Source organism: Trichosurus vulpecula, chromosome 7 (assembly GCF_011100635.1).
Source record: "Trichosurus vulpecula isolate mTriVul1 chromosome 7, mTriVul1.pri, whole genome shotgun sequence".
Taxonomy (NCBI): domain Eukaryota; kingdom Metazoa; phylum Chordata; class Mammalia; order Diprotodontia; family Phalangeridae; genus Trichosurus; species Trichosurus vulpecula.
Window position 1 is genome coordinate 49,370,278 of NC_050579.1, and position 62,124 is coordinate 49,432,401.

The window sequence follows — 62,124 nt, forward strand, 5'->3', positions numbered from 1 at the left end:
GGGAGACACTGGCACAGGACCACCCAGCATGACGTGCCCACATCAAAGAAAGCATTGTGCTCTATGAGCAAAGTAGAATTGTAGTAGCTGAAAATAAACATGAGACATACAAATTTAGAAACATCTCCATTCCAAATGTTCATATGGAGTATTTGTGCCCAACCTGTGGTAGAGCCTTCTGAGCTCATATTGGTCTGATCAGCCATAGTTGGACACATGGTACACTGATCTCAACATAGAGATGTCATTTTGGTCCTCTTTGAGAACAAAGGATAACAACCATTATTATCCCCAAATTACGGATAAGGAAACTGAGACTGAGAGAGGATAAATGACTTGCCAAGGGTCACTTAGCTAGTAGGTGTTTAGGGTCTTCCAAACTCCAAGTTCAGAACTCTAACCATCACACCCTTCTGTCTCTCATAGACCATAGGTAAAAGTCACTTGACTGTGGCACAAATGGAAATGTTGCATATCCTGTACAGGTCACTGTTAAATCTTCCCTGTACTCCATATATTCTAGCATTAAGATCTTTAGTCCTTTGTCTTTCTTGTTAATAATTACCCTGAAGAACTGTTGTGACAAACTGTTTACTGTGGTCTTCGACTATGGAGTTACTCTTCTCACCACATCCTTAGCAACTTGACAGACATATTAAACTTCTTTTCTCCTCTCTTACTCACCTTTTCCTTTGCCTTGCATGCCTTTCCAGCTTCCTTCTTCTCTTAAATTCCTTCTTCTTGATCATCTCTTGCTCCTCCTTTTTCTAGTTGGGTCTCTCTTCTCTTTTGAGCTTCCTTCTCAAAGTTCTTTCTTCTTTAGGTCATTTTTTCTCTCTCCTCTTTTTTCTTAAATCCATCTCCTTCAGTTTGAATCCTTTGCCTCTTTCACCTCTAGTCAGTCAGTCAGTCAATAAATATTTATTAAGTACCTACTTTGTGTCAGGCACTGGGATAAGTGCTCACAGAGCTCAAATTGCTCGCAGTCTAATGGGAAGGACAGCATGCAAGCAACAATGTCCAAGCAAGATATATATGTATACATATATATATAGGTATATATATATATGTATACATATATATATGTATACATATACATACATACACATACACAGACATATAGAGGATGTTCCTAAAGTCTGGACGCATAGGCAATTGACAGCAATGTGGAGTTATTGCATTGAGTTCATGTGAATCTTGCAAAGCGCATCAACCTTTGCATCACAAATGATGGAAATCATATTGAAGATATTATTTGTTAATATTCCAATTAAATAAAAATTTCATTCATTTCATTTCTTGAAAATATGCTTTTTTGCCTACATGTCCAGACTTTAGGAACACCCTGTATGTGTGTATGTATATGTACATATATATACATATAAATATATGTATATACACTCACACTAGATACACTAGAGATAATAAACAGAGGGAAGGCACTAGAATTAAGAAAGATCAGGAAAGGTTTCCTATAAAAGGTGGAGTTTGAGCTGAAACTTCTCTGAGACACCAGGGAAGCCAGGAGGCACAGAGGAGGAGGGAGAACATTCCAGGCTTGGGGGACAGCCAGGGAAAATGCTAGTGGCCTTCTTCAACTTGTGTCATTCTCCTCAACTCAAGTCCTCCTGAATTTCTCACGTCCTAAAAGTCTATCATGGCCTTCTTTGCATTTCTAAAACCTTCCACATCTAGTCCACAGTTCTTTCTCTTTCTTCTCTTGGACAAGAGAAGGACTGTTTTCTCTTGCTAAAGGATATGAAGCTGGACCATCCTCCTGGTCACATCAACCTCAGGTCTGATTCTATTATACTCAAATAGCTGCCAATATAAATTTCAATAGCACAGGACTGACTATAGCATCTCCAACTTAAACATTTTTGGTGGTTTCCTTTTGTCTCTAGAATAAAAATACAAACATTTGGCTTGGCATTTAAAGCCTTCCACATCCTGCCTCCATCCTGCCTCCATCCTGCCTTTCCAGGCATATTGTATATTATATCCTTTATGTGCTATATATTTCAGGTGAACTCTCCTCTTAATTTTTTCCTTATACATGACATCCATCTCCCGTTTTTGTGCCTTGTAATACCTCATATTTAGAATACAATCTTTCCTACCTCTGCCTTGTAAAAATCTCTAATTTTCTTCAAATTTTACCCCAAATTCCATCTCCTCTTTAAAAGCCTTTCCCAATTCTCAGGGATGGTTTCATTTTTTGTTTTGATTTAATTTTATCTCTATTGTTTAGCCCAGTGCCTGGCACAAAGTGGGTCCTTAATAAATGAATATTGTATTTACTGTTCGTTGAAAGCCTAACTCAAATGTTACTACCTCCGCATTTCCCATACCCCCTACATCAGTAATAGCCTTTCAGCTTCCACCTGGAATGGTACTTTGATATGCACCTTTCTAATGCATTTATCATGCAGTGTTGTCCTTTGTAAATTAATCAACAAATATTTAAGCACCTTGAGTCTTATTCCCCTTCTAGACTTGAAGGTTCATGAGAGTAGTAACCATGTCTTATCTAAATTTTGCATTTCCTCTGGCACACAGCAGTGTAGATTATTCTCATAAAATGTTTTTTTATAGATGGAAAAAATAGACATGTGAGTCAGCTGTTATTAATATTCTCTTGATCACTTTTTTGGGGGTAATAATAGGGTCAGACTTTTCCCCAAGTCTTTGGCAGCTGTCTCCTTCTGTTTATCAGGTAAGCCAGATGTTGCCTTCTCATTGTGACAATTAATTTACATTGATTATACTTGTGTGTAAAATTGTTAGATTAAATATTGTCAATTTCCCATTTTTGATGGCCAATTTCTAGTGTAGTAACAGACTGGAACACCCTCTCCCATTACTCATGTATGGATCATGTTCAGTCCTGGGGGAGTTTGCCTTCTGAATAAAAGGGTCAGGATCTTTTCCCCATTTCCTCTGGCTCTTCATTCTCCCACAGCCAACCACTACCTCAGAGAAAACCACTTAAAGACGACTTAGGTTTGGGGTCTCAAGTCTCGAGTTTTCCCAAAGGGGATCAGAAGTGTGGTACAGTGTGGATAGGCATGTGGCAGCTATTGATTTCTACCACAAGAAAAAATGCGTAAAACACCAATGAGTATGCATTGACAAAGCCTTAAAAACACGAAACAATAACTTATGTTCCTATTATACTCTCCCAAAAGTTTGATACTTAGGACATCAAAATGTGACCCATTTTTAATGAGACTGCTGAGCAGCCAGCTTCACCTTAGCAGTACCTGGTCCAAACAACTCCCTCAAGCTCCATGTTTTTTTGACAAACCAGGTCTTGGCCTGAGCTCATCTTCCTGGGCTCATCTTCTCCAAAAACAGCACAAATGCAGAAAATATCTTCTTCTGTTGGTTAGCTCTGACAAACTGAAGGACCCAGGAGTTGCTTGTCTTGAGCTCACAAGGTTGCTTACATAGGCTAGAAATATCCATCTAGAGATCTTTGTCTGGTCACTCACCCTCTGGGAAATGAAGATAAAGAAGAAGCAGTTAGATTGCCTGGAGTCCCCTGGTTCTCATTGCCTGAAAGTCTCAGTAGCCCATGTGCTTATTTATTTATTCAGTTTTGGAGGCAATTGGGGTTAAGTGATTTGCCCAAGGTCACACTGCTAGTAAGTATCTGAAGCTGGATTTGAACTCAGGTCCTCCTAATTCCAGGGCTGGTGCTCTATCCACTGTACCACCTAGCTGCCCCTAGCCTCTGTCCCTAGCTTATTGCCACAAGTAAGCAGCCACCGTAGTGGCTAGGGTGAGGGAGAAGGGGACCATTTGACTTTCCTTATGGGAAGTCCAAGGGAGAGCCTCCCCTATTCTTTTATTTTTTGGAGGGGGGAAGGCAAGGCAATGGGAGTTAAGTGACTTGTCCAAGGTCACACAGCTAGTAAGTGTCAAGTGTCTGAGGTCAGATTTGAACTCAGGTCCTCCTAACTCCAGGGCCAGTGCTCTACTCACTGTGCCACCTAGCTGCCCCAAGCCTCCCCTATTCTCTTAACAGATGGGAAGAGAGATGGAGCACCAGAGGACAGACTCACTCCTTTTAAGCTCTGATGAGAGGGTGCTTCTTGTTGGCTCATTATCCAGCCCTCTTTGGTCTAACCCCTGCCCCTGCTGCTGTCATGGGAGTCATGAAATTGCTATGTCATCCCAGAGTATTTCAGTGATGACCACAGGTGTCCCCAAAAGTGACCAGGAGAGTGCAACTCAGTTCAATGGGAGTATACTCTGGCCAGAACACATGGGATGGTGGTGGGGCTGATTACTTATATTTGTTTAATAGCTCAGGAGGAGAAGGAGGAGGAGGGGGAGAGGGAGAGGGAAAAGGAGAAGAAGAAGGAAGAGAAGAAGAGGAGAAGGAGGAGGAAGAACCATTCACCAATAGACAAGAGGTCAGAGGTATGCACGAACATAGTTTAGGAAAGACGTATAATTTATAAGGGTGTTACTAGATTTGACGATACAGGAAGATCCTTTCTCTAGACAATCTTTGAGTTCTAAGGATCGTAGAGAAAAGATATCAGATACAGTGCCATTTGCAAAGTGGGAGTGGTTCTTCCTGTTGCAAACATAAACACTGCTAAAATAAATTCAATGGCCATGTTCTCCTAGAGGACTATATTTTTCATTGTTTTAGATAAGACTTTTATGAATTCATTGTTAATTACAAATAAGTTTACTGCCCTCTGAGTCAAATAAAAGTCATCAACCCCAACATTGATAGCCAAGGTCATTTGAGATCCTGTTAGACTTCCAATGTGCCAACAGCAAGATGCTGAATAAAGTGGTTCTATGGCACCGGTGATGCCAGTCAGGTGGCCCATTCACCTTGCTCCTGAAAGGATATGGCTTTATGCATATATTGATTATAGCAGCTGGTAATTTCTGGAGTCTGATCATGAGGTTAAAATGCCAGTTGTCTTTTTTTTTTTGGATCAGGAACAATTGATGTGAACTATGATCCTATCGATTACTTTCGTGTTTGCCCCACATGTGGCAAAAGGGACTGAGGTTACATTTTGTTTCTCATAATTTACTTTGCAAATGTTCCAACCCCAGTGATTTCCCCTCACAAGTTGCTACCTTCACAACACACACTGTGAGCCCTGTCTGGACACAGGCCATGTCTTACTTAAGCTGTATACCACCAGTAAAATGCTCAGCACATAGTAAGTGCTTTGTTAATGGTAGTTGATCTTTTTTTTTTTTGTCAAAGGAACCCAGGCAAACATCACCACTAGACAACTGAGAATGGTGTCCGCTAACTTTTCCACCTACAAATACAATGGATCAAAGGCAGGTTTTATAATTCATAAAATCAATTCAGGCTCAGCTTCCCAGCTATTATCACGCTAACAGAAATCCAGGCATCAATGGCTTAGAATGAGCAAAAGCATTTAATTGGATGAAATAAGGAAACACAAAATATTAAAAACATTCTTATCATCTCTTCCCCAAATAAACATATTCAATTACAAATGTATACTGTCTCCATACGCAGGCAAGAGGAAGATTTTAGGCTTTAGAGAAAGCTTCCTTGTGATTTTCCTCAAGCCCTTATGTGATCATGTCAACCTCTTGTCGAATGAACTCCATTGGCTCCCTATTGTTCCTAGGAAACATAAACTCTGGCTTTTAAAGTCCTTATAATCTAGGATTTCCTATCCTACCTTTCCCACTTTGTTACACATCACATCCTTCTAGGTTCTCTGTGATCCAGTCAATCTTAGCTTCTCTCTGTTCTTCACAGATGGCCCTCCATCTCTCATCTCTGGGACTTTACACTTACTGTCTGCCATTTCTGGAACGTGTGCCCTCCTTGCCTCCACTTTCACCAAATCTCTCACTTCCTTTAAGATGTAGCTCAAGTACCACCTTCTACAAAAAAAGATGTTTCTGATATCCCCAACCTTTCCTCAGAAATACTGTATTTAATTAGTCTGTAATCATTGCATATTGTATTTATTAGGGACTGCTAAGGAGTGCCATACTGAATAGAGTGCTGGGTCTGGAGACAGGAAGACTCATTTTCCTGAGTTCAAATCTGGCTTCAGACACTTTCTAGCTGTGTGACCCTGAGCAAGTCACTTAACCCTGTTTGCCTTAGTTTCCTCATCTGTAAAATGAACTGGAGAAGGAAATGGCAAAACCATTTTGGTAACTTTGCCAAGATAACTCCAAATCGTGTCACGAAGAGCTGGACATGACTGAAAAATGACTGAACTGAGATTGAATTTATTGTGTATTTATTCTACATATGTTTGTCATGTATATACTTATCTAGGTATGTACTTGCTATTTTCCTAGATAGATTATAAGTTCCATGGGAACAGGGATTGTTTAATTTATTGTCATTGTATCCTCAGTACCTAGCAGAATGCCTGGTGTATGCAGTTTAGTAGGCACTTAATAAAGGTATATTGTTTTGTTATTTGAGTGCCTTGTGTTTCTACTAAAAAAAACCCAAATAAACCATTTTTTTCTGTCTCAATCCCCACAATGGTAGGGTGGACAGGATGCTGGGCCTGGAGTTAAGACCTGACTCCAAATATAACCTCAGGCACTAGCTATGTGACTGTAGGCAAGTCATTTAACCTGTTTGCTTCAGTTTCCTCATATGTAAAAGAGGGATAATAAAAACATCTACTTCCTAGGGTTATTGTGAAGATCAAATGAGATAATATTTGTAAAGCCCTTAGCTAGTACCTGGTACACAATAGGTGATATATAAATGCTTATTGTCTCCCCTCTCCCATCTCTCTCTCTCTTTTCTTTTGACAACTGATGTGAATGTCTGTTGAAGCCCCTTTGGGGCAAGAACTTTTCTTATCATGTTCCGCAAAGTGGCCATGATTCTTTTTTTTTTCTTTTTAAAAAACTTTAATATTTTATTTTTCTCCAATTGCATGTAGTGATAATTTTTTTATTTATTTAATATATTTAATTTTCAGCATTGATTTTCACAAGAGTTTGAATTACAAATTTTCTCCCCATTTCTACCCTCCCCCCCACTCCAAGATGGTGTATATTGTGGTTACCCTGTTCCCCAGTCAGCCCTCCCTTCTGTCACCCCACTCCCCTCCCATCCCCTTTTCCCTTCCTTTCTTGTAGGGCAAGATAAATTTCTACGCCCCATTGCCTGTGTATCTTATTTTCTAGTTGCATGCAAAAACTTTTTTTTTGTTTTTGAACATCTGTTTTTAAAACTTTGAGTTCCAAATTCTCTCCCCTCTTCCCTTCCCACCCACCCTCCCTAAGAAGTCAAGCAATTCAACATAAGCCACATGTGTATCATTATGTATAACCCTTCCACAATACTCATGTTGTGAAAGACTAACTATATTTTGCTCCTTCCTAACCTATCACCCTTTATTGAATTTTCTCCCTTGACTTTGTCCCCTTTCGAAAGTGTTTGTTTTTGATTACCTGTTAGGGGTCCTTGACCAGCAAGTAGCCCTATCTCAGTATGCAATGATGAGGTGGGAGCCAAAGATAGATACAACTCCGATTTATTGGAAGCCATTATCAATTTTTATAGGGTTTTGCACTACATAAGCAGAAGCAGGTGTTCAAGGGGATGAGAGCATGGGAAAAAAAGAGATGTGCTTCAGTAATGTATTGTTGCACTTAGATTAGATGTAAGTAGTGATATCTGGTGGGAAGAATGTGGATTATTGTAAACTATATTGCCTGCAAGCGTATGGGAAAAACTAGGGTTGTGGTAAGGTAGTTTCCATAGGAGTATGGGAACAGAAGGGGGGTGCTGTCCTACAGTATCTACAGAGGCATGGGAAGGCTCAGGCAGGATACAAGTTAGTATCAACACTGTATGAGCTATGTGAGGCACGGGGCAGGATGCCCTTGTAAAGTATCCAAGAAGTTCCCATTAATTAAAGCATGTTTGTGTTAGGCACTGGTTCAAGAGCATTCGGTAATGGCCAGCTGGGTTCCTCCTACTGGGCTTGTGAGTCCTTGGTGAATGGACTCTCCCTGCATGAGAAAGGATGGCTATCAGAGCAGGTGCTGTTAGGGGGGTTGCTAGGGACAGAAGTCTTTCCTCCGGGTCCCTACCATTCCAACTCCTACTAAGCCTGTCTGGTTTTACCCAGGAAACAGGCCAAGAGCTAGGGTCCGAGCAGCCCCGGGGTCGGCACTAATTCCCTACAATTAGCTCCACCCCCATCTGCCCTCCCTTCTATCATCCCCCCCTCCTTTTTTGTCTTCTTCCTTCTTCTTTCCTGCAGGGTAAGATACCCAATTGAGTATGTATGGTATTCCCTCCTCAGGTCAAATCTGATGAGAGCAAGATTCACTCATTCCCTCCTCACCTGCCTTCTCTTCTCTTCCTACAGAACTGCTTTTTCTTGCCGCTTTTATGCGAGATAATTTACCCCATTCTATCTCTCCCTATCTCCCTCTCTCAATATATTCCTCTCTCATCCCTTAATTTTATTTTATTTCTTTTAGATATCTTCCCTTCATCTTCAACTCACCCTGTGCCCACTCTCTCTCTCTCTCTCTCTCTCTCTATATATATATATATACACACACACACACACACACATATATACATACGTACACATTCACTTATACATATGTATACATAAACATATATATATGCATATTCCCTTCAGCTACCATAGTACTGAGGTCTCATGAATCATACACATCATCTTTCCATGTAGGAATGTAAACAAAGCAGTTCAACTTTAGTAAATCCCTTGCAATTTCTTTTTCTTGTTCTTTTTCTTTATTACCTTTTCATGCTTCTCTTGATTCTTGTGTTTGAAAGTCAAATTTTCTATTCAGCTCTGGTCTTTTCACTGAGAAAGCTTGAAAGTCCTCTATTTTATTGAAAATCCGTATTTTGCCTTGGAGCATGATACTCAGTTTTGCTGGGTAGGTGATTCTTGGTTTTAATCCTAGCTCCATTGACCTCCGGAATATCATATTCCAAGCCCTCTGATCTCTTAATGTAGAAGCTGCCAGACCTTGGGTTATTCTGATTGTGTTTCCACAATACTCAAATTGTTTCTTTCTGGCTGCTTGCAGTATTTTCTCCTTGATCTGGGAGCTCTGGAATTTGGTGACAATGTTCCTAGGAGATTTCTTTTTGGGATGTATTTGAGGAGGCGACTGATGGATTCTTTCAATTTCTATTTTGCCCTGTGGCTCTAGAATATCAGGGCAATTCTCCTTGATAATTTCTTGAAAGATGATATCTAGGCTCCTTGTTTGATCATGGCTTTCAGGTAGTCCAATATAATAATTTTTAAATTATCTCTCCTGGATCTATTTTCCAGGTCAGTGGTTTTTCCAGTGAGATAGTTCACATTGTCTTCCGTTTTTTCATTCCTTTGGTTCTGTTTTATAATATCTTGATTTCTCATCAAGTCGCTAGCTTCCACTTGCTCCAATCTAATTTTTAAGGTAGTATTTTCTTCAGTGGTCTTTTGGACCTCCTTTTCCATTTGGGTATTTCTGCCTTTCAAGGCATTCTTCTCCTCATTGGCTTTTTGGAGCTCTTTTGCCATTTGCGTTAGTCTATTTTTTAAGGTGTTGTTTTCTTCAGTATATTTTTCAGTATTTTTTGGGTCTCCTTTAGCAAGTCATTGACTTGTTTTTCATGGTTTTCTCGCATCCTTCTCATTTCTCTTCCCAATTTTTCCTCTACTTCTCTAACTTGCTTTTCCAACTCCTTTTTGAGCTCTTCCATGGCCTGAGACCAGTTTATGTTTTTCTTGGAGGCTTTTGTTGCAGGCTCTTTGACTTTGTTGACTTCTTCTGGCTGTATGTTTTGGTCTTCTTTGTCACCAAAGAAAGAATCCAAAGTCTGAGACTGAATCTGGGTGCGTTTTCCCTGCCTGGCCATATTCCCAGCCAACTAACTTGACCCTTGAGTTTTTTCAGTGGGGTATGACTGCTTTTAGAGTTTAGAGAACTATGTTCCAAGCCTGGGCTGATGCACTGCCATACCAGCACTCCTCCTTGCCCAAGACCCCCCAACCCGGACTGCACTTAGATCTTTAGCAGGCTCTGCACTCCTGCTCTGATCCACCACTTAATTCCTCCCACCAGGTGGGCCTGAGGCTGGAAGCAACTGCAGCTGTACTTCTGTAGCTGCCCCACTTCCGCTGCCCCTGGGGAGGTGCCTGAACCGTGAACTCTATCCCCCTGTCCCCAGCAGCTTTTCCCACTAACCTTCTCTGTTGTCTTGGTGTTTGTGGGTTGAGAAGTCTGGTAACTGCTGCAGCTCACTGATTCAGGGCGCTAGGGCACTCTCCGACTGGCTCCTGGTCTGGTTGGTCCGCACCTCTCACGCTGGGCTCTGCTCCGCTCAGCTGTGCTCTGCTCCCAGCTCCGTGCAGGGTAGACCTCCCCCAGAGACCATCCAGGCTGTCCTGGGCTGGAGCCCTGCTTCCCTCTGCTATTTTGTGGGTTCTGCAGTTCTAGAATTGGTTCAGAGCCATTTTGTATAATTTTTTTGTAGGGACTCGGCAGGGAGCTCGTGCTAGTTCCTGCTTTCCAGCCGCCATCTTGGCTCTACCCCCCCAAAGTGGTCATGATTCTACTTATATTCCTGGGTTCAGAGCCTCAGCCAGAGTCTTGGCCTGTGCCTTCTTCCATGCTGATACCTCTCCTCCCAGCTCTCCCCCTATCACTGAGTTGACTTCACCCCTTTTTAAACCTCCTACCTCTTGTAGCAAGAATCTTTGCCTCATGATGTAATCACCCTGAACCTAGATGCACAGTCTTATGGAAAATGGAATCCTGGCAGACTTCTCTCAAGAAGCCATCATTCTCTGGGCTCAGGTATCATGGAAAATAAACTCTGATGGTAAATTTGGCCCTTTCTTTCCCACCTTTGTCATGCTGCTTCAGGAACATTCTGTCTTTCACTTGGGTTCTCAGCGTATCAGCAGAAACTGCTCTCTCCCTCTACCTTCTCCTGTGGTTTCTTGTCCCCTCTTTTCCTGAAAATGTTTGTAGCCATAGTTTCTGATTCCATTAGAAGGTGTCTAATGTTATCTAGGGCACAGAAGCTCAGAGAGGGGAAAGCTGAACTCCACAGTCAGCTCTTAGCTCATTCATACAAAATCAGGGTCTTTTTGTCATTATGCCCACCTTCCTTGGTATTATTTGCCCTTCTAAAGCAGGGGTTGGCAAACTTTTTCTGCAAAGGGGCAGATAATAAATATTTTAGGTTTTGTGGGCCAAGAGGTAAAACTGAGTCACAAGAAAGAAAACAAATTTCCACAAGTTTTTCATCCATGAAGTTCAAGATATAATAATAATTGAGTCTCTGTCTCTCTTTGTCTCTGTCTCTCTCTGTCTCTGTCTCTCTCCTTTTGTAATAAAGGTCTTTTAATGAGAAGAATGGAATCCCTATTGAGGGGATAACATTTACCATAATTGGGATTTGAAGCTAGTGTTCCCTATCATCAAAATCAATTACAGATGTCCATCTGTTATAGCTGCTGGAGTAGTTAGATCATACAGTGGATCCACTGCTGGGGCTGGAGTCAGGAAGAGCTGAGTTTGAATTCTGCCTCAGATACTTCCTAATGTGTGACTCTAGGCAAGGCACCTAATTATGGTTTGCCTCAGTTTTCACATCTGTAAAATGGGGATAATAGAAGCACCTATCTCCCAGGGGTTGTTGCTAAGACCAAACGAGTCAATATTTGTAAAGCATTTAGAACCATGCCTGGAACATAGTAGGCACCATATTGTTCTTTAGTCATTCCAGTGGTGTGCTATTCTTCAGGACCCCATGTGGGGTTTTCTTGGCAGAGATACTGGAGTCATTTGCCATTTCCCTTTCCAGCTCACTTTACAGATGAGGAAACTGAGGCAAACAGGGTTAAGTGACTTGCCCAGGGTCACATAATTAATAAGTGTCTGAGCCTGGATTTGAACTCAGCTCTTCCTGACTCCAGCCACAGCCTCTATTTTAACCCCTAGCTGCCCAAGCACTATATAATTAGTAGCTATTATTATTAATGCTGATCTGTAATGAGATTTTATGTATTTCAAATTTGAAGATGTCTTTTCACACGATAGATATTGCCAAATACTTCTATCAATCCACAAGCATATGATTTTAATTAAGCATATTCGTCACCTAGAGAATTCCATTAGAGTCTCCCCTTGATATTTCCTTTTTGGCATGTCATTACATTGCAGATTAGTCTCATTGAAGGTTAGGTAGAAACTCCTTAATTAACAGTTAAATGGATTTTGAAATATGGAAATGTCTTTTGCATTAGCATTGAGATCCAAAATATGCTGCAGGAACTGTAGCTTGCAAAGTACATCTGAGGCAAATTTGTGTGGGAATGGAGATTTTACTTCTTGTTTTAACTTTTGACAGCATGAGGGATATTATAAAGCATCTTGACATTACTTGTGATTCCACTGTTATCGCATTGACTCTGCCATAGCATGTTTCTCAAGCAAGCCCTGTTTGCTCTGTGATTTTGGGTTGAATTCACTAAGAAACATCGTTACGTCTGAAGCAAAATCTAATTTCCAAAGCTATTCAGTTTTCGATAATGGTAGCTGTGGGTGATTTTTTTTCTTCAGAAAAATTTCAGTCTTTTCTCTGAGCTAACTTTTTTTCTGCTCTTTTTGGTGTTTTGACGCAATGGATATGCAAAAATAAATAAAATGAGTGTCTCAGTACAGTAATATACATGGTGTTCAGAATGCTGTCATCTAATTATATTCACTGCAATTCCTAGTGTTAGGGGCAGTGGTAGGTAGGATGTGAGTGCCACCTGCCGTATCTGTACCATCTACTCAACTCTGCACTTGAAGCTGCTTTCAAGGACATTTACAGAAAAAAAAAATTAACTTGGCTATCCTGCACACGGAGACTATCTCCTGTTCTTAAGTTTTATTAACTGCTATCCCTGTGTGGGCTCTGCTGCTCTTCATCTGAATTCTTCAGAGCTACATGGGAGGTACAAAATGTCAGAGGCATCTGATCTTGCTAAGTGAGGGCCAGTTTCACAAAATTCCCTGTACTTTCTGCTCATGCTGGGACTTGCAGCAGTTGGTGATTGGGAAGGGCCAGTTAGGGTGCACTAGAATTCAATTGTGGGTCAAGTTGGGGGAAGAGGACACGCTCTATTAAGACCCCTTTCCCCTGCATAAGCTTGTTTCTGGATGTCCGGTTCCTTGGTTGTCCCTGCACCATTGCAGAATTGTATCAAGGGTATTGTCCAGAAACAATATTATTGGTTCCTCAGACCCTGAAAGTTCTTCATGGCCAAGTCTAGTCCAACTGCTGTCAGAGCAAATTGTTCTGGGCTCACAATTCTAGGGCCCTCGGAAGGAGGTTTCTCTATATAAGTAAATATAAGTGGCAGAGGTAGAAGCAGAAATTGAAATGGAGATGGGTTTTTTTAAGGTTGCTGATGGTCATAACAGAAGTCAGCTAGGTGGTTCAGTGGATAGACTGCTGAGCCTGGGCTAGGAAGATTCGTCTCCCTGAGTTCAAATCTGGCCTCAGACTCTTACTAGCTGAGTAACCCTGAAAAAGTCACTTAAACCTCAGTTTCCTCATTTGTCAATGAGATGGAGAAGGAAATGGCAAACTGCTCCAGTGTATCTGCCAAAAAAACCTCAAATGGAGTCATGAAAAGTCAGACAAAACTGAAATGATAGAATAATGACAACCAATATGTTAGTTCTATCCTAGCTAATAAGAACCTGCTAGTGTATGTACAACTATAGGCCTGGACGTTAGCTCCCCTTCCCCATATCCAGTTTGGCTGACTTCGACTTCATCTTATCCTCTGACCCTTCCAACTTTAATAGGGAGGGGGTGAGCTTTTTATTTATCTTTCCCTTATAGCCTAAATCTGTAGAAATAGATGGGCTACTTCAGTAAGATATAGTTCATTCTCATGCTACTCTGGGAAATTTAATGCAATTGATCTCCTAATAACCAAAAAGCCCCCAGCTAGGACAAAAGCTTATGCATGTATTTTATATTTTCTTTCTTCTTTCCTAAGATCAAAACCCAATAATTCTGTTCAAAGGAGTTTCCTTTAAAGTACCATGGTACCCCCTGGTGGTACTGTTTGAAGCTGCCTGGAGAATGCATTAATCTTCCCCCTTTAAATATGATTACAGTGAAAACACTGTATCTCAGTATTTGGCATTCCTCAAGGATAATCTGTGCTGACTAGCTACTCCAATGAGAGCCGAGAAACTTTCAGGCCCTGGGAGAAATGCTCATTTAATCCTCTGTTGGTCTTGGATTAGCTGCAAACTAACAGCTAAAAGCCCTTTTCATTCCAAAATTTGAATGCATTATTTGACTCTTTCAATATTTTCTGCCATTGGTACAACTCATTTTTATGGATGTCGAACATTACGTAGCCTATGTAGGGTTGTCTTGCCTATGCTTTTTTTCCAGGCATCACCAAGGAGATCAGCTGTGCTAGGGCAACAATCTCCTGTTTCCCTGCTTGACTCCCTCAGGGAGTTTTGCCCTGACTGTGGGACTGGTGGAGGGGCTGACTCAGACTGATAATCTACCTTCTCTCCCTCCCGTCCTTTGAAATTATTGTGAGAAAAAAGGAGGAGGCAGAGAGGGATAAGAGAGAGACATAGTGGAATTGTGGTTGCCATGGAAATGGCAGAGGGTCTGAAGCCAGTGAGCTTACCAGCATGAGACTCCAGATCCAAGACAGTTTGAGAAAATCACGTTTAAGGCATGTTAGAGGAGAACTCTTCCATTGCTGTGATCTATCTGGACTTCGGACCAAAGTCTTCACTTTCCCCCCTTTTCTCCCTTTTTCCTGAGGGAGCAGGAGCCTGAAACTCCCACCTTGCTTTTTTTGAAAATGTGTTCACCCTTTTCTGTTTAACTGTTTGTTTTGTCTCTCATGCACCGAGTGTGACGAGCTGTTCGCCATCTCTATTGCTAAACTATATGTTTCATTGTTTGAATGGAGTATTGATATGGATGACTGGGAATGCCCGGGAAGGGAAAGAAAGATTTTAAATCAGAGTATTTTGCCAGAGCTAGATCTCTGGCTGGGGGCTTAGAGTTAGAAAAGTTAGTCATTTGTTTCCGCAACTTCTTAGAGCAAAGAAATTTTTAAAAATTAACTGGGATTTTTGAGTTAATGAAGCGTTTGTTAAGTACTGACAGACACTGTTCCAAGTCCATTAAGAGGTCCTGATCCACTTTTTCTAAATGGGACAGATGGAGCGGTAGGGAGAGGTGGCTGCTTCATTGGAGCCTCTTGTGAAGTGCAGCTCCTGTATAGTTTTGAGGTCCAGACCCTGGAATGGTCCAGCTACATTCACTGAAGCTATTTTTTTTTCTTTATATAGAGGCCTGGTGCTCCTGTAACAGGTCATGCCCATGCTTCCACCTGAGGAATGGGCTTTCTAGGAAATCATGCTTTACCCTCCTCATCTCCCACAAGCCACACTGACAGCCACTGCTCATGAATATGATGAAGGATGTACTGGTAAATGTTTAACAACCAGCTTTCTGGAAAAATGACAATATACATAGGACACACTTTTAAGTGAGAACTGCATTATTGCCATTTTCTCCATCACTTTGTTAAATCTAGATAATCCACAAAGCAGTAATTCAAGCCCTGATTTGTAGTTACTGACTGAAGTGTAAACATTCACATTTACTATTTAACAATTGAGTCTCATGAGCTGTTTGGAGGTTGCTCCAGCACACCACCCTTGGGTATAGTAGAAAGCACTTTCTGGAATAAAGAAATCTGGTCCAACTCACTTTCTGTGTGATCTTGGTCAAAGCAGGTTCTCTGGGCTTTACGTCCTCATATATGTATGTATTTATGTGTACATACACATATAAGTATATACGTATGTATGTATATATACATATATATGTATATACATACATGTATACGTGCGTATTTCCTATTCAGGGCAGCTAGGTGGCGCTGCAGTGGATAATGCCAAGCTTGGAGTCAGGAAGATCATCTCCCTGAGTTCAAATTTGGCCTCAAACACTTACTGCATGACCCTGAGCAAGTCACTTGACCCTGTTTGCCTCAGTTCCTCATCTGTAAAATGAGCCTAATGCATGAAATAACTCAAGATTGCACCAGAAACCTAAAATCGTGACTCCGGAGATTTTCCTCAGGCTACATGGTTAACCCAACCCACAACTTGCAGAGCTGGTTGTTGCTCCTGGGAATTGAGGGAGCTCTTCTGCCCCACCTTCCCTTCTGTCTGATTCATAGCAGGCATTTAATAAATGTTGATTTAATTGATTGACTGGTTCTGTCTAAAAAGAGGAGCGATTTCCGTATCTCTGCTAGTTAAAATAGCCTTCACGTAGTGCTTCAAGGTTTACAAAGCACTTTACAAATTTTATTTCATTTGAATCTTACAACAACCCTGGAAGGTAGGCGCTATTATCATCCACATTTTACGGATGAGGAAACTGAGGCAAACAGGGTAAAATGACTTGTCCAGGGTCACGTAGCTAGTGTCTGAGGCCAGATTTGAATTCAGGAAGATGAGTCTTTCTGATTCCAGCCCTGGTGCTCTATCCACTGTGATACCTCATTAGTACCTTCAGTACTCTCTGCCCCTCTGATTGGAAGCTGGAGGGCAGAGCAAAGAAATCATTTTCTCCCTGCTATACTCTTTTGACTGTACTGGGTACCCTTTCCCCAGCACCTCATCCCCAGCCCCTTTAAGCTTTCTTTTGTATGTTGTTTTACACCCGCTGGATTTTAAGCTCCTTGAGGTCAGGGATTGGCTTTCTTTTTCTTATGTATCTCCCCAGCTCTTAGTACAATGCCTGGCACACAGTAGTTGCTTAATCCATGTTTTTTGACTGGTTATTACTGACTCATTCATGGATCTCAGTATATATTTAGTACATTCTCTCTCTCCTGGGATGTTGCAGAAAATGAATCAATAATTCTTGTTTTCAACTATGAGCCCTGAGCTGGGGGATTTTTATGGGAGAAAAAAAGGATGGCAGTTTTAAAATCTGTCTCTGTTTACAGTCCCCCAACATCTCCTTCCTTCTGTTCTCTTGATTAGTACACCTAGATTTGAAAAGCCTCTAAGTTTATCACAGTTGCTGGAAGAGACATAGGAGCCATTTAAATGAAAAAAGGTAGACACACTTGCGAGAAACAGGTTATCTCCCAACACGCCAGGTATAGTCTTCACTGGAAGAGAGAGAAGGACATCTCTGTGCCCCAGTGACACTGACTTCTTTGCTGTTCCCCATGTAAGACACTGCATCTCCCAACTCTGGGTATTTTACTGGCCGTCCCCCACACCTGGAATCCTCTCCTAGCTCAGCTCGGCCTTTTCATTTTTCACCTTCCTCCAAGTTCCAGATAACATCTCACTTTCTGCAAGAAGGCTTTCCTGATTCCCTTCCCGCTGGAGTCATCTCCAGCTTACCTTGTGTCTATCCGTGTGTGTGCACACAGCTGTTTGCACATCTTCTCCTCCACAAACACTATGAACTACTAGAAAGCAGGAATTGTTTTAGGTCTTTCTTTGTAATCTCCAGTACTTTGCTCAGTCCGTGGCCCACAGTAGGCCTGTAATAAATGCTTATTGTTGAAGGGAAATGGAGAATCAGTGCCATGGGTTTTGTCCTTCTGATGGGTTCCAGCAAAGCAGCATCTGCCCAGATATACCCAAGGTTCTGGAGGTTAGCGTCAAAGCTCCAGTTTTTCCGCCACTTCCAGGGCACCCCTGTCTGCCCTTCTAGCCTTTCCCTCCTTACAATGCTTCATAGGGTGGGGGTGGGGGACTCTCCTGTCAGTCACGGTCAGGCCCAGGCAGTCACGATTCCCAGAAAACTTGGCAAATCCCAAGGGTGGAGGATGAGAATCCTGGGACTGGGTGGAGGGTGGGGTATATGTGAGAATTTCTCTTCCCACCAGTGGGCATTCATTTCTAGTATCCTAATCTCCTTGGCAATGCCAGGACAGTACTATACTTATAACAGAAGAGGAAAAATGCTGGGCTTAAAAAAAAGAAACAACAAAAGGAGTGGAAGGGAGGGGATACAAGAACTCTGAGAACAAATTTGCAAGGCCCATTCACAACATCAGCTCATTGTAGCTGCTCAGAGAACCAGCCCTCATGATTTCTTTCTTTTCATCAGGCTTGCTGGGTAACAGTCTACCCAACCCAACCAGGTCAGATAGGAGTGTATGCCCTCCAGTCCTCCAACAACTGTCCTTCTCTTTCCTTCTCCCCCAGGGAAATTATTGCCTTCTTCAGGGTTAAAAATTCCCCCTCACAAGAATGGAATAGAATAGTTACCGTTTATATAACACTTAAACATTTTTCAAAAATTTATGTAAATATTATCTTATTTGATCCTTACAATTCTGGGATGTAGGTGCTGGTGCCTTTGCCTCATTTTTCAGAGGAAGAAACTGAGGCAGATAAGTCACTTGCCCAGTCAGTTAGTAAGTATCTGAGGTTGAATCTGAACTTAGGCCTTCCTGAATTCGGGTCCATCCATCTACCCACTGTGACACTTGGTTGCCTCTAGTAACTGCTGGCCTAGTTTTATACAATCTCTGACAGCAAGTCATTCAGTGATAAATACCTCATGCTGACCCAGGCTTGTGTCCTCAGGCTGGGGGCACTCTATCTCTCCTCTCCCTATATATTTTTCACCTCTCTTTTCTATTTTCCTACATTTTTCTTTTCCTTTCTCTGTATTCCTTCCTTCTTACCTATGTCATAGACAGCCTTTGGCACTTCTGGACATTGCAGTGACTCACTGGCAGTGAGGAGAGATAAAGAGGGGGCCTATGCTGAACTAAGACCAATGACCCTCATAGGCTCCCACTTGCTAATTTAGGATTCCAGTCTGAGAGAGGCTTTTCTCATGGCTACCACAAAGCACTCTTAGCCAACATGGTGTCCTCTGGGGACGAACATGTCCAGCAGAGGGTGTGTGATTACTATACACAAGGAAACCTTTTCTTGTTTTAATAGAAATCTCCCAGAAGCAGTGAAGCCAAGGGAATGGTTCTCGGTGATTGAAAAGGAAGTTTGATGAACGCAGACGCTGATAATCTAAAATGGACTGAGAGGCAGCATGTCAATTTTTTGCAACATTTGTCCACTCCCCCCACCCCTCATGAATGCACAAAGCATTGGTTAGAACCAATAGACACAAGATCGGAAGTCCTGTTCTGACTGTGCCAACGTGCACCTGGCTCACTGAGGAGGCAAGCCTTGGGCCAAATCACATGACTGCTCACTCATGGCCCCTTCCTGCTGATAACTGATCTACACAGTCAGGGAATGGGACCTTTTCAATTCATACAGCTAAGGAATTGGAGGGGGGAGGTTAGAGAGGGGGCCAAAGGGACCTTGCCTTTCATGGCCTCTTATTTGGCCTGTACCAAGAAGTTGTTTGGGACAAAAAACCTCAATGTGCACAGTCCGGGAAGTGGTTAAGCTCAGAATAGCCAAGCCATAAGGTTTTTGAGAAGGGAGTCTTGAAATCAGGAAACGTGGGCTCAGTTTTTTACTGGGCCAGTGACCTCAGGCATCTAAGCCTCACTTTTCTTGGATGTAAAGAGTGTGTGTGTGTGGGGGGGTGGGGGTAGAGGAGAGAGAGCGGGGTGGAGACAGAGGGGGAGGGGGAAAGAGAGAGTGAGAGAGAGAGAGAGAGAGAGAGAGTGAGAGTGAGAGAGAGACAGACAGAGAGAGATGGTATGTGTGTCTATATTCCAGTCCAGGTTCAGCAGCTCATAATAAATGGTGTGATTTTGGAGATTCCTTTTCTATAAAAGGTTAATACCTGCTCTTCATCTACCATAGGAAAGATACAAGGATAAATGAGATATGTAAATGTTTTTGCGCTCCTTGGAAGGCATTCTACGTGTGCATTAACATTAATAATGACATTTATAAAGTGCATTAGATTTTGTTAAGCACTTAGTACATGCCCTCATTTCATATGAAACTAGTTTGTGATCAGTTATGTCAAGCACAGTACTGAATCATAGGTTGTGGCTATCTCTGGTCTGTTCTGTGGTTCCTTCCTGTGCCCAGCTGGATCACAAATGGAGATCACCAGTTATACAGAGCAGGACAGCAGAGGTGGATCAGGACAAATCCATTATCACTATGAATTTAAAAAAACAAAACCTCAGATAGGTAGTTACTTTCAGGCAATGAGGAAGACACTTGTAGATGTTTATCAAATATTATAGAAAAGACTCTACTAAGGTCCTCTGTAGATGCCTCATCAATGTAAAGTGATGAACCAGTGTTCTTAAAGCCTGCAATCTCTAGGAGGTTTTACCAGGTTGGAGATGCTCTAAGTATAGCCTATGTGTGGAGAAGTTTATCACTAGACTGCTGGTCACTAGCTGATAGAATTCTTTTGGTCGTAGCCACTTGTGAAACCATCTACTAAATGAGAGGGACTGTGATCTACAGAAGTGGTCTTCATGCACCTACATGTTTGCCACCCTGACTTATTAAAGCATGGATCCTTAAAGAGTTATTGTAAACAGGAAGGCTGTGTGGTGGAGGGGTAGGAGCATTGCTTTGGGAGACAGAAAACCGCAGTTCAAATCTTGGCTTGGCTTCTTAATGTGGACAAGTCAATTACCATCCCAGGTATATTTCTAATTCCGTAAAATTAAGGTGATCCTCTGTATATTCCTTTGATTTTTGTGAATAAAAGTATCTACATATTGTTCCAAAGTTCCTGACTAGAAGGCAGTCTAGTTGAAGGCACTATAGATGAAGATTCTGATATCTAGAGCTAGAAGGGTCCTCAGAGATCAATTTTTCCAACCAACTCTTTTTGCCTAAGGTAACTCCCAAGCTAGTATTCATACATTGGGGTTTACACCCTTGAACTAAAAAAAAAGTCTTTAGAAAAGTTCTTAACTTGGGGTCTATGAACTTATTTCTCTGATATTTTGATAACCATATTTCAATATGATTGGTTTCCTTTATAATCCAATATATTTTATGCCTTTATAAATGTTATTCTGAGAAGGGGGTCCATAGGTGTTCCCTGATTACCAAAGGGGGTCCATAATACAAAAAGGTCAAATACTTTGGCTTTAGAAAGATCAGCAGTGGAAGCAATGCTTACTAGGGATCCAGGCTTAATACATATAATAAAGCCTGCGCCAATCTCCAGGCACTTGCTTCCATCCAACCTCTTAGGCTTAGGACTCTCAATGCCCTGTGGTGAGCTTTCTTGTGGCTTTGCAAGGGTAGGAGGACAGTGAGACACTAGGTTAGTTTCCGGTAGTTTCTTTATTAAATGGTTATTTCCAAACTACGGTAAGGATGACATTCTGGAATGGAAACAGTGTCAGAAGGCCTGGCCTCATGAGATGGCCCCTTCCCTGCTGATACTGTCAGGGCTGTCTTCTTATTGGGTTCACTTCAGAAGGGCCCTGGAAGAGGTGGGCAGGTTTAAAAGCTGAACTGGAAGGCCTCTGCCACATGCTGCTTCCATGCATCAAGGTTTGGCAGTAAGGAGGAGAGACCCATGACGTGCCATGCTTCCCCATCCAATACCCCAGAGGTCTGGTAGGACAGTAGCCGTGCCCCTGACTTTGCCAGGAGTCCTAGGAAAAGGAAGGAAAAAGAGACCTGATTTGTCTGGGGATAAAGAAGTAAAATGAGGAAGTTGGACTCATACACTCATAGCTTTAGAGCTAGAAAAACCTTCAAGGCCAAATACACCAACTCTTTCATTTTACCTATGGGGAAACTGAGGCAGACAGTACATAAGTGGCTTGATCAGATTCAAACTAGAAACTGTTTGGGGTAGTGTTTGAACTCAGATCTTTTTGACACTAAATCTAGTGTTCTATTTACTGTGCTAAATCCATTACCCTATAATTCTGGTACTTTAGGGGATAAGGAAGGAATGTTGTGATTCTGAAGACCATGGTGTGGCCTTCCTGTGATAGGTTCTCAAACTTAAAAGCGGCACTAGATTTTGTGGTCTGGGGGGGGTCCCCATAAGAGTACAGATCAAGATTGGGACAGACCCAGGAAGTCTATGACAACTTTGGGCTCCACCCCTAAGGAGAAGGGCAGTTCTGAGGGATGGTCTATGAGGTTCGTGACCACCACAGGAGTCTGTGATGATGGAGGAAATCAGGAGGATTGAGTTTCTAAGTCAGAACTCCTAGAAACTATAAGAGCCCTAAAGTGGCAAAATGGTGCCTGGGAATGAGGAAGCCTAAGTTTTCACTGCCATAGGCAAATCTTACTAGTTACTCAATCTCTCTGGCCTTCAGTCTTTTCATCTATAAAGTGAGGGTGTGGGGTCATTGATATCCTTGGCTCTAGAATCTGGGATTCACTTGGCTCTGGGAAACATATCCATTGGCTCCCTGTGAGTTACTTTTCTGCAATGTCAGTCAGTCCCTTTGTCCACCCTATCCCATAAGGGCAGCCCCACGGGTAACACCTCAGGATCTTTCAGAGGGTGTTTAGGATTCAGATGATGACCTCTAGATCAAAGGAAAGATGCTGGGGGAGATGGGAGATAGGTAGGGCACCTTGGGCAGACACACAAACTCCAAGGAGGGCCCCTTCCTGCCTCCTTGTGCAATTGAGCTGGTTGGCTGGTAGCTTAGGGACTGTTGGGAGGCAGTAGGTATCACTCTTACCAATCATGGTGGGCAGCTGTTCTGGGTCAGAGAGCCGGGCCCTGTAGAATAGCAGGGGGAGATCCCGGCGGAGAGGCACTTCTGGTTCGAAGATGGCACCATTGAGTTCTCGCAGGACAGGAGTTGTGCCCTGGACTAAACCCACTGCCCTGTAAGGGGCACCTGCTAGGGAGATGGTCAGCAGGCTGTCCCCAGGGCTTTGATTCAGGAGGGAGGCTGGACTGTGTGTGGCAGTGACCTAGAGGCAAGAGGAAACAAAAATTAGAAAGTTAGCCCCTTTGGATACTGTCTCCAACATCCACTCTACAACTCCAAACATATGTCCCATCCTAGAACATGGATCCTCCTTAAAGAAGCTCCCAGCTTAGGGAGAACCATGAGAAAGAACCTGGGAGTGTTGACCCAGGAAATACGGCAGTCATGACAAGGCAGGATCGAGATTCTCAGAGTTAGAACAGACCTTGGAGAGAATCTAGCCCACCCCCACACCTTCTCTCCCTACCCTCTTCTCTTTACTACAATAAACCCCAGAAATGGCCATTCAACTTCTGCCTGAAGACCCGAAGTCCTGGGGAGCTCACTACCTCTAAAGGACTCTATTCCAGTCTGGGGCAGCGGTTATCCTTACATTTAGAGATAAAAATCTTTTTCTCCAACTTCTATCCAATGCTCTTGCTTCTGTCCTCCGAGATCAAAAAGAAATCACATTGTTTTCCAATGTGACAGTTTTGCAAATACTTGACGTTAACTATTATTACTTACAGGGGCATGCTGGTAAATGTTTAACCACTGGCTCTCTAAAAAAATGTTTTTTCTTCACTTTTTAAAGTCTAGACAATTAACGGAACAATAACTAAAGCTTTGATCTATATAGTTTGTTGATTTTTGAGGTATAAATGCTCACACTGAAAATTTAACAATCGGCTCCTGCCCAGTTCCCCAGCATGCCTTGGGTTACATGTTACATACAGACCCGTTAGGTGGCAAAACGGATAGAACACTAGACCTACGGTCAGGAAGCACTGAGTTCAAAACTTGCCTCAGACGCTTGCTGTATGACCCTGAGCAAGTCACTTAACCTATTTGCCTCAGTTTCCTCATTTGTAAAAATGGGGATAATAATAGCATCTACCTCCCAGGGCTGCTGTAGGGATCAAATGGGATAATATTTGTAAAGTGTTTGCCATTGTTATCACAGCCACCGATTCTCAGTTTCTTAAATCCTCGTTCTTTCAACTCGTCTTTGTATGGAGTAATTTCAGCCCCTGGTCATCCTGGCGTCCTGCCAATAGATGCACTCCACAGGTCGATAAATTTAGAGCTGGAAAGGACCTCATAGACTACCGGGTACAATGTCCTCACTTTATAGAAGTGGAAGATGAAGCACCAAGAGATCATGACTTGCTCAGAGTTACAGAGCTAGTCAGTTTTGGAGGCAGGATTTGAATCCACATCTTACTGGCTCCAAGGACAGTGACCCATGCATTCACACCAAACCGTCTCTTTGCTATTGTCCCTTCCCAAATTCTGCTGGAAGTGGAAGCATCTTTGGGGTGTGTGGCAGGGTTAGGTAGATGAGGGTGAGTCACACCATGACCAGCATCCCCTCCTTTTAATTCTTGTACAATTCCTCTAATTCAAAACTACTTTTAATGTTTGTGTGGACTCAATTTAACCTGTATAAAAGTATGAGAAAAGAGAGAGATTATGGGGAAGTGCGGAGGTGAGGAATCCCCAAACCCAGGTCGGGGCAATTGCCTTCCAGTGTTTAGGGAAGGCTTTGGTTTATGGATCAGAGTAGATGTGGTTCAGGGGATATCTCAGATTTGGCCAAAGATGGGAGAAAAGGGAGCCCTCTCAAAATGAGGCTGAGTAGTGGTGCAAAGACATTCTGCTATGGAATACGAGGTGTTAATAATGCCGAGGTACTTCTCAGACTGAAGGAGAGAGAGATCTGCGAGGGCAGGAGACCAAACCCTCAGGGAGACAGGACTTACATTGAGTCCAGCCTCTTGCATCAGAAGGTTGGCATTCACCAAGTTTACTTCTGCCTGGGTGGTTGTTTCTTTTAGGAGGCCGACGATGACTGCGGGGCTCAGAGAGCTCCCAGCGTTCTTCAGAGGTGAGCCTGGACATAGAGAAAAGGTTAGTGCAATGTATGTCTAAATGGCACGTGTACATTGGGTGAGAGCTGCCGTTTTGTTTGGAGAGCGCCCAGGAGATGCGCTCTGAAAATCAGAGGTGGAGAAAGAAATGTGTGCTGTCTGGGCCCCAGTGAGGGGGTTGGTTCTGGGCCAAGGCAGCAACTGCCTGCAAGGTAACAAGGCAAGGAGTGCCAGCCCCGTGCAGTGGGTGACTCTGGCTGGAGGCCCCAGTACCTCCCAGGTTCCACCTTCATCTTTTTCAAGGTATGTTGTTTTCCCTTCCTTCCTGAAGGCTTGATGCCATCCCTGGGCAAAAGCATGAATCCTGGTCTAAACCACAAAGCTCAGTGTCCTCCACTTCTATCCTCCAAATAAAATTACTCGAAGAATTACGGGGAGCACCAGGCTGCCACCTATTTTAAACCACTGGCTTTTGGCCACACTGACAAAGGAGTCAGGTCCTGGACCAGCCAAGGCACTGGCCCCACAGGAACATGAGGGAAGAATGGCAGCCAAACCTGGCTGATGACAAAAGCTCTGGGTCTTGCAGAAAGTCCATCAGTACGCAAAGCTGGGGATTGGGTATTTAGTATATTAGACTCTGGGCATGGCATGATCATTATCTTCAAACGTCTGAATATGGCTACGAGGAAAGAGATTTAGACTTGTTCTGAAGTTCCAGAGTACAGCTGGAACCAGAAATAGAAATCACAGGGAGGCAGATTTTGGCTGGGCAAGTCATTTAACCTCTGGGTGCCTCAGTTTCCTAGTTTGTAAAATGGGAAAAATTATAGCATCTACCCTCTCAAGGTTGTTGTGAGTATAAAATGAGTTAATTTGTGAATCACTGTAAATCTTACAGGGTTATATTATTAGAGATACTATTATGTAATATTATATATACTAATATATTACGTTATTATAGAGTACATTATAATGTTAATGATGAAGAGGATGACGAGTATGATTTCAGCAGCCACTTGGCTATACGGTTCTCCTCAGCCAGTCTACAAACCCTACAGGCTCGCTCAGAGCCCTCTTACACAGTACCATCCAGGCTGTGCCAGTACGTCACTAGTGGTGAGGAGTTTACCACCTATCCTTCAGCTCATTCTGCTTTAGGACAACATGAACTGCGAGAATGCTTTCCTTCAATTTAGCCAAGATCTGCCTCCCTGTGACATTTATCCCTGGTCCTGGTCTCTGGAGCTTCAGAGAACAACTCCAATCCTCACTCCTTTGGATGTGAGAAGCCAACTCTGGTGTTATCACTGAAATCTCCTTTTATCTTGCTGAATTACTATTATTAGCAGTGACAATAATAAAAGTAGTAATTATGAGTAGTAATAATAATAAAATATTTCAAGTTTAAAAAAACTATTCCTAAATGTGGTTTCCAGACCCTGATTTATCCCGGTCACTGCTTTCTAGATACATTTCAATGCTTCCATCTCCTTCTCAAAATACTTCTGATGTGTTCTGATCGGTGCAAGCCCAGGGGGACTCTTATCTCTGCTCTTCTGTAAAATCGACCTCTATCAATGTAGCTTAAGATTTCGAGACTTTACATTCATGCCTGCTAGATTGTAATCTCATTAATTTTTGGCCCTTCTTTCCAACTTGTTAAGATATTGGGTGACAAAATTGGAAGTACAAAAGATACTACCCATTTCTTCTAACTTAATGTGACCAGCAAACCTGAGAAGCAAGGCCATCTATGCTTTTGACTAAGTCACTGGTGAATATGCCAAATAGGTAAGAGCCACAGAAAAAACGCTTATGGTGCTACTTTAGAGACGTCACTCAAGATTGCTACCCATTTAAAGGAACCCACAAGAGCCATTCCTTAAATAGAAGAGTCATGTATCTGTTTTGGAAGCTAGACTTCATATGAGAGATTTTCTCACAGCAGGCTAATTTCTTTTCCCACCCTCTTTCCCACACCTCAGTTCTTTTAGTAAGACAAAGTAAAGTCTGGGCTCACCCTGCGTCACTACTTGGATGGTGCCTCTGGGTGATCCAGCCCAGGCACGAATCAATGTGCCCAGACCTTCTGCTAGACCAATCCAGGGCTTGGTGCTGGGGGAGAAGGCGGTGGTGAGGGCCTGGGCATTCACCTGCAAAGGGAAGAGGGAAGCAAGGCTGAGGTTGATTAAAGACATGACCAGCCAAGTTCAGCTCAGAAGTCAGGGCCTTCTGGGTGGAGAAAGACCCACAGAGAGTTGACAGAAGGTGAATACCAAAGCATGAAGCCTCCCTTGCTCTGTATGGATGCAATGATTCACCATCTTGGCTTATTCCTTCCTAAGACTTGGGGGAGAATCAAGGGTTGAAGGTTGGGTCACATAATCTGAGTGTTGGAAAGGACCTCAGTTGTCACCTAGTCTAAACCACATATGAAAAGAGGCATCCCCCTATAACATACCAGACAAGTGGTCATCTAGCCCCTAACTGAAGACCTTCAAAGAAGGAGAAGCCACCATCTCCTGAGGCACTGCAATCATCAAGCTCCTTCCTTTCATTAGGAAGTTTTCTCTGACATCAAGCCTCTTTGCAACTTCCTCTGGGGCCAAAAAAAATCCATACTCTCTTCTACCTGTGAGTCCCCTTCCAGACATATATCACCTATCTTTTGAGTATTCTCTTCTCCATACCTCCCCTACATTGGAAGTATAGTGTCTACTCGGGCCGGATCCCATGTGATCAGCTTGGGATCTTTGATCTGTTCTGTTTCTGGCCTGGCCTGGTCTGCCTCTTCTTAGGCAACCTGGTGCCCCACCCCATTTTGGGCTCACCATCTTAATGATGACTTTAATTCAGACACCTGATTGGCATTATCCACTGAAACTCCTGGCTCCTGAGCTCAAGAGATCTGCCAGCCTCAGTCTCTCCAAAGGAGCAAAAATTATAGGCATGCACCACCACATCTGGTCTCATTTGCTTTTCAAAATGGTGCATATATGTGTATGTGTGTGTGTGTGTGTGTGTGTGTATGTGTGTGTATGTGTGTGTGTAAGTGTGCAAGGTATATGGTCACTGTAGCTGAGAAAAGTCGTAAAAGAAAAGCCACTTACTAAAAAGAATCATTTGATCAATAAATAATCATTTATTAAGGACCTAACTACGTGTCAGGTACTATGTCAGGTTCTGGGAGAGGAGCATGATAGCTATTTTTAGCTAACTGAAGGGCTGCTGTATGAAAGAAATTTGTTCCATTTGGATATAGAGGGTGGAACTTGGAGTAACAGGTGGAAGTTGAAAAGGTAGATTTAGGCTCCATGTAAGAAAAAACTCCCTAAGAATTAGTTGTTTGGAAGTAGAGTAAGTTGCCTTGGACACAGTAGCTTCCTCTGTGCTGTAGGTCTTCACCCAGAGATTGGCTGACACTACCACCAGTCAGTAATATTGCAGAGGCGATTTTTGGTCAGGCACAAGTTGGGTTGGGACCCTAACTCTTATTAGATTCTGTAATTTCTCTATAGACAGCCAAGTATCCTAGGAGCACAGAGGTCATCATGGAAAGCTTGATGGAGCCAGGCTTTCAAGGATGAGTAGGCTCTTCGTAGGCAAAGAGGAAAAGAGAAGTCCATGTGAAGTGAGGAGTTGGGGTGGAGGAACTCACACAGGGAAAAGAATCAAAGTAGGGAGAAAGGTTGTTTTTTGAGGAAATGCCCTGGGGACAAAGCTGCCAAGGCAGGTTAGGAAGGAAGACAAAGGAAGGCTTTAAGTGGCAGGCTGAGGAGTACAGCCAGGACTTCACCCTCGAAGGTTTTTGAGCAGCGGAGAAGCATGGTAAAAATCAAAGTTTGGTTGGCAGCAGAGTTCAGGCCCTATTAAAGTGGGAGGCAGGTGGCCTAGTTAGACTCACTGGGCAATGAAATAGAGTGATGGTGCGACTTGAGGGGATGAGGAGAAAGAGGAAAACCCACAATGAGGAAACAACAGAACTCTGTGACTGATTGACTCCTCTGTTCTTCCATAGCCAAAGATGACATTTGAGCCTAGTTGTCTGAGGGACGACAGAGACAGTCAGGAAAAGAGTAGTTAGCAAGCGAGGGAGGAAAAATTATCTTTAATAACATCAGAGAGAGGGCACTGAGGGGTATCCTGGGCCCTGGGTCTCTTCTTTTTATAGGAAATTGTGCTCTTCTTTTGCCTAGGGGTTATGCATGGAGAGGGTTACAAGATATACCAACTTGGTGAGCAAGACAGAGCCTAGCTGGGGCATTCTCTAACTCCCTTTCCTTCCTCTTTCCTACAGCAGTTAGTTCCCCTGACACAAAAGTCACCCAAGCAAGAGGCTTCTGGCCCCAAAGCTGGCACAGCCCAAGGGGGTGGAGTCTTTCACAGAGGCCCTGGGAAATGGCACTCCCTCTGTGCCTAGGAGTACAATGTAGCAAGGCTGAGCCTTTCACGGCCTCCTTCTCTCCCTCTCCCACCCACATCCAGCCTACCAGTCCATGGCCCAGACTCAAGCAAGGAGACAGACACTCTCCACTCTCCCTAGTCAGGCACCTCCCCCAGAATAGGGGAGGGAGAATGTGTTTCATTTATCCAAATTTCCAGACTGGGCACTGGTCCCAGGTCTGCCTGTCTCTCCCACTGCCCCCATGTCTCCTCCCCACTGCTGCTTCTAAGCCCAGATTCTCTTGTTCTCCCACCTCTTCACTCCCCTCCCCTCTCATCTCCACTTCCCCAGCCAAGGTTATACTTACAACCCCAGACAAAGACTTCCCCTTCACCATGTCCACAAACTGAACTGCGATTTCCTCCCCGCACCGGCTCTGGGCTTCCTTGGTGCTGGCGCCCAAGTGGGGGCTGCTGATGACCTTCTCGTGGTTCACCAGGGCCAGGTCTTGAGGGGGCTCCTACACAGAAAAGCCATGTCCATCAAAACATAGCTTGGGGTGAGATCTCAAACCAGCCAAGATAAAGAATAATAAAGGAACTAACAGACGTCCTTGACTGATAGTAGGCAAAAAAGAAGGATTAAAAAAAACCAACTACATTCAACAGCTGAGTGGCCCGCCTGGTTGTACCCACTGGAATCATGGACGTACTGACCACGGACCTAGAAAACATCCACAGAGTGGATTGTGTGTAGCAGAGATCTTTCCTGGAGACTTTGTTGTCTCCATCATCTTGGTCATTTCTGCAGCATGTTAAAGTTTGCTTGTAAAGGACTTCACAAATATAATCAAAATCTCTTTCCTGAAACTTTTCCTCCTCTGAATATTTATAGCTCTGAATATCTGGGATACTCTTGTCTTATTGTATACTACCTTGGTTTTTAGTCAAGGTTTTATGTGTCTATTTCTTTTTTTAAAAATATTTTTATTGAGGTATTTTAGTTTTTATATCATTTTTAAATTCACTATATACTCCTCCCCATCTTATACCTAGGGTGGCAAAGAATAAGGAAGGAAGAAAGGAAGGAAGGAAGGAAGGAAGGAGAAAAGGAAGGAAGCGAGGATGGAAGGAAGGAAAGAAGGAGAGGGAGGAGGGAAAGAAGGGAGGGAGGGAGGAGGGAAAGAAGGGAGGGAGAGAGGAGGGAAGGGAACGAAGGAGGGAAGAAGGAAGGGAAGGAAGGAGGGAAGGAAGGAGAAAAGGAAGGAAGCGAGGATGGAAGGAAGGAAAGAAGGAGAGGAAGAAGGAAAGGAAGGAAGGAAGGGAGGGAGGGAGGGAGGGAGGGAGGAAGGAAGGGAGGGAGGGAAAAGGGAAGGAAGGAAGGGAAGAAGGAGGGAAGTGAATGAGTGAGGGAGGGAGGGAGGAAGGAAGAAAAGCATTTCAGCATCACATCAACCAAGTTTGATAGCATATGTAATGCTCCAAATCTTTAATACCTCAGTCTTTGCAGAGAAGTGAGGCATGCAGCAGGAACATTATTATCCTTATTTTTAAAGCTGGAGCTGGGAAGACCTGAGTTTAAATCCTGCCTCAGTCACTTACTAGCTATGCGCCTCTGCGGGAGTCTCAACCTCTTTCTCTGTGCCTCAGTTTCCTTATCTGTAAAATGGGGTGAATAATAATGCCCACTTCCCACGATTGTTATCAGGATCAATTTTTTTTTTGCTTTTCAAACCTTAAAGCCCCATATAAATGCTAGCTGTTTTATTATTATTATTATTGTTATTTACTATTATTAAGTTAAGGAAACTGGACTCTCAGAGAGGATAACACAGTCAGTTGATGCCTGGCCCAATGCATTCAATGCCTGGCCGAATTAATGACAATAAAACCAGATGAACACCAGCAGATGAGGCAGGAAGATGGGTGGCGGGTCGACAGATGAGTCACACACTTCTGAGTATGGACCCAAATGGATTAAAGTGTAATCGGGAACTAGTTAACAAAATAAATAAAAATAAAACAGAACAAGGATAATATTAGTGTGTGGCTTTCTAAGTCCATATGTGGTCTCCATTTCTATTGGGGGTTGAAACCACTGCTCTAAAGAAAGGCAGACCCTGATTAGGGGCACTCCGTGTACCCAGGTAAGCTGGCACCTTCTTTATAACTTACAGTATTAGAGAATTTCCTAGAGCACTAAGAGGCTAGGTGATTTGTGTAGGCTCATGCAGCTGGTATGTGTCAGAGGGAAAGACTTGAACCAGATCTTCCAGGCTAGTTGTCTATCCACTATACTAAGTTGCCTCTCATCACCACTACTTGCCCATGTTGCTTCTGGGCTCCTGAAGGTACTCAGCTGGCTCTGAAAGTCAATATACCCAAGTGAGCTACCCACCAGAAAAGTTCCTCAAAGGCCTGTCCCAGTCTGGGGCTGGGGAAGCAAGAATGGAGAAGAGAGACTAGACCATTTTTACTTGTTTTGGATCAATACCAGGCATTTTGGATACAGATACCCCATTTCCCACATTCCCCAAGATATCCTACAGATTTTGGTCCTTGGAATGAAGTCACATTAGTGAATGTTCTGGTGACGAAAAACGGGGTTGCATTCAGCCTTTGACTTGTCTTCCTCCTCATTCCACACCAAGCCCGGTACTTACTTCTGTAAACACGTCCAGGGCGGCCCCACCACACTGGCCTGACTCCAGGGCTCTCAGGAGGGCTCCCTCATCCACGATCCCTCCCCGAGCACAGTTCACCACACGGACCCCCTTTTTGCACTGGGCAAAGGTGTTGTCATTCAGCAAGCCTGGGAGAGAGGAAGGAGTTTTCCCATGAGCCAGGCTGCTTTCCCTGTCCCCACCTTCTCACCAAGACCCCTCTGATTCCTCAGATCCTTTCACTATGGAGATGTACCTTTCTTCCATTATATCTGAATTCCATTACCCAGATACTCAAGTCTCTCCTGCTGAAGAGCAGCCCCACCATCTTTACCCAAAAGACTTCCAATTGCCCTCATCACTTCACACCTGGACTCCCTGCTGGTGCGTCTGTCTGCTTCAAGTCTTCCCCCACCCCCAGCCATCCTCCATTCAGCTGGCACAGTAATCATCTTAAAGCATCTGACCAAATCACCAGCCTACTCAATAAAACTCCAGTGGCTCCTAGTCACCTGCAGGATCAAATTAAAAATCCTGTTTGGCATTCAAAGCCCTTTGTAACCCCTGCCCCTGCTTTCCAGTCTTCTGCCACCTTATCTAGTCTCCCCAGACATTCTGCAATCCAAAGATCTCTTTGGTCTTCTTTCTGTTCCTGGCATAAGACATTTTATTTCTTGACTCTATGCATCTTTTCTGTCTCTCGTGCCTTAAATGTTCTCCCTCCTCAAGTCCACTTCCTGGCTTCCTTTGAGATCCAGATAAATTCTCACCTTCTATAGGAAACCTTTCCCACTCCCCTTCAATGCTAGTGCTTTATTTCTGTTAATTATCCCCAGTTGGTACATACCTTGTTTGTACACAGGTGCTTCCATGTTTCTTTCCCATTAGACCATTAAGTCTTGAGACCAGGGACTGTCTCTTAACTGTTTTTTTGGTATCTGCAGCACTTAGTATAATCCCTGACACATAGTAGGTATTTAATAGATATCTGATTGACCAGTGGAGTCATCTGGTCTTCTGGCACCTGTGCCCAGCCCAAGACAAGAAGACATGACAACCTACCTGTTGTCGAAGGCAGAAGAGGCGTGTGTACGGTGATGAAGTCACAGATGGGCCACATCTGCTCCAGGGGCAGCTGCTGCACACCGAAGGATGCTGAAATCTCTGGAGAGATGATGGGGTCATAGCCCACTGTCTAAGAGTGAAAACAGAAGTAGGGGGTAAAGAAGGGGAGGAGGGGGAGCAGAGAGAGGGATAAAGAGAAGAGGAAAAGAGAAAAAGAAAGGGGAGTGAAAAATAGGGGATAAGAAGGAGAGAGAGAAAAGGGAGGGATGGAAAACAGGAAGAAAGAGGAGAGAGAGAAAGAAAGAAATTAAGCAACACAGGTCCAAATTGACACAATTCCTGTAATAAAAGTATAGCTAGCCAATAGGGCCCTTGGGTAGAAATAATATTCTCATAGAGACTGTTCAGGAAAAAGAGAAAGGAAATGGTACTGTCTTTGAAAAGAACAATGGAGTCAAATGCCAGCTGCTTCAGAACCAGGGAGACCTGAGGAGGTCAGAAAGGAAAGAAGATGGAAGAAAGGAAGAAAGTGGGCCAGACTAGGAGCTGATAAGACTTGGACAAAGATCTCTCCCAGAGGAGGAGGAGCAGGGGGCTGAGCAGGAAGGATTGCAGCAGCTCGCAGAACATTCCCTGCAAGGCCAGTAGCCGGCCCCAAAGCTTGCTGACTCTTAAAATTCCTTCAACAAGGCACAAAGTCCTTTTATCTTACAATGAGTAAATAAGGATGAAAATGCAAATCAAGGGGCAGAAAGAGCTGACTGATGTGGATTAGACCTGTGATTTCATTGATAAATGGGATTTCCATCTGAGGATATTCCCTCCACAACGCACTGATGGGAGAGTGGGAAGGAGTGTCACAGGATCACAGATTTGGGGCTACAAGGGAATTTAGCACCACCTAGTACAATTCCTTTATCTGACAGACCAGGAAACAAGACTATGGGAGGCTGTGACTTGCCTAAGGTCCAAAGACAATAAGCAAAAGAGGCAGGATTCAAACCTGTGTCTTCTGACTCAAAATCTAGTCCTCTTTCCACTGTCTCATGTAGTTCTCTGGATATTCTTGTCTTTATCATCTTGTTCTTCTCATCTTTTTCAACGAGCTTCAGATAGAAAAATTCCTGGAACAAACTGCTTTCCTGCTATTTTATGTATATGTATATATATGTGTATATGTGTATGTATACATATATGTGTGTGTGTGTGTGTGTGTGTGTGTGTGTGTGTGTGTGTATACACCCTCTGCAGACGCCCCGAGAGCATCCTTGTAATATCTCCAGCAGCAGTCAGGACAACAGCAGGAGTGATGTGCAGCCCATCTGTTTCCTCAGGAAGGTCTGTTTCATGAAGCTTGGAGACTGCCAATATTCGAGATGGTGATGCCTCCTCAAAACATCATTCTTCAGTTTTTGTGAAACTTATGTCTGTGCAACTGGGGGGCAAGAGTTCGGTCTGTGAAAATGGCCCGGTTCCAGTGTAGTTTGTTGGCGCCCTTCTCCAGGGTCTTTCCAGGTCTATATTTGTAGGATGGGTATGGATTATCTGTCAGTCCATGAAAGACAGTGAGCTTCCCCTGTATCCTTCTGCCTCCCAGGTGGTGTCTGACCAGGTATGTGATAGGCATTACATATTTTACAGGCTGAAGTGATAGCTCACACAGTGTCCACTACTTCTCTGCATAATGTTTGTTTCTCAGTCAAATCTGGATTCTTTGTAATCTCATTTGGGGTTTTCTTGGCAAAGATACTGAAATGGTTTGCCATTTCCTTGTCCAGCTCATTTGACAGATGAAGAAACCGAGGCAAACAAGGTGAAGTGACTTGCCCAGGGTCACACTGCTAGTAAGTGTCTGAGGCTGGATTTGAACTCAGGAAGATGAATCTTCCTGACTCCAGGCCCAGCTCTCTGTCCACTGCACCAACTAGATGCCCTTTGAATAATCTACATTGCCCTACATTCAGAATCCTTAAGGAAAAAGCTTCTGTAGTTTCCAGTAGTGGCAACACCACCATCACAACCTCTTCATTAACCCACTAAAATCTGTAAGACTGGGCCATCTGTCTGAGGCTTCTTTGTCAATACATTGTTGGTGGAGTGTGTGCAGATGTCACCTATGGAGGGCCTCTGGATTCTGCTTTTGCATCTCATTCATTTTATAGGATCCTTCAGGAGGTAAGCCACTGACGGATAAGGTTCTAGAAAGGTGTGTACCTTTTGTCAGCATTGACTATCATTAGTAAGGTGGTATCTGCCTAATCCTGACTTCAAGCCAGTGTTCTATCCACTATGCAATCTAGCAGCCCAGTTGATAATAAGTTGATAAAAAGACTTAAGAAAGCACTTAGTTTGTGCCTTATTGATGCATTAATCATGAGTATGTGTTGTTTTGTATTGTCTACCAATTTGTGTTGTATCTCCCTAATAGATACTACTCTATGAGGACAGGGATTATATTTTGAATCAATAAAAAAAAACATCTATTAGGTGCCCAATGTATTCAGAACACCATTGTTGGCTCCAGTGGAGGTGAAAAAATTAATATAAAACAAGGCCCCTGTCCTCAAGGAGCTTATGTTCAAGTAGCCTTATTCAATGGTTGTATTTCCTTTGGCACCTGGTACAGGACTCTGTACACAGTAGGTTCTTAGTAGGTATTTGCTAAACGAATGAATGAAGAATATACTTCCCAGAAGACCTGAATACTCATCCTACAACCTTATCCAATTTCCATATGAGTGGAGACAAAGGAGAGACATTCCTAGGAGCCTTGGGAACTGAATAGAATCATTGTTCTTAAGATAAGTATCAGAGATCATGTAAATGACAGTGATCATATCAGACCGATTCAAAATGAAGTCCCTGCCCTCATAGAGTAGTATCTAATAGAGAGATACATCCATTGATAATGACAATATGAAATAATACATGATTGTGGTAAGTGCATAGATGAGGTGCAAACTAAATGCTTTCTGAAGTCCAACACCCAAGACATTAGCAAACACATCATACTGCACAAAGCAGGCCATTAGTACCTGAAAATCCAGTTATTCCTTCATATGGCTGGACAAAGGCTCTGCCCTAAATGCATCAACTACGAAGAATAGGCAGGCAAAGTTTCCAAATCAGTACAGAAAATCTAGGACCAATCAAGTCAGACAGGAAACAGTTGAAAGGGAGAGATCCAAGAGGGCATCACCCATGGCACCCTAGGACAAAGTTTTAGCCTTTGGAGATAAGGGAGAAGAAATAACTTTACTTGTTTGGATTTGAAGAGAGAGAGAGAGAGAGAGAGAGAGAGAGAGAGAGAGAGAGACTGACCCCATAAAGATCCCTAGCCAGTGGGTCACACTAGGGCTTATGGAGCCAGCTGATTCTTTGCCAAAAATGTAGAAAGTCAGCTCAGAAAACACCAATGATTACCAAGAGTCTCAAGGAAGGAGGAGTCCTGATATTACAAGCCCTCTCTGTTTGCAGACTAATAAGCTGGCTAAAACAATGATCCAGCTCATTTCAGCTCTGGGGGGAGTGTGTGTGTGTGTGTGTGTGTGTGTGTGTGTGTGTGTGTGGACATTGGCTCAAGCGTCCTTGAATTCAGAGCTGTGTTCCCAGGGTCATTTCATAAAAGGAGTCAAGGCTAATGAGAATACTGATGCCAGAGTGAGGATTCCACCAACTGAAACTTCAGGCAGTGGGTGTTGGTGGTAAATTGCAAGCTATACGGACAGAACAAGTGATACACATTTTCCAAAAGGAAAAAGGAAAATTTTCTTCTTACTCTTTTTTTCCTAATACCTGGACTTTAAAGCAGAGGTTCTGTGTGATTCCCCAGAAAAGAGGAATCATGGCCCTCTCTGCAAATACCCCACCGGAGGCTGATATTGTAGGTAGTCCACTGCCTAGCTAGGTCCTTCCCCTGCTCTGCCCCTGATTACCTTAACCAAATCACACCTTCAGTCTCTGCCTGAAGTACTGGATGAGGGCAAGGACATCTTCAGTTCTATGATATTCCCTGACCCAAACATTCTTTAGGATTGTATGTTCCCATTTAAATTTGAATCTTTTAAGTTTTGTTTTTGTTGTTTTACCCTGTATTAATTATATTTATAAATATATATTTACATGTAAATATATATAATGTATTTAGTCAGAAAAGGAAATGTTTATAAGACTGGCATTTGCATATGAGGTTTTTGTTCTTTAGCACATGGTCAATATTTGTAAAGACGTCAATAACCAGCTGAGAAATACGCATACATCATCCTTCCAGTCACCCAGACTTGCAACCTAGATTTCATCCTCAATTCTTCACTCTTTCTCAACTTCATATCCAATATGTTAGCAAGGCCCGACGATGTTTACTTTTACAACATTCATATATGCTTCTTTCTCTCCTCTGATGCTGTGACCACTCTGGTGCAGTATCTTATCACTTCATGCCTGGATTATTGCAATAGACTGCTGGTGGGTCTGCTCTTTCCCTACGCCAGTTCCTCTACTCAGCTGTGAAATTTATCTTCCTAAAGCACAGGTCTGACTTCCCTATTCTCTATTCCCAAATGCATTGCTATGATCCTTCACCCCTTTACTCAAAACTCTTCAATGACTCCCCCATCACCCATCAAACAGACCCTCTGCAATCTGGATCTAACCCATTTGTCCAGCCATATTTCATATTGTCTCCTTTTCTCTCATATGTGACCCTCTGTTTCATGACTGAGCATTTTCACTGGCTATCCCCTATGCCTGGGTCATTCTCCTGGCTTTAAGTCTCAAAGTCATGCATTTTTTCCAAGAAGTCTTTCCTGGTCCTCCTTAATCTCGCGCCTTTCCTCTGAGATTATCCCCAATTTATCCAGTCTATATCTTGCTTGTACAAAGGGGTTTGCATATCATCTCCCCCATCACTGCCCTGACAGCACGGACTTTTTTCCCTTTCTTTCTATCTCCAGAGCTTATCACGGTGCCTGGAATACAAGAGACACTTAATACATTTTTATTGACTGACTGACAAATAGGAACGGATCAATAAACATTTATTTATTGAACTTAAACTGCTCTTTACTCTATCTGTGTTAACCGTCCCAGAAGTTGGATTGTAAAATGTTAGAGAAAGTCTCATGCTCTAGACTAGAGAGAAGAAAATCTAACAAATGGAACCCAAGCCAGAGGTAACCCAACCCTTGCTTCCTCTTCCAAACAAGGAGGTAGGAAGGATGTGGATGTATCTGACCCCTACTCCTTTGGTCCAGTTATGGACTGACTTCTGCCAACTGTCTGGTCCTTCCCACTGGGCCTCTTGAATGAATGAATGATGCATTTATTAAGTGCTTGCTATGTACAAAACACTATACAAACAGAAAAATCCTCTTGGGAAGCCAAAGAATGATAGGTGATTCTCTAAGGGGAAATCTTCTCTAAGGGAGGGGGAGTGAAGGGAATAAGCCTACTATGTGCCAGGCACTGCCCTAAGTGCTTTACAAATATTACCTCATTTGATTCTCACAAGAACCCCAGGTAGCAGGCATTATTACTATCACCCCCATTTACAGTTGAGGAAACTGAGGCAAACATGTTAAGTGACTTGCCCAGAGTCCCAGGGCTAGTAAGTATACAAGGTAAGCTTTGAACTCAAATCGTCTTGACTCCAGGTCCAGCACTCTATCCACTGTACCACCTGGCTGCCTCAGCAGCCCCCAAAATTTTTTCTAGGACTTCCTTGACTTGTAGTCACTCGAACCTTGGTTAAAAACTGGCTTTCAGTCATTAAGGCAGTGATGGAGGCTGGGCCTTTGGTTTTAGTTTAGCATTTAAAAATCTCTGTGGTTGACATTTCCAGCCAGAATCCCAGGCTGTCCTTGGGGCATGGAGCCACGGCAGGGGGTGTGTTATCTATGATGGGTATGATAGTCTCTCCAAACACTGCTCTCTCAATGAGCCCTGTTTGTCTTCACAAATGTGGTAAAAGTCCAAGATCATGCACACACACCAGGGATATAGGATTTCTACTTCAGTTCACCTCTGTTCTCTGAAGCTCAGAAATTTGCCATTTGAGCTCAGCCTTTTTTACTTTTAATACTTCAACGCTCTCATACATATTTTTGTAACATTACTGTCACTTCCCAATGATTCCTGCCTCACCCCACCAAGTTCTGCTAATAAAGTACAATTCAATAAATCAAATCAACACATCGACCACGTCTAATTGTTTAGGTATCATTCCGCGCCTTTTACCACCTCTTTATGGAGAGGCAGTCTTTTTTAGTTTAAACAGAAAAAGATCCCCAAAGTGTTGCTCTTCTAATGAGAGGATAAGGCATCTAGGAGCCAGCTAAAACCCTTAGGAACTAGACAGACATATTAAATAAAACACAGTAGAAAGTGTTTTCAAATGGCCAAATATAACAATCTTCACCCCCCCCCCCACATATCCATACAAGTGGGTGGGAGGAAGAACAGGATGTATCATAGTCACAGGCAGCTAAAGTCTAACCTTACAGAAAACTGAGTATTTTTCATTTAAAGGGAAAAATTCCTTTTTCTTCTGAAACCTAAATGAGAATGGCAAATCTAAAACTGGGGCGGGGGGGACTTCAGGGGACATTTAATCAAATTCCATTTTACAGACAAGGAAACTGAGGTTACATGACTTTCCCCAGGTCATCCAGGTAGTAAATGTCAAAAGCAGCATTTGAACCCAGATGCTCTGACTCGAGGGCTGGCACTCTCTCCACTATGCCATAGAGGAAACTAATAGGGTCTAGGCCAAGAAGGGGCAGACCTGAGGAATCAACCATGCCCTTAGCTGAGCAATAGTACAGGAAGATAAGGGAGGTTTTGTTGTAATAATGCAATCTTAAAAAAAAAACATAATAATAATTGTTGGTCGGTCAGCCTAGTGGAAAAAAAAGATGAGGGAGATTGACAAAATAGGGTTTGGAAACTGGAAGGAGGGTCTCCTTATCTACAACCCAAAGAAACATTGGTAGTCAGAGTAATGGGATTCAGAGGTGAATGTTGTTCAATCATTTCAATCACGCCTCACTCTTCATAACCCCATTTGGGGTTTTCTTGGCAGAGTTACTGGAGTGGTTTGCCATTTCCTTCTCCAGTTCATTTTACAGATGAGGAAACTTAGGCAAACAAGGTAAAGTGACTTGCCCAGGGTCACACAGCCTACTGTCTGAGGCTGCATTTGAACTCAGGAAGATGAGTCTTCCTGAGTCTATGTACTATGGCACCACCTATCAGCCCCTCTGAGTAAGAAGTGGACAATCTCAAAGGGAAGGCATTAGTACTGAGGGGGATGGGGAAAAGCCTCATGAAGAAGGTGGGATATGAGTCAAGTCTTGAAGGAGGCCAGAAGGCAGAGCACTCCAGGCATAAGGAACAGTGAGTTCTAAAGCACGGAGCTAGAAAATGTAATCTTGTGGGCGTGGAACATCAAGAAGGCTTTTTGTTATTTTTTGGAGCGAGAGAAACTGGCGCATCTTCATGGGTTGAAGTATGGGTATGGTTTGTAGCAGGCCCCAATGGAGTCATTATAGGGCATCATTAATTGCTTCTAAGATCACCTCAGCTTGTGGCAGCAGGAAGAAAAGCCAATGCTTTTTACCCTATGCTCTTTGTTGCCGTAGACTTCCTCCCAACCTCAGGTAGAACTGTATTCCATATAATTACTCAAGTTCTGAATGAGAACTCTGATGCAGAGGGTTTACTATCATAACTCCCACTGACATGTTTTACCATCGCATACACATTGTTGGAAATGCTAGGCACGACATTAACATTTCTAGACAAAATGGCGGCCTTGCACCAGGATTTATCAGGTTCTGAGCCACCCAGTGAGATAGTTACAAAGGTCCTTGAATTGGTCCCTCTCCTTCTTGCAGAATATTCCTAAGCAGTCTATGACAATTAAAAAGTAGAATGCTCCCCTGCTTCTAGATGGTCAAATGAAGGGTCTTTCTCAATTAATTAAAGTGAGAGTTTAGGAGACCGAAGCCCCCTTTCTTCATCCTTTGGGGTACTGATTCTATGTCTGGGTTGAACCATCTCTAAGGATACACCAACTGACTCTCTGTTACAAGTGAACCAAGGTGAGCAGTCTTGTTGGGTTATCCCATAGCACTTGAGAAAATACCACATTGCCCTCTGGGAAGAAAGAACCCATTCAGGGATAACTCCTTGCTTTGAGGTGACTACTTTTTCTTAAAGTAACTGCAGGAAAAGCCTCACAAAGGTGGGCTCCTTGCTTCTTACCTTCATCCCAAAGGACTGCATCCTGGTGGCCACCTCTCTCCCGATTCTCCCCAGACCCAGGATCCCTAGAGTTTTCCCATGCAGCTCAGTCCCCATGAACTACAATGAAACAGATAAAAGGCATGGCCATCAAGTGTCACCAGCAAAAGAAAAGCTCTGATGTTCATACAGGAAGCTGGAGAAGAAACAATGACCACTTCCTGTTACTCACCTTTTTTCGTTCCCATTTTCCATTCTTCATGGAAGCCGCAGCTTGGGGGATCTGCCTGGAAAAAGAGAAGGAGGTGCAGCAGGAGGTCATGACCCCCATCATCCTAGAAAGGACACATGTACTCTGGACCTGAACAATCACAGCCTTTCTCACCATCATCTTAACTCGTAGAGAGAGCAAAAGTTCAATCCCGGGAACCCATGGGGTGACGCAGAGGCAGAACTCCTGCCCCGAAAATTTGAAACTCAACAACATATAAAACTAAGTGTTGTAAACTAAAAATAAAAAAATCTAATTAAAAAAAAAAAAGAACTCCTGCCCTGGAAGCCTCTCTGGTGCATGGGGGCATCCTAGATTTACAGTTAGAAATGCCAAGGGAATTTCTGTGGAATGTACTTTAGGACAAGTCTAAAATTGAAATTGAATTTGAAACTTCAGTCCCTGGATGAGAGGCAAGGAGCTTGGCCTACCAACCAGCTACAGATCACAGAATCACAAATTTAGAGCTTTCTGAAAGGGTCCTCTGAGACATCTAGCCCAGCCTCTTCACTTTACAGATCAACAAACCGAAGTAGCAGGTGGTTAAATGACTTACCTAAACTTAAACAGTAAGTAAGCTAGAGAAGGCAAATTTTGAAACTACACTGAGATTTTAGCAAAATGCTTTAAAAATATTTCATTCTATTCTTGTAAAAATATGGAGACATAGGGGCTGGATGACAGTACAGTTCAGAGGATTTGAAGCTAGTTGAATACATAGATCTATAAAGGAATCACTAACAGGTTCAATGATACCTCCAAAGGAGGTCTCCAGTGGAGCATCTCAGGGTATGCCATGAGCTGTTTAACAATTATTTCCCAATTAATTTGGATAAAGGTATAGGCAATATCAAAGTGGCATGATGGCTGGTCCAAGGGCCATTGCTATAGAATGTCTAAGTTTCTGTAGGTGGATTTGTTCACTGCTACTAAACTACTGCCATTGGGTTAATGGGTGAATGAAACTACAGAGAACCATTAACTTACCTGGCCAGGCTCATGATCATCCCACAGGTGAGCTCAGCAGCGCTGAGGCTGTTGCCATTAGGGGTACTGAAAGTCAAAACAAAGAAAAACCCATCAGTGGAACTACTGATCTGTACCAGATGTTCCCACTCAGAGCAGAAGCTTAATAATTTGAGTCAAAGTTCACTGTCTTATTCTGGGTTCTTTTTCCTTCATTATTTCTCATCAATTCTCAAAACACTCTCTTTGTCAGATCCTTTAGTCTCAGGACTTTCTTCTTTATGGACAAATCCTACCTCAGACAATAATAGTCTCTTTTATGTAAGGGGAAATGAAATCCTAGAGGAAAAATTTTGCTTCAAAAATTTTTTTTGGAGGGTGAGAGTTGTTTTGAGATGGGATTTGGAGAAAAACTAAGGGGAAAATGAAAAAACATAATTTATTTTAGGTCCTTCTCATATCTATAGATAGAATTTACAACGAAATTAAAATGTTGCACCCAAGAAAATGGTGGTAGAGCCCAAATTATTGTCTGACCCAAGGGTGGGGAACCTTATGCCTTGAGGTTGCATGGGGCCCTCTAGGTCCTCAAGTATGGCCCTTTGACTGAATCCAAAAGGCTGTACCCAAGGACCTAGAAGGCCACATGTGGCCTCGAGACTGCCAGTTCCCCACTCCTGAACCCTTCTGACTTCCAACTCACTGTCTTACTGACAAGACCCTATTAACTTCCTGACTCAGAAAATATGGAGAAACATATACAATTTCTAGAGCTGGGGCATTGATTCCTTCTAGGAACAGGATAGATACTGCATATGCCAGGGTCCCATTATGTCTGACTGCTTGAGTCCCAGGACAGATGTGTTAGAAAGTGAAGGGAAGGTCTTAGAAGACACTATCAAGGATAAATCCTTGGATTATTTATAACTCATATTTAACCCTGACACACCCTTGGCATTCTTTGTACCCAAGATCTTTCAGAACTCAACTCATGGTATAGTACATGAGACTTCCCCAGGGATAAGGAAACTCATATACAAACACACAAATAAAGACAAACAAGGAAAATGAGTAAGGAACATTAAACTCTATAGAGCCATATTTTCTCCCCCTCAAAGGCAATCCACTCTGCCAAAGCAATATAGTGAAACAGCCTTTAAGAAGCATTCTACAAATACATTGATTGCAGATATCTCTAGTAGGGCCAAAGAGATGTATTGGCAGGAGTCTCTGCCTTCCTGATTGCAGTAATTGGGTAACAGTGAATATTCTTATTGATTTTTATTGACATCTGACGTAGAATGGTCCAAGTAAACCCTGCATTGTGAATGAAGACTGGAAGGGTCATCTCAAGGCAAACAGCAGCTTAATAAGCACTAAGGAAAGAAAGCCTAGGAGCATGCTTTGATGGTGAGTGGAATGACAATGGAGCAGAACTGATTCTAAGGATGAACATGGGATTCTGGCATCTCTCTCTCCCCCCCTCTCTGCCTCCCTTCCTCCCTCTCTCTCTCTCTCTCTCTCTCTCTCTCCCAGCAAACAGCAGCACGGCATGTCCTTACATGACAGCTGTTTCCAGTTTTCTGGACCCCTTCTGAAAACTGCCCATTTCATCTCTATCTTGCAGAGAGGAGGGACAAAAAGGAGAAACCCTGCTCCATTTTCAGCCTTTCTGGTGAGCATAGATGGATATCGGTGGATAGAGTATTGGATCTGGAGTGAGGAAGATCTGAGTTCAAATCTTGTCCCAGACACTTAACTACCCAGTGTGTGTCTCCTGAGAAATCATTTAACCATCTTCAGCCTCAGTGTCCTCATTTTAAAAGAGGATAATGATAGTACTTATCTCATATGGTGATTGTGAAGGTCAGATGGGACCAGACAGGTAAAGTGCTTTGCAAACCTTAAAGTCCTATACAAATGTTAATGATGATTATATCTCACATACACCTTTCCTGTCATCGGTCTAAACATTAACCCATCTAGAAACGGAAAGCTAGAGTAGGTCACTCTCTAACATTCGTTCTATGATTCAGCAGGAGCAGAAATAGCTATCCTGGGACCAATTATAGCAATTAGCATTTTCATCACAAGGGAAAATGCCAGTCTATACCTCCTCTCCATCAAACCCTTTCATTACTATTGTTTATTCAGATTTATTGTTTATTCATGTTTATACAGCGTTTGGAAGGTTACAAATTATTTTCTTATAATGGCCCTGTGAAGGAGGCAAAATGACTACTACAGTCCCCATATAGCAGAGGAGAAAACCAAGGCAAGATCTTGGCCTAATCGGCCTGTCCAAAGTCTCCCAGGTAGTCCGTGAATCGAGGTCTCCTGACTCTGTGTCCGACACTCTGCCCTACCCCTCACGGCCTCATGACCCATACTCACTTCATCACGAGCACGCCTTTTCTTGTTGCCGCTTCCAAGTCCACGTTGTCCACCCCGGTGCCGGCCCTGCCCACCACCTGGAGATTCTCAGCAGCATTGATGACATCTGCGGTCACTTTGGTCCCTGAGCGGACGATCAGCCCCTGACAGTCCTGAGGCATAGTGAAGAAATATCTGAAACCCAAACTCTGGTTTTCTAAAGTCCCCAATAAATCAAGTTTTGTAGAAGAAAAAGCACATGGTGTCTTGGCCCAGGGAATTGAATTCAGATAATATTGACCAATACACATGAATGGATTTCTAATTCTATGTACAAGGCACTGATCTAGCCACTGGGGATACAAAAATAAAAGGCATCGTCTTTGTTCCAGAGGAACTTTTAGTTGAATGAGGGGAACACAACAGTTCCACAATAAAGATTTTGATCAGTGCATAGGAAAGATCTAAGTGGTACAAAACTTGGGGAAAGAGAAATACAAGTACCTGGCATTAACACAACCCGTTAAAGTTTACAAAGCACTCCATGCCTAACATAATCTCATTTGATCCTCACCACAACCCTGGGAGGCAGGTACTATTCCTACACCCATTTCACAGATGAAGAAACACCCCGAGAACAGTAAGTGACTTGCCCAGGGTCACGTAGCTAGCATGGTTCTTTAGCAGGATTTGAACTCAGGTCTTTCTGACTCCAAGTCCAACACCCTATCCACAAGAGAGTAATCTTCACTCTTTCTAGCTCTGAGAGGTCTTCATAGAGAAAGCATTTGTGGTGAAGTGATATTTGAGTTGAGCCCTGGAAGAAAGCTAGGTTGTTAGGTGGCTCAGTGGATAGAGCGCTGGGTCTGGATTCAGGGAGACCTGAATTCAAATCCGACCTCAGACACTGACTACCTATGTAACCCTGAATAAGTCACCTGACTGGTCTGCCTCAGTTTCTTCAACCATAAAATGGGGATAATAACCATGCCTACCTTGTTAGATTTAAGTGAGATCATATTTGTAAACTGCTTTGCAAACCTTAAAGCACTACATGAAATCTATTCTAACCAGCAGAGACTTGGAAACCACTCCAAAGTGGGAGAACATTATATTTTTAGACAGAACTCATCAATCAATTAATCAACATTTATCAAATGCCTGCTGTGAACCAGACAGAAGGGAAGGTGGGGCAGAAGAGCTCCCTCAATTCCCAGGAGCAACAACCAGCTCTGCAAGTCCTGTGTTAACCGTGTAGCCTGAGGAAAACCTCCGGAGTCCCCATTTTGGGCTTCTGATGCAATCTTGAATTATTTACTGTGTATCTTCCCAGAACAAGAATATTCCTGCCTAGGTGCATGATGAGAGGTCTCATAACACGCAGGATGGGAAGCAAGTCTGCTTCTGTCTCTTGTTTTACCGAGTGTGGAGGGAGCCCATGTACCACTAAATAAAATAAGCTAGAATTCAGTGGCTTTAGGGTCCAGCACAGGTCTGCCCTTGACTAAGTCATGCAGCCTCCCTGGGTATCAGATTTCTCATCTGTGAAATAGAGGAGCTGGACAAGTCCACCTCCCCATACCCCAGAGATGTCACATTCAATGTTTCTTTCCTTTTTTGCTGCTGTTGTTCAAGGATCTAGGTCATGAAGGCAATGCAAACAAGAGGTTGTTTTCGAACTTTGAGTGCTTTGACTATGGTTTTGCAATGCTACCTCCTCCTTGAGTCTAACAAGCCAGGGCAAGCAGCCTAAGAAGGAGCCAAAGTGGGGTGCTAGCTGGACTGGAAGATTTATGCAAAAAGAAATAAGAAAATAAAACACAAGCAACAACCCCCAAACCACACCCCCCCCAAAAAAAACCCAAAACACAACTAGAGCAATCCCTCTCTCTGCTAATGGCTGGGCAGTAAAAATTAGATTTCAGTTGGAGCATTGGGCACTTAGATTAGTCACGAGGAAGGTCAGGTCATAATATCATTAAGCTGTGCTCGGCATTTTACAGATAAATTCTGACAAAGAAGAAAAAAAGGGGGATTCGGAGAACAGGGTATTCCTCCATCTAGGAAATGCTGAAAAGGAAGTGGAAAAGTAGGGTAAATTTTACCCACATTAAGCTTCTGGCTTGAGAAAACTGGATGGAAAGCAGAATTTAATCAAATTACAACCCAAGGGCTTAGTTAAGAATGGTATTCTCCCTCCCTCTCTCTCTCTCTCTCTCTCTCTCTCTCTCTCTCCCTCTCTCTCTCTCTCTCTCTCTCCCTCTCTCTCTCTCTCTCTCTCTCTCTCTTACACACGCGTGCCACACACACACACAGAGTGCTGGCTTCGACCCTTTGGGCTGTGGGTTCCTGACCTTTCATCTGAAAAATTGGAAACTTTAATAGAATTTCCAGCCCTTCCTCTTATTCTTCCAAGCCGCATTTCCTTATATATGCCTACTCCTTCTAAGACTGGTCTGGCAGTCACCAGCGTCTAAACTGGTGATATTCCCAGAGTTATCACTGATGTGCTGGGGACGTCCTCCGTACCAGTTCAATAGCAGAGATATGTGTAAGAAAGCCAAAATTGAAGATTCTACTCCTAGAAAGTAGAAAGTGCTGGGAGAATTGTTGAGTGATTTGCGATAAGCCTGTGATGCTTGTATTTCTGCATGTCAAAGTGACTGCTCTTATACTCCAAGTGTAGGATCGATTCATTCCTAGAAGAAAACAGATCACGAGCCTGGAGCCGTAAACATGATACAGTAATTCTGGGGAAATTTAGTTATCTAGACCTCTGCTGGACCTCTTTTTGTGCCAAAATTAGAGCAATGAATGCTTTCTTGACTTGTCTTAATGATCTTTTCATCCCCTAAAAGGTGGAAGAAACAACAAAGGGGAAATTCTAGACGAAGTTCCTGCCAACGAGAAGAAACTGCATGATGGGGTGGAGATGATGGGAACTCTGGAGGGAAGTGAGGAGTCTCTCTTAAGGCTTGTGATGGAGGAAGAGAGAGATGGGGGGAAGAAGGGGGACAAGAGGGGGAGGAGAGCGAGGAGGACAGGGAGTGGGGGGAGGGAGAGAGGGAGGGAGAGAGAGAGAGAGAGAGAGAGAGCAGAGCTTCAGAGTCTGATGTATACCCTAGATTTGGACAGAGATCTTTCAAAGGTTTCAAAAGATAAGTACAATCTTCCAGAGTAAAATTCTACAGGTGAAGAAAAACTGAAAGGGACAGGAATTTCTCAAAAACAACTCTCTGAGGCCTGAGCAGAATAATTTTCATGATGAAGAAGAAGGGTAGTTCTCTAAAAAGATCAATGTGGATGCATAGGGAGCTTCCCAACCACCTTCGATTTTAAGAAGTCATGTCCGGAGTATAGGATCCAGGGCGAGGCACAAAAACATGACATGATCTGTGAAAGATAGAAACCAGTGCAGTAAAACTTAGAATGAGTTAAGGCTGCCGGTGAAAGCCAAAAACAGCACAATTTTTTTTTTAAATTTAATCTCTATTTGGGAACAGAGGAGGAGGCCAGGAGGGCTAGGATTGCTGCTTCAAGTAGATGAGATGATAATTCCTGACAGTTTCTCCATTTGTATTTTGCCCATTTTCTCTGCCAAGAAGAGGGAGCACTGGCCTGGAAAGGTCAGAACAAATAGGGCTAAAAAAGAATTAATTGGCACAATAGGTACAGAAATAGGAAAAGGGTCCCATCGCTGCTGCCCTTTATGAGTCCCTGTGACTCAGCCTACTCTCGGCTCTTGGAAAGATCACCGGATGACACAGCAGAGCCCCCTTAGCTATGGCTGAAAGACTAAGGAAGATGGGAGAGACCCCGAAGGATTTGAGAGAAAAAAATACCATCCCTATTTTCAAAAAGAAGAAGAAAAAGTATAGATTGATGAGTCTGACAGTGATTCCCAAGAAAATTTTAGATGAAAAAAAAAAAGAGATGGCTGGTTAACATCTAGAGAAAGAAACAATGATTACAAAGAGCCAACAAGGCTTCATAACAAACAGGTCATGCCTGACTAACCTCATTTCAGGAAGTTCTGAGTTCAAATCCACCTTGGCCTAGTACTAGCTGTGTGACCCTGGGTAAGTCACTTAACCTCAGGTTCCACATGGGTAAAATGCAGAAAATAATAAATGCCTACCTCCTAGAGGAGATGTGAGGAGCAACTGAGATAACATCACTGTGCTTGCCACATAGTAGGCATCTAATAAATGCTTATTTCCTTCCTTTCTTTTGGTAGAGCTGTTAAACTCGTATATCAAGGGAATGCTGTCCATAGAGTTTAGCTGCTTTTTTTTAACCAAGTATTTAATGAAGTCTGGCATGATGTGTGTGTGTGTGTATACAAACAAAAAGATGTGGGTTGGACAGATAGCACAATTAGATAGATGTAGAACTAGCTGACTTAAAGACTTAAAAAGCAGTCAATCAGATGACAACTTGCAAGGTCACAGGTGTACAACTCTATGGATCTGAACTACTTAACGCTTATCAATGACTTAGATAAAGACATAGGATGGCAAGCTTGCCGGATTTGCTGGGTGGGAAAGCTACCATACAGAATGTCAGAGGCAGGATTTTCCTCCCACCCCATATACATCGACAAGCTAGAAATACGTATGTATATGTGTGCATCAAACATATGTATGTAAATATGTGTATGTGCATATGCATGGGCTGTGGTCCAATGCTCTAGCTTATACATATACACCTATATGCGCATATATAAATTGGTATTGTAAAACAAAAATCTTCTTTACAAGCTCTATGTGGCAAGAATGCTGAATGTACACTCTGGGTTAGTTAGGTTCAAATCTTGAGTCAGCTACTTATTTGCAATGTAGCCTTGGACGAATTGTTTTTTATCTCCCTGGATTACGGGTACTCATCTCTTCAGTGAGGAGGGGGTGGTTTCAAGGTCCCTCCTGGCCCTTCAACTACGATCTGATGATTGTCCAACATGGTGATGTTAACCAAGGAAGTTACTACCTTGGGATAAGCACTGGGTCCAGATTAGGGAGGCATATGATAGCACCGTTGTACTCTGCCCTACCAATCCACACTGGGAATACAGTGTTCAGGTCTAGATGATGCATTTCAGAAAGGACACTGATAGAGCTGGACAACAACTGGAGAAGGGTGGGTGACTGGTTTGGTGAAAGGACCTCAGTTTTGTGCTGTATGAGAAATATATAAGAAATGGGGCTGTTTAGTCCAGGGGGGGGAAACTGAGGAGGGGGTCATGAAAGAAGTCTCCACTTCAAGCATTTGAAAGGCTGTCATATGTAAGTATTATAGACTTAATATTTTTAGTTCCAAAGGGGCAAGTATGGAACTTATAGGGAGGCAAATTTATGCTTGATGCTGAGGGAAAAAACTCCTAGAACTATTCAAAAGCAGAATGGGCTAAGTCAGGAGGTAGTGGGTTTCCCCCTCAGTGGAGGTATTCAGTCAGCGACCACTGTCAGAGATGTCAGAGGGAATGTGTTTTTGGGTGTAGGCTGGTCATGGAGGATCCCACCAACTCTGAACTTCTGTGATAATCAGGAGGAAAGTGGCCATTAGTCCTTGGAGAGAAGGGTGGTGTGGCAAAGGTTAATAAGTTAATGGTTTGCAAAGTACTCCGTGATGCTTGGGGAATCCAAGCCTCCTCTGAAGTGTTCTGAACAGAGCTGGGAGCAAAGTTCTCTCCTCACACCGTCTGAAGAGGCCCCACAAACCCAGGGGGTCCCCACTGCAGACTCTCACTGGAGCAGTGACAGAATCTTTTAATCTCCTTATATCTGAATGTAATGGGGAAACTGGGTATTTAACAGAAACAAGACTCTACCCGGACCCTGGCTTTAGCAAAGCCGGGTCTGACCCAATCTTATCTCCAGCGACTCCCCCAGTGCACTCCTTCCACACTCCAGGTGGACTGTTCCCCAACACATACTGTCCTGCGAGTTATGTGATCAGCAGGATTCTTCCCTCCGAGGCCTTTTTTTCATGCTAACAATAGTTCAAACTTATCTAGTCCTTTACAAAGGGTTTGCAAAGCCCTTTACACACATTACCTCATTTGAGGTGCTGCTATTATCCTAGTTTTACCGATGAGGAAACTGAGGCTGACCAGAGGTTAAGTGACTTGCCCAGGGTCACACAGCTAGGAAGTGTCTGAGGCTGCGTTTGAACTCAGGACTTGAAGACTCCAAGCTCATAGCTGCTTCCCTAAGGATGTTCTCTCTACTTCTCTCTGCTAGTTCAGATTTGAGTCAGTTGACATACATGTGCTTGTGGCTTCCAGGACTGGAGAAAACCTTAGATCAATCTTATTCAGCCACCTCATTTTACCCGGACAAAACCTTCTCTATTACACTCCACTCCACAGAAAACTCTTCCCTTCTATTTCCATCTATCAACTGCACTTGTATAATTTGGCATTTAAATAAATGTTGTTTGTGCAGAGATCAAGAAGCAGGTCTTAAACTTCTAATCTCACAGTTCTAACAGTGCTGGGCACATTCTAGGACAGGCTTTATATAGATTGGCTTATGGCCCATGATCCACATTCCAAACTGGCATTCCAGGGGGCACAGGTGTATAGCCTCCCCTGAGCCATATCCCTGGGGCATAAGTAATTTAACTGCCTGGTGTGATATGTGGGACCTGGAGCCTTGAGAAACCTAGAGATTTTGAGAAAAGGTTTTAAGGGGGTGAGGGAGAAGGTCCAGGGCTTGTCAAACTGTCTGGATGGCAGGGAGGGAGGGAAGCCAGGAACAGCAAAAGGCAGATGTGCCTAAGGTTGGGGACTGGCCAAAAATGGTGGAGGAGGTGACACAGGACGTTTAGATCAAAGCCACCAAAAATAAATCGAAGCATTTTCTCATTTCTGCCCAGGAAGAAAATGGCCAGCAATTAGACTTTCAAGAAAACTGAATATGGCATTATTTGTTTATGTTTGGTAGTTATGCCTATCCGGAGAGGTGGTTGTTGTTTGTCCTCGGTTCTGGAAAAGGACCATGACAACAGGGATTTGATGCCACGACTTGCAAGTGAATTGGATCTAAGAGAGGGAAGGCTGTGCAAAGTCACCAGCCTTACTCCCTCCTCCACCATCCCCAACAACCCCCACCGGGAGATAACGTCCTGGGGCGCTTGGATTAGGTAAGGGATGATAATCATTGTCAATTTCATTCTGCCCTCCCGAGGCACGTGGCATACTGGATAGAACGCTGGACCCCGAGGAAGTACCTCCTGGATCCAAATCGTCTTAGGCTCACTCTCGCTAACTCCGTGCCTCTGGGCAAGTCACTTTAACCCATCTGTACCTCAGTTTCTTCATTTGTAAAATGAGGAGGGTGAACTTAAAGGGGGCTTCCAGCTGTAAATCTGTGATCCCAGACCACAGGACCCTAAGCTAATTGGTGACGTGCGCTCAGGCCTCCAATGCGGGAGCAGAGAGGACCCAGCGTGCCAGTCCCATCCCCCCACGCCCAGACCAGGGCGCGGGGCTGCGAAAGCGCGTCTCCTTCTTGCATCAGACGGAGGCGGCCCGGGGCTGTCCTGGCTCTGCAGAGCGGCCCTTTCTGCAGCAGCCCCGGCCCGGGCTCGGCCAGCACCCCAGGGAGCTGAGTGCAAGGGCCCAAAGTAGGGCCGGTGGGATCTCTGGCCCCGCAAGACCCCCGGGGCCGAGGAGGTGCCCAACTGGTCTAAGAAGGTAGCACTCCCTGCCCCCAGGCCTGAGCCACGCACCCCTCCCCCGCCAAAGAAAGTCCTTCTGTTTCGTGCCAAGCACTGCCCCGCCCCCCCGGCCTATTCATGCATCCCCAGGTCTATGCAATGCATTCCCCCTCCCCAGGTCAATGAAATGCACTCTCTCCCATGCCAAGTACCACCTCCCTCAGCACTATGCAATGCCCCCCACCAGTTCCACGCGATGCACCCACAGTCCTACACGATGCGCCCCGCCCCCAGTCCCACGTGATGCACTCCTAAGCCGAAACGATGCACCCCCTCCCCCGGCGTCCCATGAAGTGCACCTCCTCATTTCCACATGCTGCACCCCCTGGCTCCCGCGATGCACCTCACCCCAGTCTCTAGCAATGTCCAAAGACCCCTCCCATTGCCCTCCTTCCCTCTACCGCGCGGGGTCTTTGGTGATCAGAGTTAGAGTAAGAAGAGCTGGCACCGGAGCTCGAGATGGGGGCACTGCCCTCACTCCGCCGCCCGCTGTAAACCCGCCAAACAGGAACGCCTTCGGCTTAGAACGAGCGCAGCAGCAAATATGCACCCCGGAGCCCGTGGTTGCAAAGCCCTCTGGGCTCAGGAGACACAGAGCGTCTCTCAGTCTCCGCCATGGCCAGGGCAGCCCCCAGCCCGGGAGCCCGAGCTAGCCCAGGACGCTAGGATGCGGGCTGGCCCCTTCCCGCGCTACCACGTTACCTGCAGCTCGGCTATCAGCTCGTCTTTGCTGAGGTTCTGCTTCTCCACCACCTGCAGCCCCCCGTCCTCCAGGATCTGGCGGCAGCAAGGGTCCAGGCTGTCACTGATTAAGACCTTCCGGAGATTAGCAAAGGCCATGGTCAGAATCCGCCTCCGGACCAGCGCTTGGGCTCCGCAGCAGTCACTTTAGGCGAGAAAGTCTGTGCTCCGCAACTCCGAGAGATTCTTTGGGTTTGCTTTTCTCCTTGCATTGATTGGGCAGCAACATTCAAAATCTCCATAATCCCGCCTTCTTTCCCCACGGGCAACCCACCCTCCCTCCTCGTCTCCCCGCCCCTTTTGCTCTTCCTGAGATGAATTAATTTCTTTGAAGCAACTTTCCCACACTTGGTGCCTACGTAAAAACACAAATTATGTTCGTTTGACTGGCGTCTGAAATGAAATGCGAAAAGGCTAATTCATAATGAGAGAAAAATGAGTCTTACCTCCATTTCTTCACTCCTAAGAAGTAAGCTTTCATTCATTTATTTAGTCATTCATTCAGTATCTGCTCACCTCTCACAGCGTGCCCAGCTCTGTGTTAGGCACAGAGAGAGATGCGTAAGACCAGATTCCTGCCCTAAACGAGCTCAGGATCTAAAAGGAGATTGGGTATCAAAAATGTGAGCAATACAGGGAGCAGAGGGTCAGGAGGATGGGTCATAGTGATGAGGGCACAGTCTCTGGGAACTCCCTTGAATCTGGAATACAGTCTCTGGGAGCCCCCTCGAACTCTCCTTGAATCTTCCAACTAGATCTGGCCTTCCCCTAAGGCCATAAGCCTTACATTATCATTAGGCCCAAATCTCTACCTAGCCTTGCCCTTTATTGTCCAGCTACTTGCCACCCATGATACTGTCAATACCCATGCCTTCAGCTACTTCCTACCCTTAATCCCATTCTCTTGGTTCCTGGACTCTGATCTCATCTGGGTCCCATCAAGCTCCTCCTTAGACTCCTCCTCAAGTCCCTCCCTAAACCCCTCCTCTAGTCACCTCAGACCACCCCTCAATCCTTCCCACAATCTTTGTGTATATAATCTCCATCTTGCCTCCACGAAGGCGCTCAGATTCAATCTAGCTCAGTGGATTGAATCTGCCCCAGGCGTCACAAAGAGTGGGATTTCTTAAAACAACCCATTATGGTGAATCCCCAATAAACCTTGTCTTTTCCCTTGGCTGAGAAGGCTTGAATGGAATTATTTCGACAGGACCCAGTGTGTAGGTATTTTGGGGTCTCGAGCACCCCTAGAAATGTATGGTTTGCTGTCATCATCATTTTGATTAGACCTCTTCATTTTTTTTTTTGGTTCCCTGACTGGGAATACTGCTCATCTCAAGTTCTTCTCCAGCCAAGACTGGAAGCTAAGCCTCTCCCAATCCCAATCCCCTTCTCACGCTCCAAGCATTTTGGAGATGCTTTTCGGGCCTGACTCCCCAGGTCCCCAGTAGATCAGATAGCTGCTCGCTGTCTCCGACTCAGCCTGACGCTGTCGGGTTCTCAGTTCATGTGGTTTATGTTCGAGGCCATGGACCTGGGCACACCTTCTGAAGCATAGAGGACAAGGACAGATGCCCTATCTGGAAGTGTGCCTCCAATTTTCTCAATTCTCTCAGCGCTAGGGAATGGGAAAACCTCAGGTACCTTTTTGTGTTTATTTTTTCCCATCTTGCTTTGTTCCTTTTTGAGGCTTACTCCCAGATCCTCCTTGCAGAGGAAGGGACTTCCAGCCCACCGAGCCCACAATGGGTCAAACCTCCTGGATTCCCAAAAATTCACCCTTGGGCTGTCTTTTACAAAATTGGAAAAAATTTAAGTTATCTAAAGAACTTGAAAAGCAAAAGCTGGTATACCTTTGCAACACTGCTTGGCCACAATATCACCTACAAGGCCATGAAGAGTGGCCTATTTTGGGGACTTTACAATATAATACTCTTTTACAGTTAGAACTATATTGTCAGCGAGAAAGAAAATGGACAGAAATTCCTTACATAATGACCTTCCTTGAGCTCTCTCGGAACCCCGTTCTCAGAAAAGATTGTAAGATGCTCATAGCTAGAGCACCCCCACAAAGGGGCAATGGACATTTTGGGTAACCCCCTCCTTATGGCCCCCAGGGCTTCAGTCCCAGCCCCTCCTCCTGTTCCCCAACCTCCTCGGAGCACCCTTGTTTCCTGTCCTCCCCCTTCCATGGCCATCCCCTCTTTATCTTGGTTTCCTGTAGTGCAACCCCTCTCTTTTCTTGCCTCCTTCATGGTCCAAGTCTCCTACCCTGCATCTCCTCCCATGGCCCCTCCCCCCTTGGTGACCCCTGCTCAGGTCCCACCCAAGGGTCTGGTTGAGGTGCCTCACTCTGTGGCTCCTTCCTCTGAAGGGATCCCTACTCAGGTTCTGGCCTCATGGCCTGCCCCTATTTCAGGCCCTGCAGTATCTATCACCATGGGCCCTACCCCCAAGGCTTCCCCTACACAGGTTCCAGCCTCGAGCCCAGCCCCCAAGGCAGTATCTCCTTCCCTAGCTCCTCTCTCTGAGGTGGCACCCACTCAGGACCCCTACCCTTCCTCAAGTACCAGCTGATCTCCCTTACCAGCCGGATCCCCCGGCCTTGCAGTCTAATACAGATCAGCCAGATCTCTCTCCCCAAGCTCCAGGCCCCACAGGACCTTCAAGGTTTTTTCCCTTGAGAGAAGTGCCTGCCTCCACTACTGGGACAAGGAGAGTGCATGTTCCATTCTCCGTTTCAGATCTCATTCAAATTAAAGAAAAACTGGGGAGATACTCAGAAGACCCCGCTAAGTTTCCTGAGGGTTTTAGGGATCTGTCCCTACAATTTGAACTTTCTTGGTGTGATTTGCATAACCTTTTCTCTACCTGTTGTACCACTGAGGAGAAGAGGAGAATCTGGGGACACACCCAAAAATTTGGGGATTGTTTGGCTAGCAATGACCCCATAAAATACCCCCCAAGAGCAGCTGCTGTTCCCAATAGTGACCCAGGATGGAATTACCAAAGAGTGAAGATAGGGGAAAGAGAGACCATATGATAATTTGCCTGTTAGAAGGCCTAAGAACTACATTTCAAAAGCAAATAAATTTTCAAAAAATTAGGGAAGTTACTCAGGGAGAAAAGGAAAACCCTGTTCTTTTCCAAGCCTGGCTAGTAGAAGCTATTAAGAAGTACACAAATTTAGATCCTGATTCTATTGAAGGGGAGGCAATACTTAACATGTATTTCATTAATCAGTCTGCCACAGATATTAGGAGGAAACTGCAGAAATTGGCAATGGGACCCCAAACAACTCAGTCCCAATTACTGGACGTGGCCTTCGGAGTTTTAAACAATAGAGACCTGGTTGCAGCAGAGGAAAGAAAACACAGGGAAAGAGCTAGAGACAGAGAACATGCTCAATTCTTGGTTGTTGCCATGGCCAGGAAAAGAGCCAAGGAGTGCCCCTCCAGGGCGCCCCCTTGGAGGAAGCCCTACGACTTGGGCAGTGGGGAAACCTGCTTTTGATGTCACAAGGAGAGTCACTGGTCCAAGGAGTGCCCCTCTAGGGTGCCCCACTGGAGGAAGCTTCCAGGATCCACATGTCCAGGACCATGTCCAGCATGTAACCAGGAGGGACATTGGAAGAAGAATTGTCCCCGAGGTTGTACCCAGTACCTCCTCCCAGTACCCTTTCCTCCAGTCTTCTCAAGACTCAGAAGGAGGGGAAAGCCTGGGGTTTGGCAGTGCTCCTACTTTTTCCACCTCTCTTGTGGAACCCTGGGCAAAATCGAGGCTGAAGGTAAGGCTACCCACTTTATCACAGCTATGTTCTCTTGTTTTAACTAATTGCTTTGGCCCTACGTACTCCTCGACCCATCGGGTCATGGGCATCAAGGATCGGTTGTTTGAATACTCCTTCTCTGGCCCTGTCCCCTTGTTGGAAACAGACCTGATAGTGAAATTTGGAAGCCAATTTTCTGTAGTTAAACCTCATAACTCCATTTTCCCTCTATTTACCAGATCTCCCCATGTTCCCTCAGAGGTGTGGGAGAGGGTTGAGCCAATTGTTTGGGATCAGGGAATTCCTGGGAAGCTACTTCTGCCACCCCAGCCATAGTTCCCCTCTATCGCCTTCAATATCCAATTAAGCCCAAGGCTTGGGAGGGACTGCAACCATTAATTGCCACTCAAGGCCCTGACTCACTCCCTCTAGAGTGGGGCCCCTACCAAGCAAAAGCTTTTAAGACTTTGAAAACTAAACTGACTACCACTCCAGCATTAGCTTTACCTATTCTAGAAAAACCTTTCACTCAGTATGTTGTTGAAAGGAGAGGACAGGCTTTGAGACTCCTAACCTAGTCCTTAGGACCTGACCCCAGGCCAGTTGCCTGTTTTTCAAAACAATTAGACTCCATGGCTGCTACAGCCACTCTAATTGAGGAAGCTTCTAAACCTCTAGCAGACCAGCCTTTAGAAGTTCTGATTCCCCATCGAGTCCAGAGCATCCTAGAAGCAGATGGCCACCAGGGCTAGCTAACCACAGGCTCACCAAATATCAAGCCTTGCTCTTAGATACCCCTGACCTAATTTGGATGTGCTACACACTCCTGAACCTCGAAGCAGTGTGGTACACAGAACAAGTGATTAGGGGAGCTAGGTATGAAATAGCCATCTTTAATTCCCCCCCAGGGAAATTGTCTTTTACACCAGGGAAACTGTCCTTTTCTCTATATTCCTATACTGTCTGTTTGGTTGTTTGCCAGGTTTATCTTCTCCAGGCTCCAAGCCATCAACTTCCAGATAACTGCTCAGACCATGTACCCCTTGAACTGGACCCATCAAGGCAGGGACAGCTCTGTGCCCCTTGCCAGCAGGAAGCAGTTTCAGCAGCTGAGACCTTTGTCCCTGACCCCAAAAGAATTTGGGTCTTATTTGTTTGAGGGGGGGAATGATGAGGGCACAGTCTCTGGGAACCCCCTTGAATCTGGAATACAGTCTCTGGGAGGCCCCTTGAATTCTCCTTGAATCTTCCAACTAGATCTGGCCTTCCCCTAAGGCCATAAGCCTTACATTACCATTAGGCCCAAATCTCTACCTGGCCTTGCCCTTTATTGTCCAGCTACTTCCTACCCTTGATTCTATCAATATCCATGCCTTCAGCTACTTCCCACCCTTAATCCCATTCTCTTGGTTCCTGGACTCTGACCTCATCTCGGTCCCATCAAGCTCCTCCTTAGACACTTCCTCAAGACCCTCCCTAAACCCCTCCTCTAGTCACCCCAGACCACCCTTCAATCCCTCCCACAATCTTTGTGTATATAGTCTCCTTCTTGCCTCCATGAAGGCACTCAGATTCAATCTAGCTCAGTAGATTGAATCTGGCCTGCTTGTGAAAACAGGCGTCACAAAGGGTGGGATTTCTTAAGGTGAATCCCTAATAAACTTTGTCTTTTCCCTTGGTTGAGAAGACTTGAGTGGAATTCTTTTGGCAAGACTCGGCATGTTGGTATTTTGGGGTCTTGAGCATCCCTAGAAACATATGGTTCCCTACCATCATCATTTTTCTTAAACCTCTTCAATAGGACTTGGAGGCTAGAGGGGACCTTGGAGGGAGGGCAGCTTCCTCATTTTCCAGGAAGAAACTAAAAACACAAGAGGTTTGCCCAAAATCAGGATCTGAACCCAGATCTTCTCTGCTTCCTGCTCAAGGGCCAAAGGATTGATACAGACAGTAGTTTTCCAGATTTAGAGATGAAGGATAGATGCAACCTCCTGGGAGCCCATTGTTAGATTGTCAGGGTGAGCATTTACATCTTGGAAATAGGCAAACAGTACAAATCAAGGCTTGGGTTAGTGTTTTGTTGGTTGTTGAGACTTAGGAAAATGATGGAGAAAATGCTAACAGTTCAGATTAAGTTTAAAAGTATGCCATGCGTACATTTTCAGAAAGCCAGTTGTTAAACATTTTCCAGCACACCCCTGCCTTCACTTAGCTTCACTGCCCCCACTTCACAAAAATTCCATTACTTTAAGAAGAAAATTTTACTTTTAAGAATTCTACTTAAACTCTTGTAATGGGAGTAAAAAACAAACATATTATGAAAAAAAATATCCAGAGGCTTGGAAGAGTTTTTTTTGGTGGGGATGGGACATGCACAGTTCTTCCAATTCTCACTTACTGGTTCAGGACTAACCAATCAGCGAGCATTTATTAAGTCAGACAGTCAATAAACATTTATTAATCATCTGCTTTGTGCCAGGCATTGTGCTGGGAGCTGGAGGTACAAAAGCAGAAATAAAAAAATTCCTATTTTTCAAAGAATTTATCTTCTATAAAAGGGATAATATGTACACCTTTGTTGTTGTTTTGTTGTCCATTGTGATTGTCCATTTGTTGTGATTGACTCTTCATGATAGCATTTGGGATTTTCTTGGCAGAGATACCAGAGTGGTTTGCCACTTCCTTCTCCAGCTCATTTTACTGATAAGGAAACTGAGGCAAACAGGGTTAAGTGACTTGCCCAGGGTCACACAGCTAGTAAGTGTCTGAGGTTGGATTTGAACTCAGGTCCTCCTGACTCCAGGCCCATTGTGCCACCTGGCTGCCACGTACGCATTTAAGTATATACAAAACAAATACGTCCAAATATAGGCAAAATAAATAGAAGGCAGTGTTAGGCACTGGTAGCCAGAGAGCTCAGGAATGACCTCAAGAAGGAGGTGGTGGATGTAGGTTCAGAACTTTGGAGGAAACAAGGGTTCCTGGGGCAAGAAGTGAGAAGGGAGCCCATTCTAGGCACAGGGTTGGCCTGTGTAAAAGCCCAGAGACAGGAGATGGGAACAGCAAGAAGGCCTGTTTGGCTTGACCAAAGAGTGTGGGAAGGGGAATGATGGATAATAAGGCTAGAAAGGGACACTTGAGCCAGGATGTGGCTCCTGGATCCCAAAGAGGATCTTGATTTGGAATCACAGAGGTTTGTTGAGTGGGGAAATGACATGGTATCAAGGTGACCCAATAAATTGAATGTTGGACCTGGAGACAGGAAGACCTGTGTTTAAATCCTACCTTGGACACCTGGCTGTGTGGGCAAGTCACAACTTCTCTGTGCCTCTTTTTTCTCATCTGTAAAATAGTGCCCATCTCCCAAGGTTGTTATGAGGATAAAAGGAGATAATGCATGTAAAACAAAGTTCTATGTAAATGCTGGCTATTATTGTGATAATATAGCATATGTTATTACATATACTATATTATTACAATATAGCACATATAGAAGAGAGGGAGAGAAAGGGGGAGAGAGAGAGACAGAGGGAGAGAGAGAGATGGAGGGAGAGAGAGATGGAGGGAGGGGGATGGAGGGAGAGGGAAGTGGAGAGAGAGAGAAAGGAGAGAGGGAGGGGGAGAGAGAGGAGAGAGACAGAGACAGAGACAATAGTGTGGAGAATGGATTAAAGAGAAGAGTCTTGAGGCAGGAACGATAGGTAGCTATTAAAACAGTTCAGGTGAGGGGTGATGAGGTTGGTGTTCCTGTGAGGGGGTAGCTGTAAGAGATTCTGTATATAGCAATCAGTGGGATACGTGAGGTAAGTACTAATGAAGAACTGACTCCAAGGTTGCCAGGCTGTCTAACTGGAAGAATGGTGCTGCCCTCAGGACCTATGAGAAAGCGATGGATTGTGAAAAGGGAATAAGTTCTGTTCGGGCCAGATTGAGTTCGATATCTTTCCAGGACTTTCATAATGTCCAATAAACAGTAAACAGTTTGGGACTGGGGTTCAGGAGAAAGACAAGGGCTGGATGGATAACTGTGGAAGCCATTTGTGTGGAGATATTTGAGGTGTGGGGATGTTTGTATGGAGATCATTGAACTCATGATGCTGATGAAGTCGAAAAGACAGAGCGCACAGGTATAAAAGAGATTAGGCCCAGGACAGAGAGTTGGAGCACACTCTTTTCACTTGACAATTTCCTACAGATAGCCCTCAATTATTTTATTTTCTGATTCTTTCTTTCTTTCTTTTTAAATTAATCAATTTATTTTCAGTTTTTGACATTCACTTACACAAGATTTTGAGTTCCAAATTTTCTCCCCATTTCCTCCCTTCCCCCACCCCAATTCGGAGTGCATTCTAATTACCCCTTCTACCAATCTGCCTTCCCTTCTATCACCGCCCCCCCTTCTCTTATCTTTTCCCTTCCATTTTTCTGTAGGACAAGATAGATTTCTATACACTATTGCCCATATATCTTATTTCCCAGTTGCATGTAAAAATAATTTTTAACATTCATTTTTAATAATTTGAGTTCCACATTCTCTGATTCTGTTTAACAGAAAAATCCTGACTCCAAGCCTAGTGCTCTATGCACCATGGTGCCACCTAGCTGCCCTCCTGTCTAATAGGGAACCTTTGCCTTAGCTAAAGCTTAGCTTCTGGGAGTGAATATAAGAGGGAGACCACAATGGATTAAGTTCAAAACAGTAGGGAAAAATCCCTCGGGTGTTACCTATTTGACATAATCGCCAGGAGTTGGGGTATTCCCCGATTTTGCTACCAGCTCCAACCTGGTCTCTTTGATGAAGAGTAGAAACACCACCTTCTGTCCCCTTCTCTTATAGAATCACTAGAGACAAGCTATGGTTAAAAGATGACTTTTTACTAAACAAAGGTCAGGGTAGAAATAAAACAAACAATGGAAATACTGAGCAAGTTACAGAGTGAGGTTGCAGTGTATAGTGCTTCAGAGCCAAAAGGCAGAATTTCCCCTGGTTACTGAGCTATGTTCTCTCCTGTATTTGGGCACTTCTTTTGAGGCAGAGGAGAAGAGAGTTGGGCTTGGCCGCCAACATTTTCTTCACCTTTTTACTCCTCTTTTCCAGGCAGTTTTAATAACAGGTAAAGTCCCA

General features: G+C 44.0%; 1 protein-coding gene across 1 annotated transcript; it reads right to left on the reverse strand.

The window, feature by feature from the left end:
- Positions 1-21,308: 21,308 nt before the first annotated feature.
- On the reverse strand, positions 21,309-53,478 carry LOC118858641 (D-3-phosphoglycerate dehydrogenase). The gene is made up of 12 exons (XM_036769226.1): positions 53,192-53,478; positions 44,792-44,943; positions 42,419-42,484; positions 41,393-41,447; positions 41,182-41,280; positions 32,917-33,049; positions 31,855-32,003; positions 29,560-29,712; positions 26,829-26,961; positions 24,698-24,828; positions 22,701-22,938; positions 21,309-21,644 (listed from the first exon to the last, which is right to left on the reverse strand). The coding sequence occupies exons 1-12, from the start codon at positions 53,327-53,329 to the stop codon at positions 21,490-21,492; spliced, it is 1,602 nt and encodes a 533-aa protein (XP_036625121.1). The 5' UTR covers positions 53,330-53,478; the 3' UTR covers positions 21,309-21,489.
- Positions 53,479-62,124: the final 8,646 nt, after the last annotated feature.

Bases quoted from the DNA above. Each gene is read 5' to 3' on its own strand.
- LOC118858641 (XM_036769226.1), bottom strand. From the start codon at position 53,329: ATGGCCTTTGCTAATCTCCGGAAGGTCTTAATCAGTGACAGCCTGGAC. The intron at 41,281-41,392 runs GTGAGTAACAGG...GTTTCATTGTAG, and splicing joins GAAAATGGGAACGAAAAAAG to TTCATGGGGACTGAGCTGCA. The intron at 33,050-41,181 runs GTAAGAAGCAAG...TTTCACTCTTAG, and splicing joins TGCAGTCCTTTGGGATGAAG to ACAGTGGGCTATGACCCCAT.